Source organism: Stomoxys calcitrans, chromosome 3 (genome assembly GCF_963082655.1).
Source record: "Stomoxys calcitrans chromosome 3, idStoCalc2.1, whole genome shotgun sequence".
NCBI lineage: Eukaryota > Metazoa > Arthropoda > Insecta > Diptera > Muscidae > Stomoxys > Stomoxys calcitrans.
Genome location: NC_081554.1, coordinates 181,289,932 through 181,362,020, shown reverse-complemented (window position 1 = coordinate 181,362,020; position 72,089 = coordinate 181,289,932). Strand labels below are relative to the sequence as shown.

Here is a 72,089-nt window from a genome sequence, read left to right as displayed (position 1 = left end):
CGCATTTAATGTTCGATTTCGCCGAAATTGAGGACAGCGAGTTGTATTAAGCCCCTCGACATACTTCTTCAAGTTGACTCTGATAGGTCCAGATTTGGATATAGCTGCCATATAGATCGATCTCTCAATTTAAGGTTTTGGGGCCGTAAAAGGCACATTTATAATCCGATTTCGCTGAAATTTGGCACAGTGACTTATGTTAGGCATTTCGACATTCGCATCGTACAAGATTCAGATTGGTGTATATTTGTAAATGGCTACCATAAATACCAACATTTTGTTCTACAAAATTAATCAATGACTTGTACTTAGTAGACTTCTCAATATCCGTGTCGAATTTGGTCCAAATCGGACCATATTTCGATAAAGCTGCTATGGGGGCACAAATTATGCATTTTTCACCGGATTATGACGAAAGGTGGTTTACATACATACCCCAGGTGGTGGATATGCAAAGTTCGGCCAGGCCGAACTTAACTTATTTGTAATGTTTTGAAATTTTTTTTTAATTTTGACCGCCTTTTATTGAGAAATAAACACATTTTTGGACTTTATTGCAAAAACGATGGATATGCAATGTTCGGCCAGGCCGAACTTAATGCCTTCTTCCTTGTTTGAAAAGTTTTGAATTTTTTTTTTTGTTAATTTTGTCCGCCCTTTATTGAGAAATAAAAACATTTTTGGACACGTAAAACCTTTTACTTTTATTAAAGTGTAAATATAATGCCTATAAGACTATGAAAAAATATTAAATAGTTTCAAAGAAATATAAATAATTTTTTCCATTTAAAATTTTTCATCACTCTGAGCTGCTATTTTTATACCCTCCACCATAAGATGGGGGGTATACTAATTTCGTCATTCTGTTTGTAACTACTCGAAATATTCGTCTGAGACCCCATAAAGTATATATATTCTTGATCGTCGTGACATTTTATGTCGATCTAGCCATGTCCGTCCGTCTGTCCGTCCGTCCGTCCGTCCGTCCGTCCGTCCGTCCGTCCGTCCGTCCGTCTGTCTGTCGAAAGCACGCTAACTTCCGAAGGAGTAAAGCTAGCCGCTTGAAATTTTGCACAAATACTTCTTATTAGTGTAGGTCGGTTGGTATTGTAAATGGGCCATATCGGTCCATGTTTTGATATAGCTGCCATATAAACCGATCTTGGGTCTTGACTTCTTGAGCCTGTAGAGTGCGCAATTCTTATCCGATTGGAACGAAATTTTGCATGACGTGTTTTGCTATGATATCCAACAACTGTGCCAAGTATGGTTCAAATCGGACCATAACCTGATATAGCTGCCATATAAACCGATCTTGGGTCTTGACTTCTTGAGCCTCTAGCGTGCGCAATTCTTATCCGATCAGAATGAAATTTTGCACAACGTGTTTTGTTATGATATCCAACAACTGTGCCAAGTGTGGTTCAAATCGGTCCATAACCTGATATAGCTGCCATATAAACCGATCTTGGGTCTTGACTTCTTGAGCCTCTAGAGTGCGCAATTCTTATCCGATTGGAATGAAATTTTGCACCACGTGTTTTCTTATTACATCCAACAACAGTGCCAAGTATGGTTCAAATCGGTCCATAACCTGATATAGCTACCATATAAACCGATCTTAGGTCTTGATTTCTTGAGCCTCTAGAGTGCGCAATTCTTATCCGATTGGAATGGAATTTCGCACGACGTGTTTTGTTATGATACCCAACAACTGTGCCAAGTATGGTTCAAATCGGTCCATAACCTGATATAGCTGTCATATAAACCGATCTTGGGTCTTGACTTCTTGACCCCCTAGAGGGCACAATTCTTATCCGATTTGAATGAATTTTTGCACGAAGTATTTCGTTATGATATCCAACAACTGTGCCAAGTATGGTTCAAATCGGTTCATAAACTGATATAGCTGTCATATAAACAGATCTGGGGATTTGATTTCTTGAGCTTCTAGAGGGCGCAATTCCTATCCGATTTGGCTGAAATTTTGCATGACGTATTTTATTTTTACTTTCAACAACTGTGTCAAATAAGGTTCAAATCGGTTCATAACCTGATATAGCTGCCATATAAACCAATCTGGGATCTTGACTTCTTGACCCCTAGAGGTCGCAATTATTATCCGATATGCCTGAAATTTTGTACGATGGATCCTCTCATGACCATCAACAAACGTGTTTATTATGGTCTGAATCGGTCTATAGCCCGATACAGATCCCATATAAATCGTTCTCTCTATTTTACTTCGTGAGCCCCAATGGGCGCAATTCTTAAACGAATTGGCTGAAATTTTACACAGGCCTCCAATAATAATTTAATTGTGGTCCGAACCGGACCATATCTTGATATCGTTTTAATAGCAGAGTAACTCTTTTCTTATATACTTTTTTGCCTAAGAAGAGATGCCGGGAAAAGAACTTGACAAATGCGATCCATGGTGGAGGGTATATAAGATTCGGCCCGGCCGAACTTAGCACGCTTTTACTTGTTTTGACCTCAGCTGTATGTTATTTTTTAACTCATTTCTTCGTTAACAAAAGACGCCACAAAATTTCAACAAAAAATACAACACAACTGACCACCAATCCACTTGATAGCAATATCCAAATCCAAAATAGATCGTCTGCTGTTAATACCGTTGGTCCTTGGGCCATATGGGGGTCACGCAAAGAGATATGTTTCAATTTCAACATATCGATAAAGGTACTTGAAAGCCAGGCCTCATTGAGGCCAAAAGAATGCACTTGATGTATCAGATAGTTCAAGGCTTCAGTGTAGGGCGAATTCAGCTGCAATGGTATGGCCCAGGGTAGATATGGAAATAGGGTTAGGTTCTCGAAGGTGCAGAATACTTTATGGCTATAGAACTGTTGTTGCCGGGTCAGAATTTTCCAATAACCCAATGAAGCAAAATAGCCATAACTGGTGTTAAGATTTTGTCGTAAATCTCTTAGATAAGTGTTATTGCTGGTTATAACAATTGCTTGGACATAGTTAGTGGTGAAGGGACTCATATCTGCTGCTTCGTTTTCTTGAAGTAGGAGTTTTAAAGGTGAGTTCATAATGTCCTGCATGGTTTCCAGATGTCGATGTTGGGGAGGACTGGTAAAGAGAGAGCTGACTTTAACCGAAAACTGTGTATTGAGATAAAAGCCAATAATGAAGAGTAGAATATAGACAAATTGGCGACTGTGACAGTTGGAACAATGGGCCACAAACGACAGACCCAAAACCCCGGGAAATATTCGTTCATTGAATATGAGACGAGTTGGTTGCCACACATCTTCGAAGATATAATCGATCAGAGAATGTAGGAGCGATAGAACGAAGGTGCTCATGAAAATACTTCCCAGGAAACACTTATTCAATAGAATGGTGTACACCTCACCTGTGCTTAGTTCTTGGGCACATGGTACTATGAACATACCTTGATCATAATCATAGACATTGGTAAAGTTCAACCATTTGCTGCCATAAGGACTTGTATCCTCTACCATGGGGATGTCCAATAAATTCCTTCTGACCATATTCTTCAATATGACACTATAGTGTAGGGGATTGTCTAGACTCAAAGGAAATGCCATATGTAGGGTAGCATTAAAACGTTCGGCAAAAAGCAAAATTAAACGCGCCACAAAGCCATTGATTCTCAAATTTCCTTGTTCATCCTTGAAATAGAGAGATCGCGGCTTGGACTGATCCACAAATGTCAGTAGGGAGATATTTTGCATATTCTTCCAATGTTGTTGGTAATACCGTATTTGATGTTGCTTAAGAATCCAATGATATTGGGGATAAGGTTTGAGTGTATAAAGCTGGTCTAATTCCATGTCCTCTTCACTGTTCATAAATTGTAGCACAACATTTGTCATGTTATGATTTTTGCAGTATAACAATAATTGCTGTTTATACAGATCTTTGTCATCGTGAACATCCAATGCTATTGCCAGTATTCTTGTTTGACGCATATAATCCAAAATTAAGGCCAGAGTTTCCATTAAATCCAAATCCAATAGGGAATCTATGACCAATATTGCCAAAATGTTTACATTGAATGTTCCTCTAAAGAAGAATGCTGACTGCGGCTTTGTAATCAGAACTTTTGGTATTTCCAGTTCTTCTATGGCCAGGCTTAAGTCATGTGGAATAGCATGTTTTTTGTACACCACCAGTATGGATTCAAATTTGTATTCTCCATAAATGTCTTGCAACAATTTTGGATACTTAGTCATTTGATGACTATGAGGCAACAATGTGCTACTATGAGATAAATTTGCTTTAATTTGTATAACTAACACTTTGAGAGCTAAGAATTTGAGGATTTTTCTCAGCATGTTGAGTCTTTTTTGAAGCAAAACTCTTATTTTCCAAATTTATACACCTGACCTTCGATATCGCTCGGAGCTTGTCAGCCTACTAATTGTATAACCACATCGCATTAATGTATCGCATAAAAATCAAATGTTGAATATTGAAATCTCTTCATCACTAAACAAATCATTGAACTATAATTACAAGTCATTAGAATATAAACAACAGCCCTTAATGCAATGCTTGTGAACATTTTAATATCAGTGGAAATAATATCAAAATTTCCTACATCAATCTCTAATATGTAATAGAGTGGACAAGTGCTAATTTCGGCCCGATAGAATCTTGGCAACCCACCACCATAGATTCTACTAAGAAATTACACTAAAGGAATTTAGTTACTATACCTCAGAGATGTCCACGCTGCCTGGGAGGGCGCGAAATTCGACCTGGTGAGAAAGATGGATATCCCCCATTTCACAAAGACGACGGTCTTCATCAAGGAACGAGGAAGTAAATTTGCGACGGAATGCATGTTGGGATTATTGGTCAAGCAAAACCAAGGTTTGGTCTCAGAGAAGTGGGGGGTCTTCCTCAGAGAGCAAAAGGAGAAAGGAACTCTCCTTGTGATTGGCATTGATCAAGTCTCCGTGACGAGTTTGGCTTATACTAAAGGCATGGCGCACTATGGGAGCAAAGCTGAATTTTTCAAGATTGGGAAGAATAGGATAGGCAGAAATTCTCAGGCCGTGCAGTGGCAGATGACCAAACACCACCCAACCAACAGGGGGCTTACAACGAGACAATCACGGCCTCCCTCAATATTGGAAAGACTAGGATAAGCAAAGATACTAATACTAAAATATCAGGCAGTGCAGTGGCCTGAGATCCAACACAGCCTAACAAACAGGGACCCGACGACACACCCATCACCGACTTCAAGATTTGAAATACTGGGATAGGTAAAGATCCTTATATGGTAACATTGGGCAGCGCAGCGACAGGAGTCTCATTGCAGCCTAACGAACAGGGTGCCGATGATGGTACCATCACTTACTCCCAATAAGCCCATTTACTTAAAATTTGGAAGACTAAGATAGGCAAAGATCCTACAAATTGAAACATCAGGCAATACAGGGAATGAAAACTCAATACAGCCTAACGAACAGGCACCCGACGATGGAGCCATATTTGAGACTAGAAAGCGAATCTGATATCCCCCAACTCCAAAAAACCCCTCAAATCGGACATATTTAACGCCCATGGCAATATGGATCTTAAAGGATAGGTCTTTGGGAGTATAGCACGAAATTGACTTTCACTTTTGACACCAAGTAGGGAGTACTTTTCTTCAACATAGCATTGTCGGGAGCAGCAGAGCGGGGCTCAGCTATCTATCTATCTATATATATGAAAATGAATTTGTGTTTGTTTGATTGTTTGTATGTTTGTATGTGTGTTTGTTTGTATGTTTGTTTGTTTTGTGGGTTTGTAAATTTGTTTGTTCCGTATAGACTCAAAACCGGCTGTACCGATTTCTTTCACAGATTGTGGGGAGTGGTCTGGAAGGAGCAATTTTTATACCCTCCACCATAAGATGGGGGGTATACTAATTTCGTCATTCTGTTTGTAACTACTCGAAATTTTCGTCTGAGACCCCATAAAGTATATATATATTCGTGATCGTCGTGAAATTTTATGTCGATCTAGCCATGTCCGTCCGTCTGTCCGTCCGTCCGTCCGTCCGTCCGTCTGTCGAAAGCACGCTAACTTCCGAAGGATTAAAGCTAGCCGCTTGAAATTTTGCAAAAATACTTCTTATTAGTGTAGGTCGGTTGGTATTGTAAATGGACCATATCGGTCCATGTTTTGATATAGCTGCCATATAAACCGATCTTGGGTCTTGACTTCTTGAGCCTCTAGAGTGCGCAATTCTTATCCGATTGGGATGAAATTTTGCACGACGTGTTTTGTTATGACATCCAACAACTGTGATAAGTATGGTTCAAATCGGTCCATAACCTGATATAGCTGCCATATAAACCGATCTTGGGTCTTGACTTCTTGAGCCTCTAGAGTGCGCAATTCTTATCCGATTGGAATGAAATTTCGCACGACGTGTTTTGTTATGACATCCAACAACTGTGCCAAATATGGTTCATAACCTGATATAGCTGCCATATAAACCGATCTGGGATCTTGACTTCTTGAGCCTCTAGAGGTCGCAATTATTATCCGATTGGAATGAAATTTTGTACGACGGATTCTCTCATGACCATTAACATACGTGTTTATTATGGTCTGAATCGGTTTATAGCCTGATATAGCTCCCATATAAATCGATCTCTCTATTTAACTTCTTGAGCCCACAAAGGGCGCAATTCTAATTCGAATTGGCTGACATTTTACACAGGTCTCCAACATATAATTTAATTGTGGTCCAAACCGGACCATATCTTGATATCGCTCTAATAGCAGAGCAAATCTTTTCTTATATCCTCTTTTTGCCTAAGAAGAGATGCCGGGAAAAGAACTCGACATATGCGATCCATGGTGGAGGGTATATAAGATTCGGCCCGGCCGAACTTAGCACGCTTTTACTTGTTTTTATATATAACAAGTAAAAGCGTGCTAAGTTCAGCCGGGCCGAATCTTATATACCCTCCACCATGGATCGCATCTGTCGAGTTCTTTTCCCGCCATCTCTTCTTAGGCGAAAAAGGATATAAGAAATGATTTGCTCTGCTATTAAAGCGATATCAAGATATGTTCCGGTTTGGACCACAATTAAATTATCTGTTGGAGACCTGTGTAAAATGTCAGGCAATTCGAATATGAATTGCGCCCTTTAGGGGCTCAAGAAGTAAAATAGAGAGATCAATTTATATGGGAGCTGATTCGGGCTATAGACCGATGTGGACCATAATAAACACCTATGTTGATGTTCATGAGAAAATCCGTCGTGCAAAATTTCAGGCAAATCGGATAATAATTGCGACCTCTAGAGGCTCAAGAAGTCAAGTCCCCAGATCTGTTTATATGACAGCTATATCAGGTTATTAACCGATTTGAACCATATTTGGCACAAATGTTGGGTATCATAACAAAATACTATGTGCAAAAATTCATTCGATTCGGATAAGAATTGCGACCTCTAGAGGCTCAAGAAGTCAAGTCCCCAGATCTGTTTATATGACAGCTATATCAGGTTATTAACCGATTTGAACCATATTTGGCACAAATGTTGGATATCATAACAAAATACTATGTGCAAAAATTCATTCCAATCGAATAAGAATCGCGCCTTCTAGAGGCTCAAGAAGTCAAGACCCAAGATCGGTTTATATGACAGCTATATCAGGTTATGGACCGATTTGAACCATGCTTGGCACAGTTGTTGGATATCATAACAAAACACGCCGTGCAAAATTTCATTCCAATCGGATAAGAATTGCGCACTCTAGAGGCTTAAGAAGTCAAGACCCAAGATCGGTTTATATGGCAGCTATATCAGGTTATTGACCGATTTGAACCATACTTTGCACAATTGTTGGATGTCATAACAAAATACGTCGATCAAAATTTCATTTCAATCGGATACGAATTGCGCACTCTAGAGGCTCATGAAGTCAAGACCCAAGATTGGTTTATATGGCAGCTATATCAAAACATGGACCGATATGGCCCGTTTACAATACCAACCGACCTACACTAATAAGAAGTATTTGTGCAAAATTTCAAGCGGCTAGCTTTACTCCTTCGGAAGTTAGCGTGCTTTCGACAGACAGACGGACATGGCTAGATCGACATAAAATGTCGCGACGATCAAGAATATATATACTTATATATACTCAAGAAACAGAATGACGAAATTAGTATACCCCCCATCCTATGGTGGAGGGTATTCAATTCAATTCAATTTGTGTTTGCTTGTAGGTTTGTTTGTTTGTATGTTTGTGTGATCCTTATAGACTCAGAAACGGCTGAACCGATTTTCTGGAAATTTTCACAGATGGCGCATAATGACCCCGTGGTGAAAATAGGGTACTAAATTTTTTGATATCTGAAGGGGGGACGGACCCTCCCCCTTACCCTAATTTTCAGAAACGCCAGATCTCGGAGATGGGTGGTGCGATTTAAGCGAAATTTTGTGTGTTCCCATATAGTACCCTAAAAATAAAAATTTGGTATCCAAATTTTGGATGAGGTACCTAGGGGTATCCCGGAATCGGAAGACTAGACTAGGCAAATCCAAACCCAGATAAACCTCCACACGCTCTGATAGAGAATGTCAGCAAGGGCAAGATTCATATGGCCTTAATTCAGGAGCCATGGACGACCCGGAACATAGCTTCTGGACTGAACCATATCAACTACCAATTATTCTATGCTAACACTGGTACTCAGCCCACGACCTGCATTATTTGTCATAAAAATTTGAATCATATATTTTCCTCAGAGTTGTCTACATCGGATGCAGGAGTGGTGAGACAGGGAGACGGTGGAGCATACCTGGCATCACTTTATCTGTCTTTCGACTCTCCGACACCGTCACCCACGTCGGAGCCGCAACGGCAAAACAGACAGGAAACGAGGTACTAATAGGGTGCGATGCCAACTCTCACCAAATTTCGTGGGGTAGCACCAACACTAATAAGCGGGGCCAAACCCCGACAGAGTTCTTGAATACTAACGACCTAATAACACTTAGTATTGGTAATACAGCTACCTTTGTTATTAGGATTAGGGAGAAGGTGTTAGATGTGACGATATATTCGGAAAATCTAATCGATGAGGTTCAGGATGGGAGGGTCTGCATGAAACACTCTTTCTCTGACCATCGCTACATTAGGTTTAGAATAACACGGCCAGCGCCGAATCCGATAAGCTTCCGGAATAAATTGAAACCCAACTGGACAAAATTCGGAAGGCTACTCAAAAGAAGACTTGGGCAAGATAATTTAGATTGTCCAAGCATAGAAGACATTGATGAAAATGTCAACAGGATTACGACTCCACTGGTGGGGTCCTTCGAAGATAGCTGTACTCTTCGGGAAAGGAAATCAGTCCAAGAAAACCCCTGGATGATCGGGGAGATTGGCAATATTGGGAAAGAGGTCCGCAGACTTTTTAACAGAGCACGTCGTAAAAAGGCGGAAGTTTATTGGGAAGTGTAATACACATGGCTCAAGGAATACAATAGGATTACCAGAGCGGCAAAACGTGCCTCCTGGATAGCGTTAGTGACGCCGCCAAGATAAAAAAGTTTCTCTCAAAAACCCAAGTCCAAACTGAAACTTTAGTAGACGACATGGAAGTTAGAGCAGAGACAACGGAGGACATGTTGAGGCTTTTGATGAAAACCCATTTTCCACATGATACGACGGGACTCACGGAGACACCGCAATCTTGGAACAATGACGTTGATCGAAGGTTTAATTACGGAATTTATGGTGAAGGAATCCTTGAGGAGCATCAAACCATTTAAGTCACCCGGACCTGATGGAATATTTCCGGAATGACTACGAAAGGAGGCAGACTATCTGGCGCCTCGTCTGGCCAAAATTTTCACAGCGTGCCTAGGACTTACATATACTCCGAAAGCCTGACAGTAGGCAGGGGTGGTGTTTATACCCACGTCCGGCAAGGCAAGTTATGCAACACCAAAGGCCTACAGACCTATAAGCCATCCGTCCTTTCTTGAGGAGCCTCAAACCATTTAAGTCACCCGGACCTGATGGAATATTTCCGGTGTTACTACAGAAAGAGGTAGCCTATCTGGCCCCTCGTCTGGCCAAAATTTTCACAGCGTGCCTAGGACTTACATATACTCCGAAAGCCTGACAGTAGGCTGGGGTGGTGTTTATACCCACGCCCGACAAGGCAAGTTATGCAACACCAAAGGCCAACAAACGTATAAGCCATGCGTACTTTCTACTCAAAACCATGAAACGCATTATGGATACAATAATAATGAGTAGGACATCCAGCGAACTGCTCAAATACAAACAGCAAGCCAATGTCAAGGGAAGGTCGGTGAAGACTGCCCTGAACGAGGTTGTGCATAAAATAGAAGAATCCTTCAATGCCAAGACGTACACATTGGCTGTTTGCATTGACATCGAGGAGGCGTTTAACAAGGTGCAGACGAATACATTGATTTAATCCTTAGACCAGCACCAGGTGGACCGGGTCCTTAGAGACTGGATAAACCATATGCTAAGGAACAGATGGATAAATTGCAAGTCCCATGACATAAATATAAAGGAGAAAGTGACACAGGGCATGCCACAGTAAGCATTTTATCGCCACTCCTTTGGGTGACCACCTACTACGGATGCTGACTGAGGAGGGATTTGAACCCGTCTGCTGTGCAGACGATGTTATACTACTTATTAGGGGTTAGAATCCAAACCAGCTTGCAGAAGGGTCGAAAGGGTCTTGCAAATGGCATAAGACTGGGCTAGACCTCAATGACTGGGCTAGGTCTCAAGGTAACCGATAGAAGAGTGAAATACGCCTGATCACCAGGAAGACGAAGGTGGGCAAATTTGACAAACCACGTTTGCTCAATAAAACGATTTCGATATCTAACAAGGTCAAATACTTAGGAGTGATCTTGGGTAGGAAACTTAATTAATTAAACTAAGTGTCGCATTCAGAAGCGTACTGAGAAGGCTCACAGATGCTGGGCACTATGTAGACGTGCCGAAGGCTCGAAATGTGGGCTGAATCCGGGGATAGTCCACTGGCTCTGCAGGAGGTGATTAGACCATTACTTATTTACGCCTTAGTAGTTTGATGGACTGCTATGGAGAAAAAGTGCAAGATAAGAACCATACAACAGGTTTAGAGAACATGAGAACTTAGGCGGAGCGTTGAGGGTCGGGTCGGATATTTGGAATAGTCTCCAGTGGCCACGCCCATTAGGGCACTGGAGACTATTCCAAATATCCGACCCTTTAACATACAGATTAAGTGTGAGGCAGCCACTGCGGCCATGAGACTTAAGGCGATGGGAGAATATATTGAGGATGGGAGCAGCTCATACCATCGCAATATAATCGAGGCGACGATAGGAAACCTGGAAGGAAGGGAAGAGGTTTCCGATCGGATATCTGAGATGAACCTTGAAGTCGAGTGCGAGGCACTGCTGCCATCGGCACAGTCTTGAATTGACGGAACCCTAGTATTGCCATCTGGAAGATCATGTTACACCGATGGATCAAAGCTAGAGGACAGACCTGGGGGACTACATTGAGAACCCAAGGACTGAGATCTGTTTTAGACTGCCTGACCATAATACGGTCCTGCAGGCGGTGATCCGGGCGATCACGGAATGCATGAAGTGGTGTGGTGCTAACGCGAGGACGTCGGTTGTGAACATCTTTACCGACAGTAAAATTGCCATAAGGACAATAACAACCAGGACGGTAAGGTCACGAACAGTCTTGCAGTGTAAGAAGAAGATTAACGCCTCCTCTGAGGATGGCATCGTTTGGGTGCCGGGCCATAACGGAGTAAGGGGAAATAAAAGGGCAGACGATTTGGCGGTGAAGGCCAGAGGACTGCCGACAATAAACTTGATTAACCCAAAGCCCTTTCGGGTCGACGTCGTGCAAGTTAAGGGAGTGGGCGATGAATGCGCATGCAACATTGTGGAACAGCGAAACGTTCGGTAGGACTGCGAAAATCCATGGGGGGATCCAGATCATGAGAAGACGAGGGTATTACTGAAAGGAAACAAGAAGGTGGACAGTATAGCTATTGATATCATAACGGGACACATAGGACTACGAGCTCACTTATGTAAATATGGTGCGGCAGGTGATTGCATGTGTAGGGCATGCGGGAAAATGAAGAAACGTTGGAGCATTTCCAATGTAATTGCCCGGCTTTCGCGTCCCACAGATACCGGTACTTAGGTGGAGACTCAATATGAGACATGAACCAACTTAGGGGAGTGGTATTGAGAATAATTAAGAATTTTGTAAGTAGCACGAAATTCATAACTTAAATTTTTCTTTTTAGAGGTTACTTTATAGCTTTTAGAGCGCACAACAAGCCGATTACTGGCTTAGATGTATGTCCATCGTGGCATGGGGCGGATTAATAACTGCAACCTCTTTTCAACATAATTTTTCACAGCTTGTGACTCTGTAATTGCATTCTTTCTTCTGTCAGTTATCAGCTGTTACTTTTAGCTTGCTTTAGTAAAAAAGTGTAAAAAAAGTATATTTGATTAAAGTTCATTCTAAGTTTTATTAAAAATGCCTTTACTTTCTTTTAAAAAATCCTCAATTACTTTTTGGGCAACCCAATATATGCACCATACTATCGATTCAAATAAAGATGTCATGCATTTTTCTGAAATTTCTTTTCTTTCCTTTAGCTCTAAAAAATCTCCCTTTAGGTTAACCTTATTGTCTCCTGATTTTTTATTTTATTGCGTGGTGCAGGTTGTTTCTGCACTTTGCGTTACCCATCAGTTCGGCAATTTGGTCTTTCAATGCACTAAAAGTAACACTTTCTTCGTGTGAGGTTGTCTTCCTCTCCGGTGGGAATTGTTGCTGCTTATTTTCCAAACTTGAAGCATTAGCTACTATCCCACCCAAGCCTGAAACCGGGATAACATTGCTGTCATTGGATGACGACGATTGGTAGCCTGCTTGCGCACTACGCTCAGCCACCGATACTGAGGTTATTAGTCCCTGCTTCGTAACTAAATTTTACACTTGAGACTTTTCCATTTTCTTTTTTTTTCAGGATCCTACTCGATGCGTTTTTCGCCAATCCGCTAGGACCTTTGACACAGCCGCTCCTAACCTGGAGACATCGGACGCTGACCAGAAAGCCGCCCAATATGGGTCAGACATTCCTGGATTTTGCTTCCAATGAATGTGGGTGCACCATCCATTCATGTTGCAGGACCCCTTCTAGGGTCCTGGGGTCCTGTAGCTCTTGGCCAGGGGCCACTTATTCTTCGCAGCTAATCTTCATATCTGAAGGCCGTTCAGCCATCCACCACCTGCTGACTCCGGTAGTTACCTGAGCTTAGGCCTTTCCTGTCTATCTGACATATTTTTTAAACGATTTCAGGCTGACATCCTTAAGCCATTACTTTCCCAATTCCTTAAAAAAAACTACAAGTAAGCATCAAATAAGCTTGCACAAATTTATTTCAATTATTTCTTAACATATTTCTGTGTTACCATACAACCCCAAAAATATTTCAACTAAACATGTAATGCTGCTGACCAGCAATCCACTTGATAGCAATATCCAAGTCCAAAATAGATCGTCTGTTGTTAATGCTTTTGGTCCTTGGCCCACATAGGGATCACGCAAAGAGATTTGTTTCAATTTCAACAAATCGGAAAAGGTACTGGAGAGCCAGGCCTCTTTGAAACCCAAAGCCTCCACTTGATGTATCAAATAGTTCAGCGCTTCTGTGTAGGGCGAATTCAGCTGCAATGGTATGGCCCAGGGTAGATATGGAAACAAGGTTAGGTTCTCGAAGGTGCAGAATACTTTATGGCTATAGAACTGTTGTTGCTTGGTCAGCATTTTCCAATAACTCCATGAAGTGTAGTAGCAATAGCTGGTGTTGAAATGTTGTCGTATTTCTCTTAGATAAGTGTTATTGCTGGTTGTTTCAATTGTTTGGGCAAAGTTGGTGGTGGAGGGGCTCATATCTGCTGCTTCGGCCTCATGAAGTAGAATTTTTAGGGGTGAGTTCATAATGTCCTGCATGGTTTCCAACTGTCGATGTTGAGGAGGACTGGTAAGCAGAGTACTGACTTCAACCGAGAACTGAGTATTGAGATAAAGGCCCACAATGAAAAGCAGAATGTAGACAATTTGTAAACTTTTGCTGGTTGAGTAACGGGCAGCAAACGATTGACCCAAAACTCCTGGAAATATTCTATCACTAAACAGTAGACGTAATGGCTGCCACAAATCATCAAACATATAATCGACCAGGGAATGCAGAAGAGATAGAAGTATGGTGCTCACAAAAACACTGCCCAGAAAATACACATTCAACAGAATGGTGTACACCTCACGAGTGCTTAGTTCTCGGGCACACGGTACTATGAATATGCCCTGATCATAATCATAGACATAGGTAAAGTTCAACCAAATGCTGCCAAAAGGACTTGTATCCTGTACCATGGGGATATCCAATAAATTCCTTCTGACCATATTCTTCAAAATGACACTATAGTGTAGGGGACTCTCGAGACTCAGAGGATATGCCATACGCAGTGAAGCATTAAAACGTTCGGCAAATAGCAAAATTAAACGTGCCACATACCCATTAATTCTCCAATTTCCTTGTTCATCCTTGAAATAGAAAGCTCGCGGCATGGCCTTGTCCACAAATGTCAGTAGGGATACATTTTGCATATTCTTCCAATGTTGCTGGTAAAACCCTATTTGATGTTGCTTAAGAATCCAATGATATTTCGGATAAGGTTTGAGCATATAAAGATGATCCAATTCCATGTCCTCTTGGCTGTTCATAAATTTTAACACCACATTAGTCATGTTATGACTTTTGCAGTGTAATAATAATTGCTGTTTCCATTGTTCCTTATCGTCTTCAACATCCATTACTACAGCCAGTATTCTTGTTTGGCGCATATAATCCAAAGTTATGGCCAGAGTTTCCATTAAATCCAAATCCAACAAGGAGTCTATTAACAATATAGCCAAAATGTTGACATTGAATTTTCCTCTAAAGAAATATGCTGCCTTTGTCTCGGTGACCAGGACCTTTGGCACTGGCAGTTTCTCCATGGCCATGATTAAGGCATCGGGGACAGCTTGCTTATGGTACACCAACAAAATGGACTCAAATTTTTGTTCTTCATAAATGTCTTGTAGCAATTTGGAGTACTCAATCATGTGAAGGTTTTGAGCGAACAAACTTCTGCTATCAGTTAAATTTGAAGAGCTAATTTTGTTTTCATTTTCTGTAGGCAATACTTTCAGAGTAAAGAATATGAGCATTATTCCCAGCATGTTGAATGTTATAAATTTACTTAGTTTTCCTTCGATTTTTTGCGAAACTTGTTTTTCAATTAATTGTCTAACAACATTCACCATATCTGTCCTGTTAAACTTAATATTGGACATTAAATGAATTGCCAAGACAAAAATATATTAGTTATGGTTATTACTACTGGACCACCTGACGCCACAGCTTTCTCTCAATAGATAAAAATTGTCTAATTGTAACTCAAAAAAACAAAACTTTACCAAAACTATTGAGCTATGACAATCCCTTTCACCACATGCACATTTAAATTGAAACAAGAGACATGTTAAAGCGTAAGGTTGGGCCGAGCCGAATCTTATATACCCTCTTCCATAGTCTATATGGCAGATATTTAAAATCTGTACCGATCTGGATGAAATTGAAGAAGGTTGTAGAAGGGCCCAGCACAACTGACGGTCCCAAATTTCAGCGAAATCAGACAATATATGTGGCTTTAATGGGCCCAAGACCTTAAATCGAGGGATCGGTCTATATGGCAGCTATATCCAACTCTAGACCGATTTCGGCCAAATTCATGAAGAAGGTCGAGTGATCTAACACAAATCACTGTCCCAAATTTTAGCGAAATCGGACAATAAATGCGCCTTTTATGGGCCGAAGACCTTAAATCGAGAGATCGGTCTATATGACAGCTATATCCAAAACTGGATCAATCTGAGCGAAATTGAAGAGAGACGTCGAAGTGCCTTGCACAACTCACTGTCCCAAATTTCTGCAAAATCTGATAATAAATGTGGCTTTAATGGGCCCAAGACCTTAAATCGAGAGATCGGTCTATATGGCAGCTATATGCAACTCTGGACCGATCTGGGCCAAATTAAAGATGGATGTCGAAAGGCCCAACACAACTCTCTGCCCCAAATTTCCGCGATAATAAATGTGGCTTTTATTGCTCTAAGACCCTAAATCGGCGGATCGGTCTATATGGGGGCTATATCCAAATCTGAACCGATCTAGGCCAAATTGAAAAACGATGTCGAAAGGCATAACATAACTCACTGTCCCAAATATCAACAAAATCCGATAATAAATGTGCCTTTTAAAGGCCTAAGACCCTAAATCGAGAGATCGGTCTATATGACAGCTATATCCAACTCTGGGCCAAATTAAAGAAGGATGTCGAAGGGCCCAACACAACTCACTGTCCCAAATTTCCGCAAAATCGGATAATAAATGTGGCTTTTATTGCTCTAAGACCCTAAATCGGCGGATCGGTCTATATGGGGGCTAAATCCAAATCTAAACCGATCTGGGCCAAATTGACGAAGGATGTCGAAGAGCCTAACACAACGCACTGCCCCAAATTTCAGCGCAATCGGACAATAAATGCGCCTTTTATGGGCCCAAGTACTTAAGAGATCGGTCTATATGGCAGCTATATCAAAATCTGGACCGATCTGGACCAAATTATAAAAATATATCGAAGGGCCTTACACAACTCACCGTCTCAAATTTCAGCCAAATCGGAAAATTAATGCGCCTTTTATGGGCCCAAGACTATAAATCTAGAGATCGGTCTATATGGCAGCTATATCCAACTCTGGACCAATCTGGGCCAAAATAAAGAAGAGTGTCGAAGGGCCTACACAACTCACTGTCTCAAATATCAACAAAATCCGATAATAAATGTGGCTTTTGTGTGCCTAAGACCTTAAATCAACAGATCGGTCCATATGGGCATCAATATATAGTCCGATATAGCCTAAACCCAAAAATAAAATCTGTGCAAAGTTTCAGCTCGATATCTCTATTTTTCAGACATAATTTCAACAGACATACGGACGGACATGGCTAGATCGGCTAGATTTTTTAGACGATCAAAAATATATAAGCTTTTGAAATTTTGATTACATTTTAAAATTTTGATTAAAATTTTAAATTTCGATTAAAATTTAAAATTTTGATAAAAATTTAAAATGTCGATAAAGTTTTAAAAATTCGATAAAGTTGTAAAATTTCGATAAAATTTTAAACTTTTGATAAAATTTTAAAACTTCGATAAAATTTCAAAATTTCGGAAATAGGTTAAAATTTCGATAAAGTTTTAAAATTTCGATAAAGTTTTAAAATATCGATAAAATTTTAATATTTCTAAAAAATTTTGGTAAAATTTTAAAATTTCGATAAAGTTTTAATGTCTAAAAAATTTTAAAATTTCGTTAAGATTTTAAAATATCTATGAGATTTCAAAATTTTTATTTCCGATAAATATAATAAAATGTTGATATATTTTCAAGTATCAATAACATCTATAAACTTTTCAGGTTTCGATAAATTTTTAAATTTCGAACAGTGTTTTAATTTCGACAAAATTTTTAAATTACAATAATAAAAAATGTATTGTAATTTATATTAATTTTTTATGTATTGATAAGTTTTGCAAATTTCGATAATGTTATTAAATTTCAATAAATTTTTAAAATTTCAATAAACTTTTCAAATTTCAATAAATTTTTCAAGTATAAATAATTTTTTCAAGTATCAAAAATTCTTCAAATTTCAGTAAGTTTTTAAAATTTTGATAAATTTTTGAAATTTTATAAATTTTTTAAATTTTATAAATTTTTAAAATCTTATAATTTTTTTTTAAAATTTTGATAAATTTTTAAAATATCGTTAAATTTTTAATATATCGATAAATTTTTAAAATTTCGATAAAATTTTAAAATTTCGATAAATTTTTAAAATTTCGATAAATTTTTAAAATTTCGAAAAAATTTTCAAATTTCGTTAAATTTTTAAAATTTCGAAAATTTTTAAAATTTCGATAAATTTATAAAATTTCATTAGATTTTTAAAATTTCATTAGATTTTTAAAATTTCGATAAATTTTTAAAATTTCGATAAATTTTTTTCTATATTTCTATAAATTTTTAAAAGTTCACTAAATCCTCAAAATTTCAATGTATTTTTAAAATTTCAATAAATTTTAAACACTTCATATCATAATAATTTTTTCAAATTGCAATAATATTTTCAAATTTCAATAAACTTTTCAAATTTCAATAAATTTTTCAAGTATAAATAAATTTTTCAATATTTCGAATTTCGACAAACTCCTAAAATTTTGATAAATTTTTAAAATTTCGATAAATTTTTAAAATTTTGATAAATTTTTAAAATTTTGATAAATTTCTCAAATTTAAGTAAATTTTTACAATTTTCAAATTTCAATAAATTTTAAAAACTTCAAATTTTAATATATTTTTCAAATTTCAATCAATTTTTCAAATATCAAAAAATTTATCAAAGTTCAGTAAGTTTTTAAAATTTTGATAAATTTTTAAAATTTCAATAAATTTATTTTAATATTTCGATAAATTATTAAAATTTCGATGAATTTTTAAAATTTCAATAAATTTTTAAAATTTCTATAAATTTTTTAAATTTCGATAAATTTTTAAAATTTCGGTAAATTTTGGTAAATTTTTCAAATTACGATAAATTTTTCAAATTTCAATAAATTTTTCAAATTTCAAAAAATTTCTCAAATTTCAGTAAATTTTTTAAAATTTCGATACATTTTTAAAATTTTCAAATTTCAATAAATTTATCAAATTTTAGTAAATTGATAAATTTCTCAAATTTCAGTAAATTTAGATAAATTTTAAAAATTTCGATGAATTTTTAAAACTTCGATACATTTTTCAAATTTCAATAAATGTTTAAAAGTTTAAAAAATTTTTCAAATTTCGATAAATTTTTAAAATTTCGACAAATTTTTAAAATTTCGACAAATTTTTAAAATTTCGATATATGTTAAAAATTTCGATAAATTTTTAAAATTTCGATAAATTTGTAAAAGTTCAATAAACCTTCACAATTTCGATGAATTTTTAAAATTTCGATACATTTTTCGAATTTTAAAAATTTTTCAAAATTCAATAATTTTTTCAAATTTCAGTATATTTTCAATTTCGATAAATTTCAATTAATTTTACAAATTTCGGTTAGTTTTTCCCCTCCGATAAATATTTCAAAGTTTGATAAATTTTTAAAATTTCGATAAATTTTTAAAAGTTCAATAAACCTTCACAATTTCGATGAATTTTTAAAATTTCAATACATTATTCAAATTTTAAAAATTTTTCAAAATTCAATAATTTTTTTCAAATTTCAGTAAATTTTTAATTTCGATAAATTTCAATTAATTTTACAAATTTCGGTTAGTTTTTCCCCTCCGATAAATATTTCAAAGTTTGATAAATTTTCAGGTTTCAAATTTCAATAAACTTTCCAACTTTCAAATAATTTTTAAAATTTCGGTACATTATTTTTTAGTTTTTAAAAATTCAATAAGTTTTACTAATTTCGAAAAATATTTCTATATTATTTATCAATTTTTTTTCTGTAAATTATTCATACTTTGAATATTTTTCAAATTTTGATAAATTTTTCAAATTGCGATAAATATGTCAAATCTCGATAAAATTTCGATAAATCTTTTTAACTTCGATAGATTGTTCAACAGTTGATTAATTGTTTCAATGTTAATACAATTTTCAGATGTCGATAATATATCAGAAATACGATAAATTTAAGAAAATTCGATTAGCTTTTGGAAAATGGATAAATTTTCAACTTTGATAAAATTTTTTAAATTTCGATAAAATTTTCTATCATCGATACACTATTCGAATTTTTATAAAGTTTTTATATTTCGATAAAATTTCTCTAAACTTTTCAGGTTCCGTTGAAATTTTCGAATTCTTGCAAATTGGACCGAACAGACCGCAGCTATATCGGACGATATATCAGCCGATCAAATTCTTGCAAAATTGGGCCGTATAGACCGCAGCTACATCGGACGATATATCTGCCATAAAAACCGATCTGCCGTTTTAGGATCTTAAGCGCATAAAAGCCGCATTTATTACCCAATTTCGCTGAAAGTTGGATCAGCGAATTGCACGAATCCACCCGATAGCTGAACTGATATGGCCGCATTTATTACCTGATTTCGCTGAAATTTGGAACAAAAAACCGCCACCCGATATCCGAACCGTATACAGTCCGTATCGCCCCATATTTACATATTAGGATCTAAGGCCCTTAAAAGACGCATTTATTACCCATGAATATGAATGTATATCGACCCATATATATATATTAGGATCCTAGGCCACTAAAAGCCGCTTTAATTACCCGATTTCGTTGAAATTTGGAACAGTGAATTGCACTAGGCCACCCGATATCCGAACCATGTATGGTCCATACTGGTCCATATTTACATATTAAGATCATAGGGCCTTAAATGACGCATTTATTACCCGTTTTTGCTGCAAGTTACAACAACGAGTTGCACTGGGCCTCCCTTTGTTCGAACCGAATGCAGTCCAGAGCGGACAATATTTGGATACAGCTGTCAATAGAAAGATCTGTCAATAAATGTCTCATCCTACTGGGTTGCCCAAAAAGTAATTGCGGATTTTTTAAAAGAAAATAAAACTTAGAATGAACTTTAATCAAATATACTTTTTTTACACTTTTTTTCTAAAGCAAGCTAAAAGTAACAGCTGAAAACTGACAGAAGAAAGAATGCAATTACAGAGTCACAAGCTGTGAAAAAATTTGTCAACGCCGACTATATGAAAAATCCGCAATTACTTTTTGGGCAACCCAATATATACTCAATTTCGCTGAAATTTTGCGATTAACCAATTTGGCGATTTTGAACACTCCATATCTGAACCGATTATGGTCCACATCAAACCATTTTTGTATATAGCTGCCAATAGAACGCTCTGCCGTCTTATGGTCTTAAGCCCATAAAAACCTCATTTATTAACTGCTACCAGAACCAAATATTATCCCGGTCGGCACATATTTGGATATTGCTAATGCCCATGTTGGATAATGCCTTGAACATTTCATTAAGGAACATGGACAAACTTCTCACATATCAATGAGTGCTGTCCGATTCAAGTTTAAGCTCAATGATAAGAGGCCTCCAATCGGCGTGCTGCAGTGCGACGCCTCTTTGTGTAGAAGTTTTGATGTGCCATAGTACCTCACAGACGTCGCGAGGGGTAACTCCGGCTGAAAATTTTTTTCTGTTGTTCTCGCCAGGATGCGCACTCATGCGTTCAACGTCATAGGCGGACATGCTAACTTTTGCCCTACGGATATTCATATCGATAAAGTAGAGTTGTAATAAAAAACGATAATAAATCAATGGTAGTGGGTAAACACAATTCGTCATGGCCGAATGTCTATTACTTGTTGATATATTGTCATAACTGGCTAAGTGGCTAATAAATAATATCTAATTGAATTACTCTTTCCAAATTGGATTTCATTGTATAGATTAAAATGTTAACTGTCAATGTCAATGGCACGTATCAAATGAATAAAATAAAATTGAAATATTTTTATACCATCCACCATAGGATGGGGGTAGACTAATTTTCGTCATTCCTTTAAAAGCTTAATTTTTAAGGCTAGCCGCTTGAAATTTTGCACAAATTCTTTCTATTAGTGTAGGCCGATTGGGATTGTAAATGGACTATATCGGTCCATGTTTTTGGTTAAGTTCGGTAGAAAAGAGGGTGCAGATATTAATACGACCCATGCCACTATGGACATACACCCAAGCCAGTAATCGTCTTGTTGTGCGCTCTAAATATTAACAAAGTAACCTCAAAATAGAAAATCTAATTTAGGAATTCGGTGCTACTGATTGGTTCATGTCTTGTATTGTTTCCCCACCTAAGTGCTGGTAAGTGTTAGCCGCGAAAGCCGGGCAATGTCAAAGGAAATGCTCCAACGTCTCATCATTTTCCCCACATACCCTACACATGCTGTCACTTGTCGCAGCTATTTTGCCTAATGAGCTCGTATTATTAGGTGTCCCGTTTTATGATACCGAAAGCTATACTGACCTCTTTCTTACATTCTTTCAGTAATAGCCTCGTCTTCTCGCGATCTAGATCTCCCCATAGGATATTCGCCACCCTACCGACCGATTTGCTGTTCAGGTAACATGCACATTCGTCGCCCACGCCCTTTACTCCGGAGACCCGAAGATGGGTTATATCGGGCTACATCTTAATATAGTCCCCATACAGACGGATCCCCCGATTTCAAGTCTTAGGCTCATAAAAGCCACATTTATTTAACGACTTTGCTATATTTTGGGACAGTGAGTTGTGATTATTGACGGCAATTCTCTGGCCTTCACTGCCGTCTGCTTTCTTATTGCCAGTTACTCCGCTATGGCCCGGCACCCAACCGATGCGGATCTTCTGATCCTCAGCGAAGGCGTTAATTTCCTTCTAATTCCTACATTCCAAGACTGTTCGTTATCTTACCGTCCTGGTTATTATTGCCCTTATGGAATGTTTACTGTCCGTAAGGAAGTTCATACTCGACGTCCTCGCGATAACATCACACCACCTCACGCATTCCGTGATCGTCGGGATCTCCGCCTGCAAGACCGCCTGTGTACTGTCCCTAAGGATGTTCATACCCGACGTCCTCGTGATAACACCACATCACCTCACGCATTCCGTGATCGCCCGGATCTCCGCCTGCAGGACCGTATTATGATCAGGCAGTCTAAAACAGATCTCAGTCCCTGGGTTCCCAATGGTCCATGTTTTGATATAGCTGCCATATATACTAATCTTGGGTCTTGACTTCTTGAGTGGTCTTTTGCTATGACTCTTAACAATTGTGTCAAGTATGGACTAAAGCAGTCCATTACCTGATATAGCCGCCATATAAACCAATCTCCCGATATGAATCGTTGAGCTTCTAGAGGGCGCACTTCTTATCCGATTTGGCTGAAATTTTGTTCGAGATGTTTTGGTATGACTTTTAACAATTGTGTCAAGTATGGTTGAAATCGATTCATAAACTGATATAGCTGCAATTTTAACCCGACCTTGGGTCTTGATTTATTGATCTCCTAGGGGCGCACTTCTATCAGAATTGGCTGAAATTTTGTGGTGGTGTTTTGGTGTGACTTTAAATAATTGTGCCAAGTATGGTTGAAATCGATTAATACCCTGATATAGTTGCCACTTAAACCGAACTCCCGGTTAGACTTCTTCAGCCTCTAGAGGGCGCAATTCTTATCCAATTTGGTTGAAATATTGCACATGTTTTGGTATGACTTCCAACAACTGTACTAGGTATGGTTTAAATCAGTCCATAACCTGATATAGCTGCCACATAAACCAAACTTCCGATTACACTTATTCAGCCTCTAGAGGGCGCAATTCTTGTCCGATTAGGTTTTCCACATATTCTTTGACTTCCAACAACTGTGCCAAGTACAGTTGAAATGAGTCCATAACCTGATATATCTTCCATATAAACCGAAATCCCGATTAAACTTCTTGAGCCTCTAGAGGGCGCAATTCTTATCCGATTTGGCTAAAGTTTTGCACGTGGTCTTTTTGTATGACTTCCAACAACTGTACAAAATATGGTCTAAATCAGTTCATAACCTGATATGGCAGCCATATTAACTGATCTTGGGTATTGAATTCTTGAGCCACTAGAGGGCGCACCTCTTATCCAATCCTGATATAGCTGCCACATAAACTGAACTACCGATTAGCCTTCTTGAGCCTCTAGAGGGCGCACATCTTATCCAATTTGAATATAGTTTTGCTCGTGGTGTTTTGTATTACTTTCAAAAATTGTGCGAAGTATGGTTGAAATCAGTCCATAACCTGATATAGCCGCCATATAAACCGATCTTGGGTCTTGACTTTTTGATCATCTAGAGGGCACAAAATTTTGGTTGAAATTTGGCACATGTGGTGTGGTGTGGTATGACTTCCAACAACTGTGTCAACTATAATCGAAATCGGTTCAAAAACTCATATCAGCCGCCATATCAACCGATCTTCCAATTTCTGAACCTCTGGAGGGCGCAAGCCTCTGAGCCTCTGGAGAGCGCAATTTTTCTTCCATTTGCCTGAAATTTTGGAGATTGTATTTTTCTATAACTTCCAACAGCCATGGCAAGTACGGCCCATATCGATTAATATACAAAAGGGTTTGTGTAGGATGGTCTGGAAGGAAACATAGGCAAGATTGTGTAGGATGGTCTGGACGAAACCATAGGATATATAACTTTTTGATAACGGTAAGGGGGCGGACCCTCCCCCTTACTCCAAAAGAACCACCCAAAAATAGAAGTGGACCAATCGGTGCCATATGGAACTCAAATGAAAAGTATTCAGGAGTAGAGAACGAATTTCATATTGAAAATTGGATCCAAGGAACTGGGGGCCGCCCCAACCCCAAAACAACCTAAAATAGTGTTTTTTTCGACCATCATGACAATATGGGACTCAAATGAAAGATATTGGGGAGTAGATTGCGAATTTGGTCGGGAAGTAGAAATAGACTTCATAGATTGTTGATTTCGGAAGGGAGCGGACCCTCCCCCTTACCTCAACAACGCCATCCAAAACCAAAAGTGGACCGATAGGCACAATATGGGTATCAAATGAAAGGTATTGGAGACTAGAAAGCGATTATGGTATTAAAATTTGGGTCCAAGTACCCAGCGGGCCTCCCCAATCCAAAAACTCCTTCATGTCAATATGGGCCTCAAATGAAAAGTATTCGACAGTAGATTACATATATGGCATAAAAAATTAGGTACAAGTAATGGAAGGTCGTTCCACCCCCAAGTACCCCCAAAAGGGCATATTAGCCGACCATGTCTATATGGAACTCAAATGAAAGGTATTTGGGAGTAGATTACGAATATGACATTAAAAATTGTGTTCCAAACTAGGTGGCGCTTTTCTTTCCAAAAAAAAAGTCAAATAGGTTTATTGACCCACTATGACAATATGGGACTCAAATGGAAGGTGTTTGAGATAAAAAAAACGAATTTGATATTCAATTGAAGAGCCATGTGTTTGGGGAACTGCTCCACCCGAAAACACCTCCCTATTATATGGAAGCTATTCGATGTTTAAATAGATTGATTTGCAGGAAGTTCGGGATACTCATTTTCGGGAAAAAGTCCTTGGGGTCCATCCCAACCTCAAACAGAATTTTTTTACCGATCATGCCATTTTAGGGCTCATATAAAATGTATTTGAAAGTAGAGCATGAAGCGTATTTTTACATTAAGGACCAAGGGTCCCTCAAAACCGGAAATATTTACTTAAGCGATAATATAGGACCCAAAGGAAAGGTATTTGGGAGTGGAGTAAAAATTTACCCAGGAACCGAGGAAGGGGCACACTTCTCACACATCAATGAAAGCTTTTCGATTCAAGTTTAGACTCAATGATAAGGGATTTTCATACCCTCCACCATAGGATGGGGGTATACTAATTTCGTAATTCTGTTTCCGTCCGTCTGTCTTTCGAAAGCACGCTAACTTTCGAGGGGTAATGCTAGCCGCTTGAAATTTTGCACAAATTCTTCTCATTAGTGTAGGTCGGTTGGGATTGTAAATGGGCCATATCGGTCCATGTTTTGGTATAGCTGCCATATAAACCGATCTTGGGTCTTGACTTCTTGAGCCTTTAGAGGGCGCAATTCTCGTCCGATTTTATTGAAATTTTTAACGACGTGTTTTGTTATGATATCCATTAACTGTGCCTAGTATGGTTCAAATCGGTCCATAACCTGATATAGCCGCCATATGAACCGATCTTGGGTCTTGACTTCTTGAGCCTCTAGAGTGCGCAATTCTTATCCGATCGGAATGAAATTTTGCACGACGTGTTCTGTTATGATATCCAATAACTGTGCACAGTATGGTTCAAATCGGTCCATAACCTGATATAGCTGCCATATAAACCGATTTTGGATCTTGACTTCTGGAGTCTCTAGAGGGCGCAAATTTTTTCCCGTTTCCCCAACATATAATTAAATTGTGGTCCGATCCGGACCATATCTTGATATCGCTCGAATAGCAGAGCAAATCTTTTCTTATATCCTTTTTTGCCTAAGAAGAGATGCCGGGAAAAGAACTCGACCAATGCGATCCATGTTGGAGGGTATATAAGATTCGGCCCGGTCGAACTAAGCACGCTTTTACTTGTTTTTTACAGCCGAGTCCTAATGCGTTGCCGCAGTGCGACATCTCTTTTGGGGAGAATTTTTTACATGACCATGCATGGCAAATGTCGCTAGCATTGAGAGGGGATCACCACCGCTTTAAATTTTGTCCCATGTTATCGTCAGGATTTGAAAGCAGGCGTTCAGCCTTATAGGCGGACATAGGCTACAGTGGCACGAATTCGATATACACATTCAGAGTGAAGTCTCCCAACCCTAAGTGATATTAGAGAGTTAAGGAAGGCGCAGCGGAGCGGGCCCTGATCGGCTAGTGGAGAATATAGGCAACGTATGAACCACGAGCTGTATGAGCTGTAGGACGACGATGGCATAGGTACACGCATCAAAATACAATGGCTGCGTTGGCTAAGTCATGTTGTCAGAATAGATGAAGAAGCTCCAGCAAAGAAGTCTTTTGAAGGCAAACACGATGGTACAAGCAGACCGGGAAGACCAAAAGCCCGATGGAAAGATCAAGTGGTGGTGTCGATCGAGGCGCTTGGAACGCTATTCTACGTTCGGCTAGTGGAACAAATGTTCTGTCATAGCCAATTAAAGTAAGGAAAGTAAGTAAGTATCGCAGTTAATGTCTTCATCACATTGCGAGTTATTCAATCACTTTTCAGAGCCCGATTATCGCCTGCGTAGCCCTTTCGTTACAAGAGCCATTGAAGGGTACTGGTCCTTTGCATTTCATTCGCCTGCTTCTTTAAGTCTGACGGCCACATTGCTATTTCGTGAAGTCTCTGAATCCGCAGAAGTCTGCATTTTCCCGTTGTCACTTAGCTAGGGAGCCACTGAACTAGTGCCCGCACACACTAGTTACCCAACTCGGTCACTTGGTGCCTACATCACAATGCGAAGCAACCAAATATGTTTCCAAGCTGGCAGTGCCCAGAGTTTCCCTTTGATGTCCCTTCGACAAAGGAACCACTACTTTTGCGGGAAGCCACAAAATACACACTCAAAGTCATGACGCTTCATATTATCTTGTATTGACATAACTAAATCATGCAATTCAGTATTTAGCTTAAGTAAATCATCACCATTAATTAATCTTTTTTCTTAAGGATGTAAAGAATAAGCCAACGACTGACTGCATACTTAGTATTAATCAATAGATAAAGTTTCAATATTGAATAACATTCAGTCACAATGCAGTACTTATTGGGAATTATTGTAAATTGGTCTATAGTAGCGATAACTTCTTACGACCTCAGCTTTGTGAGTGTTACTAAAAATAATCCTCAAAAATATTGCAAAACACTTACTGAGGATATATATGCCGAACGTGCCTTTGATGCCATGCTAATAATTCTCAATGCTAATACAAAATCAACGAAGGACTTAATGCTTGAGGGCCTGTATCAACAGGAGAACATTCCCAAGGTGATTATGACTAATAGAGCAGAAAGCTTCCTATACAAACAACGATTTAATGAAGATATTCTCTTAATAATTTTCCTAAATGAAGACAAGGAGTTGGATTTAATAGACTTGGCAGCTTATACCACGAATTATATGAGACAAACCCGAATCCTTATAATTGCAGAATATGTAAGAGATAAGGAAAAGTTACTGAAATTATGCCAACATTACAAAATGACCAATGTTTTAATGTTGTTATACTCAACTGCTGCTGAAGGCTTATTACAGTTGCAACCCTATCCGGATTATCATTGGCAAAAGTTTCACTTCAACTCCTCATCACAACTCCTTTATTATCCTCAACATTGGCGCAATATGAAAAATCGAACTCTATTGACGTTTACCGATCAAACTCTTCCAAGGGCCTTAGTCTTTCCAGATCCCAAGAGCGGGCAACTAAAACTAAATGGCTATCTACCTCGCATGGTTATGTTATTTGCCGAACTTTATAATGCCTCTCTAAAAATGTCCCATCCCTTGGTAATGGGTAAAAAAACTCACTTTTCAATTATCAATCAAATGGTGGATCAAAATCTAATGGATATTCCCATGGTTACAGATAGTTCTGTCAATGGTCATTGGTTGAATATGAGTGATACATTTGAAATTGATCAGGGATTTCTTATGATACCATGTGCCCATCCTCGTTCCATTAGAGAGGTATACATGGTCTTGCTTAGTGGCACCTTTATATGCTTCGTTATCATTTGCATCTCATCGCTGTCATTTGTGCACACACTCTGCGAATATGTGAATAAGCATCGTTGGAATTACATCAACTTCATAATCAATGATCGCATAATTCCCGGCTTCTTGGGTCTATCATTTTCAACTCGCAGCATTTCTTTGCTTAGCTTAAAATTAGTCTACCTCCTGTTGTTTTTTGGAGGTCTCTATACCAGTACCCAGTTCTCGGCAAACATTGGCAGCCTCTTTACCATTCCCAGCTATCATCGTAAAGTGGAAACTATAGATGAACTTAAACAATCATCTCTAAAAATTCTTATGTTCGACAAGGAAGCCGAAAGTATCATCAGCAGAAGAGAGCATCTAAGGGAATCCATAATTTCTAGCAAAAATATGTCTTATGTTCAGGAGGCTCGTCTAAATTTCAACAATTCCTTTGGCTACTATACCTCGGCGACCACGTGGCGCATATTTAGACGCAAGCAACAATATTTTACATACAAAGAATTTTGTGTTCCAGATGGATTAACTGTTTTCCGATTCATACCTTGGAACATTCCTTTACAACACAACTCTCCCTATAAAGAGCCTTTGAATTATCTCATTCATCGTGTTCATGATTTGGGTCTAATGGATGCTTGGCATTCAATGTTGTTTTCGGATATGCTGAAGTTGGATCTAATCTCCCTACGCGATCCTTATCCTAAGCGAGCATTCAAACAAATGACTGTAAATGATTTATTTTGGATTTGGCTAATTGTTGTAATTGGTTTGGCATTGAGTCTTTTGGTATTTTTCATAGAGTTGATGTTGTATAATTTTTGTTATAGAAAAATGAAATGATAAATTTTCGATAAATAAAAACAATACAAATTTATTTTTAATAATTTTTTTTAGATTCTTTCGGCCAAGAAGAAAAGGATTTTTGGTTTTGGATATGAATTCGCAATGAAGAAGCAGTTAGCTTCATCAAAAATGATTTTTATCTATTTGTGATGAGTATCATTTTGAAAAGTAGATAAAACGTATATCGGACTTGACATAGTTCTGTATCATAGTTTAAGGATAGGTCAACAAACAATAACAAGTAATAGCGTGCTAAGTTCGGCCGGGCCGAATCTTATATACCCTCCATCATGGATCGCATTTGTCGAGTTCTATGCTCGGTATCTCTTTTTAGGCAAACAAAGAATATTGAATAAGAACTGTTATGCTATTGGAGCTATATCAAGTTATAGTCCGATTCGGATCATAAATGAATGCAGAACATTGTAGAAGTCATTGTGTAATATTTCAGTTCATTCGGATAAGAATTGCGCATTGTAGAGGCTCAAGTAGCAAAATCGGGAGATAGGTTTATATGGGAGCTGTATCAAGCTATTGATCGATTCAGACCATATTGGACACGTATAATGAAGATCATAAAAGAAGCCGTTGTACAAAATTTCTTCCAAATTGGAAGAGAATTGCGCCCTCTAGAGGCTCAAGAAGTCAAGATCCCAGATCGGTTTATATGGCAGCTATATCAGTTATTGGAAGTCATAACAAAATACCTCATGCAAAATTTCAGCCAAATCGGATGAGAATTGCGCCCTCCAGAGGCTCAAGAAGTCAAGATCCCAGATTGGTTTATATGGCAGCTACATCAGGTTATTGACCGATTTGCGCCATACCTAGCACATTTATTGGAAGTTATAACAAAACACTTCGTGCAAAATTTCAGTTAAATCAGACAAGAATTGCGCCCTCTAGAGGCTCAAGAAGTCAAGACACAAGATCGGTTTATATGGCAGCTATATCAAAACATGGAGATATTAAAACCATACTTAGCGTAGTTGTTGGAAGTGCTACCAAAAAACTACGTGCAAAATTTCAGTTAAATCGGACGAGAATTGCGCCCTCTAGAGGCTCAAGAAGTCAAGATCCAAGATCGGTTTATATGGCAGCTATATCTAAATATAGACCGATTAAAACCATACTTAGCGCAGTTATTGGAAGTGATACCAAAACACCATGTGCAAAATTTCAGTTAAATCGGACGAGAATTGCGCCCTCTAGAGTCTCAAGAAGTCAAGACCCAAGATCGGTTTATATGGCAGCTTTATCAAAACATAGGCCAATTTGAATCATCCATAGCACAGTTTTTGGAAGTGATATCAAAACACTACGTGCATAATTTCAGTCAAACTGAACGAGAATTGCGCCCTCTAGAGGCTCAAGAAGTCAAGGCCCAAGATCGGTTTATATGGCAGCTTTAATTAAACATGGTCCGATTTGGCCCATTTACAATCCCAAACGACCTACACTAACAAAAAGTATTTGAGCAAAATTTCAAGCGGCTAGCTTTACTCCTTCAAAAGTTTGCGTGCTATCGACAGACAGACGGACATGGCTAGATCGACTTAAAATGACATGACGATCAAGAATACTTTATACTTTATGGGGTCTTAGACGCATATTTCGAGGTGTTACAAACAGAATGACGAAATTCCATCCTATGGTGGAGGGTATAAAAAAACGTATATCAGACTTGACATAGTTCTGCATCATAGTTTAAGGATAGTGTAGACATATACACTAAAAATTTTAAATATACAGGGTGGCTGATGAAAGCCGCTACCAAAAAAAAATGTAATAACTTTTTTTCTATTTAATAATAATAATTTAATAATTAATTTAATTAATTAATTAATTAATTTAATTAATAATAATTTAATAATTAATTTAATAATTTAATTTAACATGAATAAAAGAAAAATGTATTCCATACACCGAAAAAAAAATGTAGCAATATTCATCATTGTAGCAATATTCATCAGCCACCCTGTAGTAATGCGTACAAAAGATATAAGGGATCAGATCGTAAAATAAATATATGTATTAGGGTGGGGCGACAAGTGTGGAAGGAAAAAAATCTTAATGGCCATTTCACGTTTCTGATCCTTTGGATTGTACTGAGCAGAAAAGTCCACTAGAAACAGATTTCGAATTTCAGTTTTTTCTCAGACTTTTGTCCCGTTATTTTAGATATAACCGATATGGACCATTTGCAATCCCCAATGAACTGCATCAATATTAAGTATCTGTGCAAAATTTCAAGCGCTCTAAAAACTTAAAAGTAACCTCGAAGAAGAAAATTTTAATTTTTAGGAAATGTCATATTCATCTTCCCCACATGCCCTACACATGTTATGACTTGCCGCACCGATTTTGCATAAGTGAGCTCGTAGTTTTATGTGTCCCGTTATGACACCAAAATCTATACTGACCTCCTTCTTACTTCCTTTCAGTAATAGCCTCGTCCTCTCACCATCCGGATCGCCCCCTGAAATTTTCGCCGTCCTACTGTTTCGCTGTTCCACAGTGTTACAGGCGTTTGTCGTCCACGCGCTTGAATCGGACTGTGTTAACTCGAAGGCTCCGGGTTAACCAAGTTTATCGACAGCAGCCCTCTGGCCTTCACTGCCAAATTGGTTGTCCTTTCATTCCCCCTTACTCCGTTATGGGCCGACACTCAAACGATGCGGATTGTGTCATCCCCAAAGAGGGCTATAATCTCCTTCTTACACTTATTGGTGACCATAAGAATGCCAAAAAACTTTTGAACGAATCGCATCATAAATCTCCGAAATCTGGTGTTTTTAGAAATTAGGGTAACGAGAAGTGCTTTTAAGGGGAGCGAAATATGAATATCAAATTCGTGCAACACTCCCAAATCTCTTTAATTTGAGCCCCATATTACCATAGTCGGTAAATATGAATCGTTTGCAAGGTGTTTTGGGGCTGGGGCGGCCACCGGTACTTTGCCCTGAAAGTAGATATCTTTACCCCCAAATACCGTTGATTTGAGCTCCAATTTGTCATAGTCGGATATGAATTTCAGTTTAGGGGGTGACGCCCTAAAGCACCACCAAAACTGAACTTCATATCCCCCGAAACACTTGGCTCCAAAATTTAATATCAAATTCGCTTTCTACTCTCAAATACCTTCCATTTGAGTTCCATATTGTCGTAATGGGTCAATTAACCTATTTGACGTATTTTAGGAGGAAAGCGCCACCTGGACTTGAACGCAAATACCTTTCATTTGAGTCTCATGGTCGGCTAATATGCGCATTTGGGGGTGGGGCGACCTCGCATTACTTGGACCTAATTTTTTAATGCCATATTTGTGATTTAATGCCGAATACTTTTCATTTGAGTCCCATATTGATAGGAACACCGAATATAACTGTTTAGAGGATTTTTGGGGTTGGGACGTCCCGGATATCCGTTTTCTAGTCTCCAATATCTTTCATTTGATACCCATATTATGCCCATCGGTCCACTTTTAGTTTTGGGTGGCGTTTTTGGGGTAAGGGGGAGAAACCGCCCCCATCAGATATCAAAAAAATATATAGCCTATGTTTCCTTCCAAACAAACTTACACAATCTATGACAATTTTAAGAAAATTAGTTCAGCCGTGTTTGATTCTACGCTACAAACAAACAAACCGAGTCCCATATAGTCCTGATGGATTATATGCCCATTTCAGGCGTTTTTGGGGGGTAGGGTGACCCCCTATACTTCGATCTGATTTTGTATGCCAGATTCTTAATCTTCTCCCGAATACCTTTCATTTGAGACCCATATTGACATGAACGTCCAATATGTCTGTTTGGGGGAATTTCGGGGTTGGGGCGGCCCAATGGGTACTTAGACCCAAAACCATAAAACCATATTCGTATTCTATTTTCCAATACCTTTCATTGATTTTGGGTTGTGTTTTTGGCATAAGGGGGAGGGTCCGTCCCCCTTCCGAAATCAACAAATTATAAAGCCTATTTCTCCTTCCTGTCCATATCCGCAATTTAGTCCCGAGTACCTTTCATTTGAGTTCCATATTGTCATGATCATCCAAAAAACCTATTTAAGAGGATTTTGGGGTTGGAGTGGCCCCCCAGATACTTGGTTGTGTTTTTGGCATGAGGGGGAGGGTCCGTCCCCCTTCCGAAATCAACAAATTATAAAGCCTATTTCTCCTTCCTGTCCATATCCGCAATTTAGTCCAGAGTACCTTTCATTTGAGTTCCATATTGTCATGATCGTCCAAAAAATCTATTTTAGAGGGTTTTGGGGTTACTTAGACCCAATTTTTAATATGAAATTCGTACTCTACTCTTAAATACCTTTCATTTGAGTTTCATATTGTCCACTTTTATTTCTTGGATAGTACTTTCGGGGTTAGGGGGAGGGTCCGCCCCCCCTTCCAATATCAGAAAATTACATATCCTATGTTTCCTTCCAGACCAACCTACACAATTTGTGAAAATTTCAAGGTAATTGGTTCAGCCGTTTTTGAGTCTATACGGAACAAACAAACAAACACAAATTCAATTCCTAGGTCACTATTTCGAGGTGTTACAAACGGAATGACTAGATTAGTACACCCCCATCCTATGGAGGTGGGTAAACAAATTTAAAAATTGGCTAAGAAAAGCCTTTACCAACAAGAAATTAAAAGACTAGACTCTGCGAAAAGTTTAAAAGAAAATCAAATTTTCTTTGTCGAATTTCTTGAACACTATAAGAGATATGCCGCATATTTTGTGTAGGGTTTTTGAGTACTTTCCAGCAAATACTCCAACCATAAATGCGCTCTTGGGAGCTCGTACAATAATTTTCTAATGCGAAGGTGATCAACTTTGAAGGCCCATCAATGGCTCTCCGGGCTCTCTAGGGCTACGAAATATTGCACATAGTCTGCATAACACCTCAGCTATAACCATGTACCGATATCTTTATTCGTTTACAAATGGCAGACTTATTTCCACTAATTTTTTTCTCATCCCACTGTGAGTTTGTGCTGCATAATTCATTGCTGGTCGACCAAGCGCTTCATAGGCGGTTAATAATGTCTCTTTGTCCACACCTCAAAGATTTGAGGATTGGGTTTCCGTTTCTTACCCTATCGCAGACTGTTGTACCATGCGTTGAATACGAGAAGGGGCTGTCGATACTCATGCAATTCTTTGTTCATCGACATAGCAAAGATACGGGAGCCATTGAGCCAATGCCCAAGCTTATCTTCCTAAAGGGGTCACTTAACGCCTCCATCGCATGGCTGTCGATACTCCGGCAATTCTTTGTTCATCGACATAGCATAGACACAGGAGCCATTGAACCAATGCCCGAGCTTGTCTGCCAAAAGTGGTCACTTCACGCCTCAATCGCATCGCAAGTGAAACAATAATGTGACCAAACCCACTGTCGCCGTCGTTTTACCTGGTATATCTTCGACACAGAAGCCACTGAGCCAGTACTCAAGCATCGTTTGGCTTCTTTACCCCTGATGGTCACATAGTTCTTTCATCAAGTCTCCAAATCCGTCGTAGCCATCCTTTTGTCCGCTGAAGGAACCAATGAACTAGTGCCCCTCCCCTTATCTACCCCTCACCTTCACGTAATGCTTTCATCACATCGAAAATTAACCCATCATGTTTCCTAGTCCGCAGTCACCAAAGTTTTGTGCGATGTTTCTTCGGCACAGGAGCCACTGATTTTTGCGGCGCACAGTGGGCCAAATGGCAAAAAAATTGGAAATAAGTCTACAACTTTTTATCTGTTGATTTTAGCCATACAAAATGTTCTAGACATTTGTAGAGGAGGACATAGGCTTTCAGAAAAGTGCTGTTGTTGGTCCATATCTTTAATACAGGGTGAGCTACAGGGTGTCAAAGTTGACCACTTTTGACTTCTCCAAGCTTCTGGGGGCCATAACTTTTGATCTACTCAACCGATTTACATGATTTAGGACTCTAGAGAAAGAGCTTGACAAGATCTAAAAAACTTATGCATAAAGTACCATGCCATCGTGTACTGTTAAGGAGTTATGAATTGTTTAATTTTAAAATATGAAAATTTGGCCTTGGTTTTTTTCAGTGTTTTTTAAATAACTCCGTCAATTTTAAAGCTATAAACTTCATACTTCACACAAATTATGCCAGCATATGTGTGCATAAAATACAAAAGGAATCACGTGAATATCTTTGGCGGTTTAAAAATGGCATCGTTTTCAATATGAAAAATATTTTTTTTGTCAAAAAATTGCAAAATTTTTCAAAAAAGATACTCCCATTTCCTTTAAGTTTTCGCAAACTTTGGCCATCAAAGCATTATCATTTCTTTCCATTTTCACAAAGTCGAGGTATTAAGAAAAGTTTTAAGTGCTAATTTGGCTAATTTCGATATCAAACAACACCGTTATCTTAAGACCAAAATGGCCAATTTTTTTACTAAACTTCAAAAGTTTCTCACTGGAAAAAAAGTTCCACGGGGATTTTTTCGCTTTTTTTGAACTTAAATGAAAGCTTAAAATGTTCCCAACATTTTAAGGTATGTCTCGCCATATCCTAGCCATAAATGAGATCGTAGCTATCAAAATACTGAAAAAAGTCAATTTTCAAGTAGTGCTATATTCATTGCTAAAAAACAAGTATTACGTCACATTTTATTGCAAAGATGTTAAATAAACTTTTATTTGGTAACACTTCTTCTACAAAACACAAAAAGAATCATGGAAATATCTCTATTCTATTCCATTTTATGGAACCGGCAATAAAAAAGTCAATTTTTCAAAAAAGTCGAATTTCCCAAATTTTGTTTTTGTTGTCCTAATTGCACATGACACACTATAGCCATATTTACGCAACATACCTTATCGTAAAGGAAATTTTCATACCTTTCCAACGATGTATAAAACATTTCTCAACTCGGATTCTATCTACTCTAAAATTCATTTACACTTCATTAAACTCTATATAAAAATGTCTATTTGTGAAATGGAACCTTATATGGGGCCTACACTAAAACATTGATAGATTTGCCCAGGGTTTACAATACAAATGTGTTAGAATAAAAAAAGGTCTCCTGCCAAAGTTTAAAAAAATTGGAATAAAAATATGTGTTTTAGAGCGAAAACACTTCGCATCGGCGTGCGTTTGTATAGTACCTACATCTATTTTTAATGTAAGCTGATGATTTTTGAATAAAAAGTAACCTAGAAATATACCTGCATATATATATATATTTGTGTTAAGATTTGATGCAGACAAATGTTACCTGTTTCGCTATGTCGAATTCCCAGGAAATCCACCGTATCAATGAATGTGAAAAAACCTACCCATAAAAAATTCATTGTCATTTTTTTTAACCAAATTCGAGTCCAGGTAAATAATTATAGAAGAGTAAGTAAAAAGAGGCACTTTGGACCCCTTTTTACGATTGCGTCTGATACCTGAAATGGGTCATTAATTGTGAATATATTGCATAAATATTTGAACAAAATCCAAATTTTCTTCATTATATTTTGTAGAGGCGTAAAGGACATTTATAAGTTATGGAAGTCATACTGAAGTATTCCACTCTTTCGAAAATTGTATGGGACATCAAAAATGATTCCAAATCATACACGGAGTCATTTAAGGAACTTGTTTACACTTTGGACCACATATATGGAATAAGGCTAAATAAAGACGCTTTAGACAAACTTGAAAAATTCTACAAATCATTTGAGAGAAGGTTGCCAGAATGTTCATTCGCAAAAATCAAGTTTTTCAAAATGTATGAGAAGTGGCTGAAATCGGATCTACTTATTGAAATTAAACCGCTGATTCCCGGCCGGCCTAGCAAAGCATACGACGAAGTTACGGAGAAAACCAAAAAGAAAAAACAAGAGGAACTATTGGCGGCACATCCGCCAAATTTAATAAAAGATACGTTCAAAACAGCATTGTTAAAAACACAACCAAAAAATGTTGGACGAATTGTCGATGTTTTACCATTAGCATCTCCGAAAAGGGTAAAGAGAATGGTAGAAAGTATTCCAACTCCAAAATCGACTACAGAATTCACGGAGGAAGATGCACTGGCCCTGATTTTGAACCTAGGCCTCTCAAGAAACAAATACTCAACAATGAGGAAGGCTCTTCGTGAAAAAGGATGGGGTTGTTTACCCTCAAAACATAAATTGTACAACACCAGGACGAAAATGGTGCCATCAAATATATACGTGGACGAATTAAAAGCAAGAGTGAAACTTGCTGATCTTGTTGAAAATACAGCTGTTAGAATTATTTCTAATTTTACTGAAGAACAGTTGAACACATGTAATAATTCCGAAGTGGTTTTGATCAGCAAATGGGGTTGTGATGGATCATCTGGATTTTCCGAATATAAGCAACAAACAGAAATAGATACCAACTTCGCATCAATTTTCATGGCATCATTAGTACCATTGAGAATGAGATTGTACAAGGACCAATCTTCATCATCGAAAGAAAATGCATTTCAAGATATATGGATAAATAGAACACCTGGGTCAAAATATTTATGTCGCCCAATTCGGTTTGAGTATACAAAGGAAGACCGGAACACAACACGATCTTTGGTGAACGAAATAAAGGAAGAAATTGCTGCATTACCCATGATTGTTATAAACCAATTGGGAAGAAATATAAAAGTTTCGTTTCAACTACAACTCACTATGATCGATGGAAAGGTGGCAAACGCATTAACTGGCGTTATGTCCAATTGGAGATGCAATATTTGTGGCAAGAAGAATGGGCAATTCGAGGACAAGTCTGATGAAAATTTAGTAAACGAAAATGCGCTCAATTTCGGTATTTCGCCCCTGCACTGTAGAATTCGATTCATGGAGTATTGTTTGCATTTATCGTATGACCTTAAATATCGGACTAGCCCTGGAAACCGCGATGTCTCTGCTAGAAACAACCAAGATCTTCACAAAATGAGGCAGGAAGAGAAGAATCGAATCCAGTTGGAGTTTAAACAAAAGGGACTTATAATAGATAAACCTCTTTACGGATACGGAAGCACAAATGATGGCAACTCGGCAAGGCGGTTTTTTGAGGACCCCGTATCGACATCTAAAATAACCGGTCTTGATGAACACTTGCTAAGACGATTCAAAGTGATTTTGGCTGTAATCAATAGCAAAAAGATGATAAATTCAACCAAATTTGAAGCTTATAGTAATGACACAAAAAACATTTTATCTGATTTATATTCGTGGAAAGCTTTAACACCGACAGTACATAAAGTCTTACATCATGGCAAGGAAATTGTGGAATACAACATACTTCCGTTAGGAGAACTTACAGAAGAAGCTCAGGAATCCCGTAATAGAGATGTTAAACAGTTCCGGCTTTTCAATACCCGAAAGAGCACCAAATTTAACCAAAATTATGATTTACTTCAATATTTATTGTTATCGTCTGATCCGGTACTATACAGCATCAGAACTAAATGGCTACCAAAAATATGTGACGATATAGATAAGGACGATCCCGATGCCATTCAAATTAAAGAGCTTTTAAATTTTGATACCTTAGATTATTTGGTAGAGAATAAAATCAAATAATACAAAACTAAAATGCTTTTTTATTTTGGGAGTAGCTAATATACATATAAACGCACGCCGATGCGAAGTGTTTTCGCTCTAAAACACATATTTTTATTCCAATTTTTTTAAACTTTGGCAGGAGACCTTTTTTTATTCTAACACATTTGTATTGTAAACCCTGGGCAAATCTATCAATGTTTTAGTGTAGGCCCCATATAAGGTTCCATTTCACAAATAGACATTTTTATATAGAGTTTAATGAAGTGTAAATGAATTTTAGAGTAGATAGAATCCGAGTTGAGAAATGTTTTATACATCGTTGGAAAGGTATGAAAATTTCCTTTACGATAAGGTATGTTGCGTAAATATGGCTATAGTGTGTCATGTGCAATTAGGACAACAAAAACAAAATTTGGGAAATTCGACTTTTTTGAAAAATTGACTTTTTTATTGCCGGTTCCATAAAATGGAATAGAATAGAGATATTTCCATGATTCTTTTTGTGTTTTGTAGAAGAAGTGTTACCAAATAAAAGTTTATTTAACATCTTTGCAATAAAATGTGACGTAATACTTGTTTTTTAGCAATGAATATAGCACTACTTGAAAATTGACTTTTTTCAGTATTTTGATAGCTACGATCTCATTTATGGCTAGGATATGGCGAGACATACCTTAAAATGTTGGGAACATTTTAAGCTTTCATTTAAGTTCAAAAAAAGCGAAAAAATCCCCGTGGAACTTTTTTTCCAGTGAGAAACTTTTGAAGTTTAGTAAAAAAATTGGCCATTTTGGTCTTAAGATAACGGTGTTGTTTGATATCGAAATTAGCCAAATTAGCACTTAAAACTTTTCTTAATACCTCGACTTTGTGAAAATGGAAAGAAATGATAATGCTTTGATGGCCAAAGTTTGCGAAAACTTAAAGGAAATGGGAGTATCTTTTTTGAAAAATTTTGCAATTTTTTGACAAAAAAAATATTTTTCATATTGAAAACGATGCCATTTTTAAACCGCCAAAGATATTCACGTGATTCCTTTTGTATTTTATGCACACATATGCTGGCATAATTTGTGTGAAGTATGAAGTTTATAGCTTTAAAATTGACGGAGTTATTTAAAAAACACTGAAAAAAACCAAGGCCAAATTTTCATATTTTAAAATTAAACAATTCATAACTCCTTAACAGTACACGATGGCATGGTACTTTATGCATAAGTTTTTTAGATCTTGTCAAGCTCTTTCTCTAGAGTCCTAAATCATGTAAATCGGTTGAGTAGATCAAAAGTTATGGCCCCCAGAAGCTTGGAGAAGTCAAAAGTGGTCAACTTTGACACCCTGTAGCTCACCCTGTATTAAAGATATGGACCAACAACAGCACTTTTCTGAAAGCCTATGTCCTCCTCTACAAATGTCTAGAACATTTTGTATGGCTAAAATCAACAGATAAAAAGTTGTAGACTTATTTCCAATTTTTTTGCCATTTGGCCCACTGTGCGGCGTCACTAATGGCATCAGGAGGCATTCAACGTCATGACATTATGACCAATCACAATATTTCCTTTTTGATAAAGCCTAATCATGCTATTCAGTACTTAGCTTAAGTAAATCATCACCATTAATTAATCTTTTTTCTTGTGGACATCAATCAATAGATAAAGTCCCAACATTAAAAGCCATTCAGTCACAATGCAGTATTTATTGGGAATTATCGTAAATTGGTCTATAGTAGCGACAACTTCTTACGACCTCAGCTTTGTGAGTGATACTGAGAATGGTTTTCAAGATTATTGCAATACACTTATTGAGGACATATATGCAGAACGTGCCTTTGATGCCATGCTAATAATTCTCAATGCTAGTACAAAATCAACGAAGAACTTAATGACTGGAGGCCTGTATCAGCAGGAGAACATTCCCAAGGTGATTATGACTAATAGAGCAGAAAGCTTGCGATATAAACAACGATTTAATGAAGATATTCTTTTAATAATATTCTTAAATGAAGACAAGGAGTTGAATTTAATAGACTTGGCAGCTTATACCACGGATTATATGAGACAAACCCGAATCCTTATAATTGCTGCATATGGAAAAGGGAAGGAAAGATTACTAACATTATGTCAACATTACAAAATGACCAATGTTTTAATGTTGTTATACTCAACTGCTGCTGAAGGCTTATTACAGTTGCAACCCTATCCGGATTATCATTGGCAAAAGTTTCACTTCAACTCCTCATCACAACTCCTTTATTATCCTCCACATTGGCGCAATCTCAAAAATCGAACTCTGTTAACTTTTACCGATCAAACTCTTCCCAGGGCCTTAGTCTTTGCAGATCCCACAACAGGGCAACTAAAACTAAATGGCTTTCTACCTCGCATGGTCATGCTATTTGCCGAACTTTATAATGCCTCTCTAAAAATGTCCCATCCATTGGTGTTGGGTCACAAAACTCACTTTTCAATTATCAATCAAATGGTGGATCAAAACTTAATTGATATTCCCATGGTTATGGATTCTGTAGCCAATGGTCATTGCCTGAATTTGAGCGACACCTTTGCAATTGATCAGGGATTTCTTATGATACCATGTGCCCAACCTCGTTCCATTAGAGAGGTATACATAATCTTGCTTAGTGGCACCTTTATATGCTTCGTCATAATTTGCATCTCATCACTGTCATTTGTGCACACACTCTGCGAATATGTGAATGGGCAACGTTGGAATTTCATCAACTTCATAATCAATGATTGCATAGTTCCTGGCTTCTTAGGTCTATCATTTTCAACTCGCAGCATTTCTTTGTTTAGCTTAAAATTAGTTTACTTCCTGTTGTTTTTTGGAGGTCTCTATACCAGCACCCAGTTCTCGGCAAACATAGGCAGTCTCTTTACCATTCCCAGCTATCATCGTAAAGTGGAAACTGTGGATGAACTTAGACAATCACCTCTAAGAATTCTTATGTTCGACAAGGAAGCCGAAGGTGTCATCAGCAGAAGAGAAAATCTACGAGACTCCATAATTGCCAGTCCCAATTTGTCTTATGTTCAGGAGACTTGTCTAAATTTCAACAATTCCTTTGGCTACTATACCTTGGGGACCGCGTGGCGTATATTTAGTCGCGAGCAACAATACTATACCCACAAAGTATTTTGTACCCCGAATGGTTTAATTGTATTCCGATTCATACCTTGCAACATACGTTTACAACACAACTCTCCGTATAAGGAGCCTTTGAATTATCTCATTCATCGTGTTCATGAATTGGGCTTAATAGATGCTTGGCATTCAAGTTTGTTTTCGGATATGCTGAAATTGGATCTAATCTCCCTACGTGATCCTCATCCTAAGCGAAAATTCCAACAGATGACTGTAAATGATTTATTTTGGATTTGGCTAATTGTTGTAATTGGTTTGGCATTAAGTCTTGTGGTATTTTTCATAGAGTTGATGTTGTATAATTTCCCTAATAGAAAAACGAAATGATGCATTTTTTTTAAATAAAAAACAAGAAAGTAAATAGTTTATTTTTAACGAATTTTATACGGATCGAACTTAAGGTGCCCATCAACTCGAGCATCTATATATACAGGCTTGCTCCGGTTTTCGAAAACGAAAAACGTTGTTGTACCTAAATTTGCTAAGTTTTTACAAAATATGATGTGTTCTGAACCAAACTCGCCAGTGGACAGTGAATTTCCCATATTCCAGTGAAATCGTGTAATAGATCTTACATAGGCCCAAGACCTCAAATCGAGAGTTCGATATATATGGCAGCTACATCCATATATGAGCATATCTGAGCGATATTCGGGGAGAATATTTAGGCCCAACAAAAAGTTATATTACCGGGTACTTCAGTGATTAACCCGAAACAAGATTCTATAACCACTTACTAGTAGATATATCCGCAATAATACTTTAACATGGGCATGACCGAAGGGGGGGGCGGACCCTCCCCCATACCACAATTTTCAAAACCGCCAGATCTTGGAGATGTGTGCAGCGATTTAAGCGAAAGTTTGTATGCCACCTTATGGTACCCTAAAAATGCGAAATTGGTACAAAATTTTGGGGTCAAAAAACCTTGGGGGGACGCCCCATCCCAAAACCCACCCGGATGGACATGTTTACCGTTTGGGACAATATGGGTATCAAATGAAAGGTATTTAGGAGTAGAGTACGAACTTGGAATAGAAATTTGGACCAAAGTGTTCGGGGTGGTGCCCCACCCCCAAAAAACCCCCCAACAAGACTCTTTCAACGCTTTAGGCAATATGGGTATCAAATGAAAGGTATTTAAAAGTAGAGTAGAAATCTGCCGTAAAAATTTATTCCTAGGTTTCGGAGGGCCCTCCCAAAATCGCCCGCAGGACATATTTACCAATTAGGACAATATGCATGTCAAATGAAAGGCGTTTGAAAGTTGAGTACACATCTGTTATAAAAATTGGGTCCAAGGTGTCTACGGGGCTTCCCAAACCCCAAAACCCCTTAAACGGGCATGAAAGTCTAACGTCAGAAATGGGTATCAAATGAAAAGTCTTTGGGAGTTAACTACGATTCTGGTATACATATTTGGGATTGAGTCTAGGACCGGCCCACCCACTATATACCCTTCAACTGGACATGTAGTTCGAGCGGGATGATATGTGAATTAAAGGTCTATGTCAGTAAAGTTCTAATCGAATGTTTATACAAGGATTCAAGATTAAAAGGATTGGTCACGCCCTTCCATTTAGCAGGACATGTAAATCGCGACAAAAAAGGACTGAAATAAATTATCTTTTGGGTCCTGGCGTCGAGGGGAGCGACCCTCTCCTCCCATTAAAAACCACACCAAACTACCATGTAGGAAAACCGAGAAAATATTTTTCTCAAATGAAAGGATATGTCAAAGTGCAATCCCACTCCCCCTATCCCACCGAAAAAAGGAATTAAAAATTATATATGAAAGCCCATCAGGATAGAATAGGACAGCAATAAAAGGTCTTTAGTAGAAGAGAACACTTTTTACCCCCAAATTGGGATAGACACAGAAGGATAGAAGAAGGACCTATGGATCTTTAAAAATGTGATATCCCAAGTAGATAACCAAAACAAAACAAAAATTAGTACGGATCTGAACAAGACCCATTGCCCTGATAATTTTGATAGACACCTTCGAAATGCTTGACATTACAGGACCAAACAAAATAGTGCTCTATGATATTATTTTTCAAACTCTCACCCTTCAAACTTTCTGTAGAAAAATTTGTCTGAGACACATTTTTCTATAGAAAAATTTGTCTGAGACACATTTTTCTATAGAAAAATTTGTCTGAGACACATTTTTCTATAGAAAAATTTGTGTGAGACACATTTTTCTATAGAAAAATTTGTGTGAGACACATTTTTCTATAGAAAAAATTGTCTGAGACACATTTTTCTATAGAAAAATTTGTCTGAGACACATTTTTCTATAGAAAAATTTGTCTGAGACACATTTTTCTATAGAAAAAATTGTCTGAGACACATTTTTCTATAGAAAAATTTGTCTGAGACACATTTTTCTATAGAAAAATTTGTCTGAGACACATTTTTCTATAGAAAAATTTGTCTGAGACACATTTTTCTATAGAAAAATTTGTCTGAGACACATTTTTCTATAGAAAAATTTGTCTGAGACACATTTTTCTATAGAAAAATGTGTCTCAGACAAATTTTTCTATAGAAAAATGTGTCTCAGACAAATTTTTCTATAGAAAAATGTGTCTCAGACAAATTTTTCTATAGAAAAATGTGTTTCAGACAAATTTTTCTATAGAAAAATGTGTCTCAGACAAATTTTTCTATAGAAAAATGTGTCTCAGACAAATTTTTCTATAGAAAAATTTGTCTGAGACACATTTTTCTATAGAAAAATTTGTCTGAGACACATTTTTCTATAGAAAAATTTGTCTGAAACACATTTTTCTATAGAAAAATTTGTCTGAGACACATTTTTCTATAGAAAAATTTGTCTGAGACACATTTTTCTATAGAAAAATTTGTCTGAGACACATTTTTCTATAGAAAAATTTGTCTGAGACACATTTTTCTATAGAAAAATTTGTCTGAGACACATTTTTCTATAGAAAAATTTGTCTGAGACACATTTTTCTATAGAAAAATTTGTCTGAGACGCATTTTTCTATAGAAAAATTTGTCTGAGACACATTTTTCTTTAGAAAGATTTGTCTGAGACACATTTTTCTATAGAAAAATTGGTCTGAGACACATTTTTCTTTAGAAAAATTTGTCTGAGACACATTTTTCTTTAGAAAAATCAGACAATTTTTTTTTTTATACAAAATATTTTTCTTTTTTTTACAAGTTTAACTGTTATTTTTTTTTTTAAGAAAGCTTTTGTTTTATTTATTGCTTCAATATTTCTCTCTTATCTCTATGGAGACAGGTTAGGTACAATAACGACCCATTAAAATCTCACCAAAAAATACCACAGTGCTAATCGTAAGACCCAAGACCCATAAAATCCACAGCCAACTTAAATCACCTAAATTAAGGACAGATGCCTCTGCGTTATCATTTCCATGATGCAGATGAACTTCATCCATTTTCAACAAATCGGTAAAAGTCTGCGAATGCCAGGCTTGCATCAGACCCAATTCATGCACACGATGTATGAGCTCATTCAAGGGTTCTTTAAATTCCGAATTTCTTTGCAGACGGAGGGCAAATGGCAGCGGCGATATTATTGTCAGATTATTGTAGATGCATAAAATCTTATGTGATAGGCCTTGCTGCTGCTGTTTTAACAACTGCCAAGTAGTTGTAGTGGTGAAGTATCCAAAAGAGGTATTGAAACTTTGGCGCATTTTCTGATAGAAAGCATTGTCCTTTGTTATGATAAGCTTTTCAACGGCATATGGGGGTTCCCGATATATATTTTGCGGAACCAAAATTGTCACCGGTGATCTGTTCAACTCATCAAAGTCTTCTATGTGTCGGTGGTAGGGAGGTGCGGTGAGCAAAGTTCTCAATCTGGCCCCAAAATGCAAACTGATATTTAGACCTGTAAAGAACATTAGAAGGTATAGCCACTTGAGAGACACTAGCGGTGATAGCCTGGCTGTGAAAGATTGACCCAATACGCTAGGCAGGGCTTTGTCATCCAGAAAAAAACTCCAGTATTGAACAACTTTCCCAAAAATACAATCAATCAGTGTATGTATAAAGGAAAACAGAATTGTACAAAAAATGAGGACACCAATGAATTCAAAATTCAACAACAAATGGAAAACCTCACGTATGGTGAGAGTTGTGGGACAAGGTACCATCAGTTTGACCTGTGTCACTTCCAAGCTATCGGAGTTTAGATGCCATTTTCCATCTTCCCCATTATCAGTGGTCATGGGAATTTCGACCAGATCTTGTTCCAGCAATTCTCGAATGTCTGTATAGAAGGTGGACTTGTCGGTCCTTGGAGTTTGATACGGCTGCATAGTAGCATTGTAATGTTTCATAAACATTTGAATTAGTTTGCCCAAATGGCCACTGTACTGTATATTGCCTTTGGTATCTTTGAAAAGAAAAACTCCTGGAATAGATTGTTCAGCATAGACAATAACAGATTTTTTATGCATATTACGCCAATATTCTGGATAGAAGTAACCATTCTCTGCAGGGCATGACCAATGATAGTTTGGATAGGGTTGCAATTTCACATAGGAAGACAGTAGTCCACCATTGTCCTTTAAGTAAGCCAGTACAACCCTTGTCATTTTATAACTCTGGAACGTGTCTAATAGCTGCTTCTCAAATGGAATCGAAGAAGCGTTTGTAGCCACTAGAATTCTGGTTTGTCGAGTGTTGTTTAAAAACTGAGCACATGCATCCAATAAAACTGCATCCACATTTTCCGACATCAAGATAACAGCAATGATATTCTTGTTAAATAGTTTTCCCAATTCAAATTCTTGGCCCCTTGTCATAATGATTTTAGGAACTTGCCATTCATAGATGGCCTTTGTATTCCAATTTTCCCTTTCTGAAGAAATCGATTTTAACAGCAAAATAGATTCGAAGCTTCTTTCTTTGTAAATGTTTTTTAATAATTCGATTAATTTTTGAGGATTTGTCCATTTTTTGTTTCCACACAGATCGATGTGTATGCCAAGTACGGAGGTAATTGTGGTCGTGATGATTAGAAACACAACCAATTTATGCAAATCCTTCATGACAACTAAATTCCAAGTAAGGAAATTAAAATCATTTATTGTGCCTTCATGTAAGTGATTTATAATTCCGGTGTATTTGAAATTTGATAATTGCCCATTTGAAGGACATTTATCAAATGTCCTTGTCAATGAAATATAAATCACTTGTAGCCAAGTCATTCATTGGGCTAAGGGCAGAGTCTAATCTAGGTGAGGTTTAAATGAATGATAATTGGATGAAAAACGCCTTTTGCCTCATAAATACGTTAACCGTATTACGTAGGTCTATAACATGTTCGGCATAGGTATCAGAAAGGCTAATAAAAATCTTCATGGCAAATTATATAAAAATCAGGATTGTGCTTGGATTGCACTCCCACCAAAAGCCTTATTAATTTTTATGGGCCTAGCTGTCCGGTAGAATTTTTTTTGGTTGAGCGGCCTTCATGCATTTTTCCCAAACCTGGATATCAGTTTCGTACTTTACTGTCTCGATCGGCCTATATGTCCGTTTGGATTTTTTTCGGCTTAGGGTGTCACTAACATATTCCTATTCTGCTTCCAAAAACATTTCATTTGAGTATTAAACAGTCCCTCTCCCTCCACATGTCCACTTAGGAGAATTTTGTGGGTGGATCGTCCCCCACAATCTTTGAGCTCCATATTTTCTCGATCAGCCTTTATTTCCCTTTGGCACGGTGCAACTGAACCAACTTTAAATAGCCAAGTAAAAATGCCCTAAGTTCAGCCGGGCCGAATCTTGACAACCCACCACCTTGGGTTCTGCTAAAAATTTATACAAAATAAATTTAGTTGAGGGGCACTATTTTATTCTACAATAGGCGAACCGGACCCTCTCCGCTGCGTTTTCTTTAACTCTTTATTATCTTGTTAGAGTGGGAATACTTCACCCTGAATGCGGATATCGAATTCGTGCCATTGTAGCCCATGACGCTGAACGCATTCGAATCCTGCCGAGAACATCGGACAAAGCGATGGTTGGCGACATTTGCGAGGTACAATGCCATGTATGGTCATTTAAAACATTTTCCCCAAAGAGGGAAAATAGGTATCAAAATCGTTATTTATTCCCAACGGAAATAAAGTTCAGTTTAGGGGTTGCTTTAAGGCGTACCCAAAACACTTGGCTCCAAAATTGGATATCAAATTCGTTTTCTACTCTCAAATACCTTTTATTTGAGTCCCATATTGACATGAACTTTGAATATATCTGTTTCGAGGAGTTTGGGGGTTGGGAGGCCCGCTAAGTACCTCGACCCAAATTTTAATACGATATTCGTTTTCTGGTCTCCAATACCTTTCATTTGAAGCCCTTATTGTGCCCATCGGACCACTTTCGGATATGGGTGGCGTTTATGAGGTAAGGGGGAGGGTCCGCCAGCACCCGATATCCTTCCAGGCAAACGAACACAATCTATGAAAATTTTAAGAAAATCTGTTCAGCAAAGTATAATATAGTCATGATGGGTCTAATGGCGTTTTTGAGGGGTGGCGTGACCCCCTATACTTCGATCTGATTTTGTATGCCAGATTCGAAATCTACTCCCCAATAATTTTCATTTGAGCCCCACATTAAACTAACATCCAATATGTCTGTTTGGGGGAGTTTTGGGGTAGGGACGGCCCGATGGGTACTTAGACTCAAATTCTAATATTCGTATTCTATTCTCTAATACCTTTCATTTGATACCTATATTGTCCTGATTGGTCCACTTTTGATTTTGGGTTGTGTTTCTGGCATAAGGGGGAGGGTCCGTCCCCCTTCCCCCTTGGACCCAACTTTTATTATGAAATTCGTATTCTAATCTCGAATACCTTTGATTTGAATCCCATATTGTGCCAATCGGTCCACTTTTATTTTTGGGTAGTATTTTTGGGGTAAGGGGAAGGGTCCGCCCCCTCCCGATATCAAAAAATTATATCGCCTATGTTTCCTTCCAGACCAACCTACATAATCTGTGAAAAGTTCAAGGACATAAGTTCAGCCGTTTTTGAGTTTATACGGAACAAACAAACAAACCGACAACCAAACAAACAAACCCAAATTGAATTTTATATATAAGAAGACTAGCTGAACAGGGCCCGCTCCGCTGCTTACTTTATCTGAGCCCCATACTGGCACGATCAAGAAAAATTCCTCTTTGGGGGTGTTGATATGACTTTTCAGATATTTTGCCCCAATGTGGATATCTTTTGGTGCTCTACTCCCAAATTGCTTTCATTTTAGTCTTATACTGGTATGGTCGGTGAATATGTCCCGTATGGGGGTATTTTTGTACCCTGGGGGTGTTTTGGTACCCCATGTATCAGATTCGTGCTCTAGTCTCAAATACCTTTCATTTGAGCCCAATATTGTCATTATTGGTTAAAATTTCCATTTGGCGGGCTTTGGAGGTGGGGCGGCCCCCCTAGATATCCCACCTCAAATAAGTATACCAAATTTCGGTTTTTGAGTTATTATAAACGTACTAAGTTTCGCGTAAATCGCTCCATCAATCTCCTAGATTTGACGCTTTTGAAAATAAAGCTAGGGGAGGGTCCGCCCATTAAAGTTTGGATGTTAGATCTACTTCATTCTTTTGGTTCTGGTGGTGTATTGGAGTAGCCAAACCCTTTGCCCGAAAGTGGATATCATATTCATACTCCGCATCCAAAAACCACATTTCAGCAACATATTGCTATAGTCGGTATATATGTGTGGTTCAGGGGGAGTTTATGAAATGGGTCGTCCATGAAACACTTGGCCATAAAACGGATATCAGATTTGAGCCTCTTTTTTTGCTATAATCCACAACTATGTCCAGTTTGAGGGTAAGTAGGGAGGGGCAGTCACCCACGCACTTAGAACTGCAAAAATATCAGCTCTTCTGTTAAATTCTTATTATTCGAGCCCCAATTGCAATTGGTTTATGGGTAGTTTATGGAGTGAAACACTTGACCTCTAAATTGGATATCAAATTCCCCCGAACACTTTGGGCGAAATTTGTATACTAAGTTTCTATACATTTCGTTCTTAGATACCTTTCGTTTGATACCCATATTGTCCCAATCGGTAAACATGTCCTTGCGGGGTGTTTTGGAGGGTGGGGAGACCCCTCAGACAACAAGGAATACATTTTCATTTCAGATTTTTACTCTATTTTTAAATACCTTTCATTTGATACCCATATTGCCCAAAGCGGTGAAAGAGTCCTATTGGGGGGTTTTTGGGGGTGGATGATCCCCACCCCGAACACTTTGAGCGAAATTTGTATACTGAGTTCGTACTCTACTATTAAATACCTTTCATTTGATACCCATATTGTCCCAATAGGTAAACATGTCCGTCCGGTTGGGTTTTGGGATGGGGCGTCCCCCCAAGATATTTGAACCAAAAATTTTATACCAATTTCGTGTTTTTGAGGTATTACAAGGTGGCACACAAAATTTCACTCAAATCGATCGTTCGATCGATAAATCGTGGAAGTCATAACGGAACGCCACATGCAAAATTGCAGCCAAATCGGGCAAAAATTTAGGCTTCCAGGGGCTCAAGAAGTCAAATCTTGAGATCGGTTTATATGGGAGCTATAAGAGGATCTTGACCAATTTGAACCGTACTTGGCACATTTGTTGGAAGTTATAACAGAACTCTATGTGCTCTATTTCAGCCAAATCGGGCAAAAATTGTGGTTTCCAGGGGCTCAAGAAGTCAAATCCGAAGATCGGTTTATCTGGAAGCTATATCAGGTTATAGACAGATTCGGACCGTACATTTGTTGGAAGTTATAACAGAACTCTATGTGCATAATTTCAGCCAAATCGGATGAAAATTTTTCTTTCCAGTGGCTCAAGAAATCAAATCAGGAGATCGGTTTATATGGGAGCTACATCAGCCTATAGACCGATTCCGACCGTACTAGATACAGTTGTTGGAAGACCGTACTAGACACTGTTGTTGAAAGACAGTACTAGACACAGTTGTTGGAATTCATAACAGTACACCACATGCAAAATTTCAGCCAAATCGGATGAAAATTATGGCATCCAGGGGCTCAAGAAATCAAATCGGGAAATCGGTTTATATGGGAGCTATATCAGGTTCTTGACGCATTTGGACTGTACTTGGCACAGTTGTTGGAAGTCATAACAGAGCAATATATGCAAAATTTCAGCCACATCGGGCAAAAATTGCGGCTTCAAGGGGGCTCAAGAAATCAAATCGGGAGATCGGTTTATATAGGAGCTATATATAATCTGAACCGATATGGACCATTTGCAATCCCCATCAATATTAAGTGCCTGTGCAAAATTTCAAGGGGCTAGCCTTACTCGTTCGAAAGGAAAAATAACAAGTGAGTTATATACCCTCCACCATGGATCGCATCTGTCGAGTTCTTTGCACAGTATCTCTTTTAAGGCAAACAAAGAATAATGAATATGGACGGAGGAGGAGGAGGAGCTATATGTAGTTATTGTCCGATTCGGGGCTCAAGAAGCATCGGGAAAATCGGGAGATCGGTTTATATGGGAGCTGTGTCAAGCTATAGATCGATTCAGACCATATTGCACACGTTGAAGGCCATGGGAGAAGCCTTTGTACAAAATCTGTGCCAAATCGGATGAGAATTGCGCTCCCTAGAGGCTCAGGAAGTCAAGATCGCAAATCGATTTATATGGCAGCTATATCAGGGTGTGAATCGATTTGGACCATGCTTCGCATAAATGTTGGAAGTGATACCAAAACACTACGTGCAAAATTACAGCCAAATCGAATAGGAATTGCGCCTTCTAAAAACTCAAGAAATCAAGACCCAAGATTGGTTTATACAGCGGCTATATCAGGCTAGTTCGACTTAAAATGTCGACGATCAAGAATATATATACTTTATGGGGTCTTAGACGCATTTCGAGGTGTTACAAACAGAATGACGAAATTAGTATACCCCATCCTATGGTGGAGGGTATAAAAATCGATATTCAGACAAAAAAAATTGATAGTATCGATAATGTCATCGTTATTTTGCCATCGTTATACCAGCCAGTGGTATACTTCCCAATTTCTCGGCGCAGGCAGTGGGACTCGCAGACGAGCGTTATGGGATTCATTGCGCGAACCCTACTAACCCCGAAAACAACAAGCTGAATCTGAGATGAACAATGTATTCAACTAAAATAAGCGGAATTTATGGCTGGAACACTTGATGTAACTTAGGCAAGCTGTGGTCTACTGTTAAGTCATTCTTGATCCTCGGTGGAAGGAATAACGGGACCTCAATCACTTTTGGCGACGTAAATGTGACTGTGACTGTATCCGGAGATGCGCCAAGTTGCTCAATTTATTGTGTATCCCTAGAATGACAGAGCTAGAACCAGGAGAACCATTAGTCCTATGGTCTGCGAGTTTATGGAGTGCCATAACAATTTACAGTGGACGAAGTTACGAGTGTCATCCATGGGCCCCGACGGAACCTCAACATTGATGCCGAAGAATCTGGATTTACCTGGAATTGAGTACCTTACAGCTGTCCTCAACCTATCCTTGAACACTCATATAGTATCCGATGTGCGGAAGATGGGCAGAGTGATCCCGCTACTGAAGCCTGGAAAGAATCCGAGTGAGGGGGAGTCGTACAGACCGATCTCTCTTCTTTCACCAGTAGCCAAGACGCTTGAGGCACTACTCCGAGCCTCTTTGGAGAATTTCTATTCACCTAGCATCAGCATGGATTTCGAAGACTGCACACAACTGTTTTTCATGCCATCGCCATGTATTCCATCAGACTAGGCCAGACCAGATATCTGCAACCAATTCTTCAGCCACATTGTTCTCTACATACACGCATGAGGTGTGGAGGAAGCTGAAAGTTATGGTCGATGGTGCAATGATTCAGACCATCAAGTGTCCCAAAATACTTGGTGTCATATTTGACAGCTCTTATAAATTCCCCCCACATGGTTAATGTGTCATAAAGTCAAAATTAGAAACAAGGGCCTCAAGTAGAGCGGGCAAAATATAGATGACACTATCGATAATTTATTTTTTGTCTGAATATCGATTGATGTATTTCCTATCGGTACTATCGCCAAAGTTCAAATTTTTGTAAAAATGAACAAAAATAAGCAATGCAACATTGAATGTATCCTATGAGATACATTTCATCCGCTTGGGCTAGAAATTTTGTACAACTCACCTCTTCTAACTGATATTGCTGCCATATAAATCGATATTCTGTTTTCTATACCTACCACTATAGAATGGGGGTATACTAATCTAGTCATTCCGTTTGTAACAATTCGAAATATTGAACTAAGTCCCCCCATAACGTCTCGACATTCTGAGTCGACTTAGCCATGTCCTTCCGTCAGTCGAAATCACGATAGCGACCGAACGCGTAAAGCTAGTCGATTGAAATTTTGTATAGATACTAACTATTATTGTAGGTCATTGGGGGTTGCAAATGGGGCATATCGGTTCAAATTTGGATATGGCTCCCATATAAACCGATCTCCTGATTTGACTTCTTGAGCCCCTGGAAGACGCAATTTTTGTCCTATTTAGCTACAATTTAGCACATAGTGTTCTGTTTTGACTTCCCACAAATGTTCAAAGTACAACTCAAATCGGTCTATAACCTAATATAGCTCACATATAAACAAATCTCCCGATTTGACTTCTTGTGTCGTTACAAGTTCCGATTTGGCCGAAATTTTGCATGCGTTGTTCTGTTATGACTTCCAACAACTGTGCCAATTACGGTCAAAATCAGTTTATAACCTGAAATAGCACCAATGTATACCGGGTTCGGTTCCTAGAAAGTTTGCTCAAAATCGGTTCAGATTTAGATATAGCTTCCATATATATTTATCGCCTGATTTCCATCTCTAGAGCCACAGCAAGCGCATTTAATGACCAATCTTCCAAAAATTTTGTTCCACGCTTTCCTCGACGACTTCCACAATATCTAGGAAGTTTGGTCGAAATCGGTTCAGATTTAGATATATCTTCCAATTATATATTTGTCTGATTTTGAGAAATATTTCAATAAAGTGCTCATTTGTTAGCCGATTGCTGGTGAATTTCATAGAAATCGGTCCAGATTAAGATACAGCTGCCATTTATGTATATCGCCCGATTTTCACTTCTAAAGCCACTGCAAGCGCATTTTGTGACCAGTCTTGCCAAAATTGTGCAAAACACTTTCCTCGATGCCTACCACAATATTTAAGAAGTTTGTTCAAAACCGATTCAGTTTCAGCTCCCACATAGATGTTGGTCAGATTTTGGGTAATTTGCAATAATGTTGTCATTTGTCAACCGCATCTGAAAACAGCCGCCGAGGTCCACCAATTAGTTTAGATAAGATATAGCTCCCATTTTGTACTTATAGTGAATGTGTAGGGTATTATAAAGTCGACTTTAGCCTTTCCTTAATGCTTTTAAATAAAAACTCATCAAAATATTATACAGGGATTTGAGATCACCCTATTCCGCATATGCTTTGTCTACTTTTTTTTATTTACAACATTTTTTGTCAACACAAAGTTCTTTTAAAAACACTGCAGAGGCAATGCTCATACCAATTCCCCAGATTAACCACAACCAGAATAAATCATCTACCAACAAAACTTTGGGCCACTCCCCATCATTTGAACGAAACAATGAGATTTCTTTCATTTTCAACATATCCCAGAATGTACTAAAATACCAGGCCTCAAAGAAACCCAAATCATGTGCCCGATGTATAAGATAATCCAGAGGCTCCTTAAACTCCGAATTCTCAGGCAAACGAATGGCAAGGGGCAGGGTTTGATCTATGGTGAGGTTATCGTAGACACACATGATTTTATGAGCCACCGCCAGCTGTTGACGTTTATAAGTCTCCCAGGTACCCGAAGATATGTAATAGCCATATGAGGTATTAAAACTTTGACGCATTTCTTGAAAGAAGCTGTTATTCTTGGTCACCAACAAATTTTCTATGGGTTGAGGAGGCTCAGCGAAAATATTCTGGGCTACCAAAATTTCCAAAGGCCTACGGTTAAGTTCATCGAATGAGTCAATGGCTTGGTGAAGGGGTGCTGTGGTAAGGAGGGTATTCAATCTGGCCACAAAGTGGGTGCTTATATTAAGACCAGTAAAGAATATCAGAAGGTATATGATTTTAAGGCTCCAGCTAGGGGATATTCGGCTTGGGAAAGGTTGCCCCAGAACTCCTGGAAAAGCTTTGTAGTTGATCAAAAAAGCGGACCACCGCCAAATTCCTTTCAAAATCCAATTGATAAGGCCAATCACGATGGCAAACATCAGCGAAGAGAGTAAAATGCTAACAAAAAACTCCCAATTCAAAAGTTTACCATACAGCTCATGTGTGCTTAGAGGACCCGGACAGGGAACCATTAGTATGACTTGTGATAATTCCAGGGGTGCTGTATTAAGTAGCCATTTGCCATCCTGCCATTTACCATCTATTCCTGTGTCTATGCTCATCGGAATATCGCAGAGATTTTTTTCCAACAACTCTTTTATGTTGCTGTAGAACGAAGACTTATCCAACACCGGTGACTGATACATTTGCAAAGTGGCATTGAACAATTCCGCAAATAGTAGAATCAATCTGGCTACATAGCCATTGAAATGAACTGTACCTTGTGCATCTCTAAAAAGATAGACTCGGGGCATAGACTGCTCGGCATAGGTTATAATGGTTCTGTTCTTCATATTCTTCCAATGTATGGGGAAATAAAAATTACTTTGATTTCTCTTCAATTCCCAATGATATCAGGGATAGGGATTTAGCTGATGAAAAGTCAGAACATTTTCCAACGCCTTGTTTTCTGGTGATGTATAAGAGATAAGCAAAACTCGTGTCATTTTATATGACTGGCATGCACTCAGAAGTGCTTCCTTTAAATGTTTTTGTTCTACAATCCTAATTTCAGCATATATCAAGATTCTGGTCTGACGCATATAATCCAATGTTTGAGCAGCTACATCCAACAATTCTGTTTCCCATTTCTCCGGCATTAGAACAATTGTAATCTCTTCAGAATTGTACTTTTGCCTGAAAACGAAACTTTGCCTAGAATAAACCACAACTATTGGCACTTGCAGTTTGTATAGAGTCTCCAAAGGAAAATTTGACTCAAAACTAGTGTTAGAGGCCACCAGAATTATAGTGTGAAATGCTTGCTCCCTATACCATTTGACCAGTAACATGGGCAAGTTTCCAAGAGTTGTTGAATGATAACTTTTTCCTTCTAGAGATTGTCCAAAAACTTCTATTTTCAAGATTGTTATAGCCAATACCAATATATGCCACTGTTGCATTGTAACTGAATTAACTGAAATTAATGGCAACGAATATTGGTGGACAATTAGGATTAGTGTTTCCATATGTCTCATTAAATGTCCTCAATGCAATAATGCTACAGTCATTAATCAAAGATTTTAGTAATAAATTAAAGAAAATAATAATAAAAAAAGAAAAATCCGGCAGATGCTAATTTTCCCATGAACATTTCATTAAGGAACAGTGAGACACCTTTCTCATAGCACTATCCTTCCCTAAGAACCTAAACTTACAGTAATGATTGATTTAGACCGATAAACGTTTTATTTGGGCAATTTACTTGCCACAAAGTTATTTTGTTTGCAACACACAAAAATATGCATTTCCTACTCTATAAAGTATATAAAAAATAAATTTAAAAAAAAACTGCGTAATGTAGCCCATCTCTCTGTTTTAATACATTAATGAACAATTGTTATACTTCTCTCATATCAAAGAGTGCAGCCGATTCAAGTAAAAGGTCAATAATGAAATACATCGTTGTTGTCCTAGAACCTCTTGGTGAACGAAGTACTATTGTATTTTCACAATTATGGCACCAGCTTCAAAACATATGCAAACGATGTAATGGTACTGATCCGAGGTAAGGTTCTTTCGAATATCTCTAAAGTCGTAGAAAAAAACTTAGAAGATATTCGAGAACGATTTCGATATCCACATTGACACATAGATATCAATATCCATATTGTTATTCATATTCCATATAGAAATCCATATCAATACCCAAATCCATACCCACATTGATGTCCATATAGATTTTCTTGTCGACAACCATTCCGATATAAATCTGGATATCCATATTTATTGTACATAGATATCCCAATAAATATTCATATCGATATCCGACTCTATACCCACATCGATCTCCATATATATATCGCTATCCCTATAAATATTTTTATCGATATCCATGTCGATTTAAATATCGATATCCATATAAATGTCTATATCGATATGCATGTCAATTTATCCAAACCGAAATCCATATTGACATCCAAATTGATATTCACATCGAAAACCTTATCGGTATCGTTATATTCATATTAACATTCATATAGCTATCCATATCAATATTCATATCAATTCGAACATTCGTTTCCATATTAATATTCATACCGATTCCATATCGTTTTCCATATTGATAACCATATCAACATCCGTATCAATATACATTTCTATTTTTATATCGATATCCATAACGTTATCAATATCGATATCCTTATCGTTATCAATACCGATATCTACATCGATATGGATATCGATATCCATATTGACATCAGCATACATATCCATATACCAACATCGATACATCGAAATTGAGGTCGATGTCCATATTTACATCCATATCCACATATATCGATATTCATTTTCAAATGGATATCCATATTCAACGGATATCCATAATCATATCGATACCCATATCGATATCCATATCGATAATCATGTCGATATTCATACCGATATACATATCGATAACCTTGTCCATATAGACATCCATATCGACATCCAATTCGACATCCATATCAATATCCATATCGACATTCATATCGGTAAACATGTCGATATAAATACCAATATACACATTGATATTGGCATCGATATCTATATCCATGCGCGATGTCTATAATCATATCTATATCGGTATTCATGTCAATACCCACATCGATATATATATATATCGATTTTCTTATCGATATCCATTTGAGTTAAAATATCAATACACATATCGATATCCATATAAACATTCACACCGTTTTCCATATTGATATACACATGGATATGGATATCAATATCCATATCGATGTCCATTACCATATCCATATCGAAATCCATATCAATACCCACATCCATTTTCCATATCAATGTTCAAGCCGATATACTTATAAATATACATATCTATATACATGTTAATATCCGTATTATTATCACATTCACATCGATGAAGACATCGATATTGATATGGATTTAAATATTTATATCAATTTCGATAACCAAATTGATTTCAATGCCCATGAATATATTGATATCGATATAAATATTGGTATCGAATTCGATAAACAAATTGATTTCAACTTTATTTATTTATTTTATTTACTCTGTATTCTGACAGGCAAACAACCATATCTATATTGATATCGATATAAAATGGATGTCCATTTCGTTAACCAACTTGATGCATTATCGATATCCATAAAGATATCCATATCGATATCGGTATCAATATCCATAGGCATATCAACATAGATAACCATACCGATACCCATATGATCCCATCCACATATATCAATTTCGATATCCATGTCGCTATCCATACCGATATGGATATCCATATTGATACCCATATTGCTATCCTATTGATATCAATATTCAAATCGATATCCATATCATATTCCATATCCACATTAATGTCATTATCGATATCAAAATCAATATCCTATTGACCTCCATATAAATTCCTATATCGCTATTCCAATTTCATACCAATATCCACATTAATACCCATATCATGTCAATATCCAATTTGATATCCATAATAATGTTCATATCTATATCCATGCTGATATCCATATTCATATCGATATCCAAGTCCCCGTTGATGTCCATATTGAAATCGATATTCCCATCGCTATCCATACCGATATCCATATCGCTATCCATACCGATATCCATATCGCTATCATAAGAAAAATCCGACAGATGCTAATTTTCCCATGAACATTTCATTGAAGAACAGTGGGACACTTTTCTCATAGCACTATCCTTCCCTAAGAACCTAAACTTACAGTAATGATTGATTTAGACCGATAAACGTGTCATTAATGCAATTTATTTGCCACAAAGTAATTTTGTTTGCAACACACAAAAATATACATTTCCTACTCTATAAAGTAAATAAAAAATGAATTTGGAAAATAAACTGTGTAATGCAGCCCATCTCTCTGTTTTAATACATTAATGAACAATTGTGATACTTCTCTCATATCAAAGAGTGCAGCCGATTCAAGTGTAAGCTCAATAACAAAATACCTAGTCGTTGTCCTAGAACCTCTTTGTGAACGAAGTACTATTGTATTTTCACAATTATGGCACCAGCTTCAAAACATATGCAAACGATGTTATGGTACTGATCCGAGGTAAGGTTCATTCGAATATCTCTAAAGTCGTAGAAAAAAACTTAGAAGATATTCGAGAACGATTTCGATATCCACATTGACACATAGATATCAATATCCATATTGTTATTCATATTCCATATAGAAATCCATATCAATACCCAAATCCATACCCACATTGATGTCCATATAGATTTTCTTGTCGACAACCATTCCGATATAAATCTGGATATCCATATTTATTGTACATAGATATCCCAATAAATATTCATATCGATATCCGACTCTATACCCACATCGATCTCCATATATATATCGCTATCCCTATAAATATTTTTATCGATATCCATGTCGATTTAAATATCGATATCCATATAAATGTCTATATCGATATGCATGTCAATTTATCCAAACCGAAATCCATATTGACATCCAAATTGATATTCACATCGAAAACCTTATCGGTATCGTTATATTCATATTAACATTCATATAGCTATCCATATCAATATTCATATCAATTCGAACATTCGTTTCCATATTAATATTCATACCGATTCCATATCGTTTTCCATATTGATAACCATATCAACATCCGTATCAATATACATTTCTATTTTTATATCGATATCCATAACGTTATCAATATCGATATCCTTATCGTTATCAATACCGATATCTACATCGATATGGATATCGATATCCATATTGACATCAGCATACATATCCATATACCAACATCGATACATCGAAATTGAGGTCGATGTCCATATTTACATCCATATCCACATATATCGATATTCATTTTCAAATGGATATCCATATTCAACGGATATCCATAATCATATCGATACCCATATCGATATCCATATCGATAATCATGTCGATATTCATACCGATATACATATCGATAACCTTGTCCATATAGACATCCATATCGACATCCAATTCGACATCCATATCAATATCCATATCGACATTCATATCGGTAAACATGTCGATATAAATACCAATATACACATTGATATTGGCATCGATATCTATATCCATGCGCGATGTCTATAATCATATCTATATCGGTATTCATGTCAATACCCACATCGATATATATATATATCGATTTTCTTATCGATATCCATTTGAGTTAAAATATCAATACACATATCGATATCCATATAAACATTCACACCGTTTTCCATATTGATATACACATGGATATGGATATCAATATCCATATCGATGTCCATTACCATATCCATATCGAAATCCATATCAATACCCACATCCATTTTCCATATCAATGTTCAAGCCGATATACTTATAAATATACATATCTATATACATGTTAATATCCGTATTATTATCACATTCACATCGATGAAGACATCGATATTGATATGGATTTAAATATTTATATCAATTTCGATAACCAAATTGATTTCAATGCCCATGAATATATTGATATCGATATAAATATTGGTATCGAATTCGATAAACAAATTGATTTCAACTTTATTTATTTATTTTATTTACTCTGTATTCTGACAGGCAAACAACCATATCTATATTGATATCGATATAAAATGGATGTCCATTTCGTTAACCAACTTGATGCATTATCGATATCCATAACGATATCCATATCGATATCGGTATCAATATCCATAGGCATATCAACATAGATAACCATACCGATACCCATATGATCCCATCCACATATATCAATTTCGATATCCATGTCGCTATCCATACCGATATGGATATCCATATTGATACCCATATTGCTATCCTATTGATATCAATATTCAAATCGATATCCATATCATATTCCATATCCACATTAATGTCATTATCGATATCAAAATCAATATCCTATTGACCTCCATATAAATTCCTATATCGCTATTCCAATTTCATACCAATATCCACATTAATACCCATATCATGTCAATATCCAATTTGATATCCATAATAATGTTCATATCTATATCCATGCTGATATCCATATTCATATCGATATCCAAGTCCCCGTTGATGTCCATATTGAAATCGATATTCCCATCGCTATCCATACCGATATCCATATCGCTATCCATACCGATATCCATATCGCTATCCATACCGATATCCATCTTCATATCGACATCCAAATCAATATCCATATCGATATTCATTCATATCGCTATCCATAATGATATTCATATTGATATCCTATTCATGTCGATATCCAAATCCACATTGATGTCCATATCGAACTCTATATCCACATTGATCTCAAAATAAATGCTCATACCGCTATTCATACCGATATCTATATCAATATCCATATCGATATCCATATTGATATCTATATTCATATATATATAAATATTCATAACGTTATATGTATACATATATATATTAACATGAATATCGATTTCCATATTGATACTTATATCGATATTCATCCATATTGATACACATATTCACATTGATATCCAAATCCACATTGATCTCTATATCGAAATCGATATCCATATCGATTTGCTTATTGACCTCCATATAAATTCTCCGATATCCATATCAATATATACATCGATATCCATTTTTATATCCATATTCATACCAATACCAATATTCATTACGTTAAAAATATCGTTATCAATACCGGTATATATGCATATATTAATATGAATAGCGATTTCCAAATCCATTTCAATACCATACCAGTGGTATCCAAATCGATGTTTATATCAATTTGAATATTGAAATCAATGCCGCTATCTACATTGATATTGAAATCGATATTCATATCGCTACCCATATCGACATTCCTATCGATATCCATATCAGTACCCATATAAGTATCTACAGCGAACTTCATATCGATCGATGTGCACATCGATATACATATCGATCGATGTCCATGCCGATATCCATAGCGATGTCCATATTGATATTCATATCGATGGATGTCCATATCCATATTCATATCGATCGATGTCTATTAGAGCTGGCAAAATATTGATGGCACTATCAATATTTTATTTCTTGGCTGAATATCGATTGATATTTTTCCGATGGGTACTATCGCAAAAGTTAAATTTTTTGTAAAACTAATCAAAATTAAACAATCCGACATTGAATGTATCCCTTAAGATACATTGCGCCTATAGAGGGGGCAATTTTCATCCGATTAGGCTTACATATTGTACAATGATTTCTCTTATGACTTTCAACTGATTTGATCAACCTCAGTTTTATTTGGTCTGTGTATTGATATTGCTTCTATATAAATAGATCTCCTGATTTTTACTTCTCATTTTCGTTTGAAATATAGGCGATGGGAAATTAACGAAAGTATCGATATTGAATGTTACGATTATCGATAGTTTGCCAGCTCTAATGTTCATATCGATCGAGATCCATATTGTTTTCAACTCAGAGTTTGACTAGATTTTATACATGAGAACATTGATCACTGGTTTAAAGATACAATATTTAATTTTTCAAATTAGAATTTATCTCATACCATGTCCTGTGATTAACATAGTTCATCATTATATATGTATATCTATCAAATCGTGGATAGTTAATAGTCATTTTTATTAAGCATTAATAACCTTTTCGCATCATTAATTATGAGCTGATTCTCAAGTTCGTTGTTCATTTCTACCGCCTAATTAAGTACGTTTTTATGTCTTAGTTGCAATGCAACATTTGCAAAGACTTGTATTAATATATCTTATAGCCGCAGTGCCAGTATCAAAACAGTCACTGGAACACAATTTTCTTACAAATGACTTCGATTCAAGCAATGGCTGTATATCAACACTGCTGGCCGAGATCTACCAGCAAAGTCCATATAATACCATAGTGTTAATGATATCAAGACTAGAGGAGGAATTTAGACTGCACACAATACAAACAAATTTGCCTAAAATAATAATTACGAAAAGTCACACATGGAACCTAAAGCAAAGATTCAATTCGGAAATCATTTCGGTTATTGTTATGCGAAAAAGATGGGATCACAAATTGTTTAAGTCACTAGTACAAACCTTGGATTTTATGCGCCAGACGAAAATTCTTATAATTGCTCAATGGAATGAAACATCCCTTGGAAGTTATTTCAAGGAGAACGTTTTAAGCATTAGCCAACAATTTAGAATGACAAAAATTTTTTTGGCATTTATACCAAGAAAAGAAGGAAAAATCAAATATCTGTACAACCTCAACCCTTATCCCAGATACCATTGGGTCTTGAGAACCCATTTTCTAGAACCCTTTTATCCCCAGCACTGGCGTAATATGCATCGGAAATCCATTATTATCTTTGTTGAACAAACTATGCCTCGTGTTTTTCTCTTTTTGGATGGACAGGGTAAACTGCAAATGAATGGACCTTGGGCCAGGCTGATACTATTGTTTGCCGAACGTTTCAATGCCTCATTGCATATGTATAAAAGCCCCGTATTGGATAAATCAACATTTTACACCCGAATCGCTGAATTGATGGAGCAAAATCTCATCGATATTCCCATAACCACCGATGATGGCCACGATGGCAAATTTCATTTGAACTCAGCTCCAATTGAAGTAACGCAAATCAAACTTATGGTACCATGTCCAGTACCTATCAACACGGGAAAGCTGTACGCAATGGTTTTGAATTTTGAGTTTCTTTGTATTATTTTCATATCTTCTTTGGTGTTTTCCATTATGCATTCCCTCATCGATTGTCTATTTGCAAGATCATTAGATTTTTGGAGTTTTGTTTTGAATGACAAAGCCTTACCCAGTGTCTTGGGACAATCGTTCATTGCCAGCAAGTCGCCAAATCTAAGCTTGAAGCTGTTATATCTTCTCATGTTTCTTAATGGCCTGGGTATAAGTATTCAATTTGCCGTAAGAATAAGGATGCTCTTCACCACCCCTCCATACCACAAACCCGTAGATAATTACGATGAACTCAATCTATCGCCTGTGCAAATTTTAGCCACAAACGCCATCTACTCGGAGCCTCCTTACCCGCTTAAAAATGTGATGTTAACTAACAATAATAGCTTCTTTCAAGAGGTACGTCGAAATTTCAATACCTCCTATGGCTATTACACGACCTCTAGTGTATGGCCGATGTTCAAGCGACAGCAGCAGGGTCTGACCGACAAGATATTTTGCCTCTATGACAACTTGACCATTAGATCCACTTATTCTTTTGCTATACGCTTACAAAAGGATTCGGAATACAAGGAGCCTTTGGATTACCTTATACATCGGGTACACGATTTGGGTTTAATGGATGCCTGGCGTATGACTACGTTTTCGGATATGCTAAGGACGAAGGACATCTCATTGTTAAGACCAAAAGCGGTTAATAATGGGCCAACTACATTGCTGGTAGGAGATTTGTATTCGCTTTGGACAATAGCAGCCACAGGCTGGGCAATAAGTGGAGTGGTGTTTCTTATAGAGCTAGCATTAGGACATAGAAGAAAAAATCTGAAGAAATTATTAAATAATTTAAAAGAATATACATTTTCTTGAAAATAAACACTTTTTTTGTTCCATAGATATGTAATTATTGAAATTTTAAAAATCTCCTACATTGGGATAATAAACAGGTAAAAAGGGGTTAAGTTCGGCCGGGCCGAACTTTGGATACCCACCACCTCGGATATACATGTAAACCACCTTTCATCAAAATCCGGTGAAAAATGCATACCTTATGCCCCACAGCAGGTACATTGAAATATGTTCCGATTAGGGCCAAATACTAATAAGTATTGTATAAGTCACTGTTCAATTGTGCATAGCAAAATATTGGTCTTTTTAATAGCCATATCTAAAAATAAACCAATCTGAACCATATACGACACGAATGTCGATAACCCTTACATAAGTCACTATGTCAAATTTCAGTAAAATCGGATTATAAATGCGCCTTTTGTGGGGCCATGACTTTAAATCGAGATATCGGTCATATGGCAGCTATATTCAAATCTGGACCGATTTAGGCCATATTGCAGAAAGATGTCGAAGGTCCTAACACAGCTCACTGTCCCAAATTTCGGTGACGTCGGACAATAAATGCGTCATTTATGGGCCCAAGACCCTAAATCGGCGGATCGGTCTATATGGCAGCTATATCGAAATCTGAAGCAATCTGAGCCAAACTAACGAAGGATGTCGAAAGGCCCAACACAACTCACTGTCCCAAATTTTGGCAAAATCGGATAATAAATGCGCCTTTTATAGGCCCAAAGCCTTAAGTCGAGATATCGGTCTATAAGGCAGCTATATCCAAATCTGGACCGATCCAGGCCAAATTGAAGAAAGATGTCGAAGGGCCGAACGCAACTCACTATCCCGAATTTCAGAAAAATCGGATAATAAATGTGACTTTTATGGGCCTAAGAGCCTAAATCGGCGGATCGGTCTATATGGCAGCTATATTCAAATCTTTGCCGATCTAAGCCAAATTAAAGAAGGATGTCGACGGGTCTAACACAACTCACTGTTCCAAATTTCAGCAAAATCGGATAAAAAATGTGACTTTTATGGGCCTAAGACCCTAAATCGGTGGATCGGTCTATATGGCAGCTAAATCCAAATCTGGACCGATCCAGGCCAAATTAAAGAAAGATCTGGAAGGGCTTAACACAACTCACTGTCCCAAATTTCAGCAAAATCAGATAATAAATGCGGCTTTTTTGGGCGTAAGACCCTACATCGCAAATCGGTCTATATGGGGGCTATATGAAGATATAGTCCGATATAGCCCATCTTCGAACTTAAGCTTCTTATGAACACCAAAAGAATTTGTGCCAAGTTTCAGCTCAATATCTCTATTTTTAAAGACTGTAGCGTGATTTCAACAGACAGACGAACAGGCGGGTTTTTTTCGCTGATCAAGAATAGGGGCTTTTATGGGCTTCAGACACTTTATCGGCACATCGCTCTATATGGCAACTATATCTAAAATAGTCCGATTTGAACCATATTTAAGTCAGATGTGGAACCCACTGTTTCGAATTTCAGCGAAGTCGGGTAATAAATAAAGCTTTTATGGCCTTCAGACCCCTTATCGGCAGATCGGTCTATATGGCAGCTATATTTAAATATAGTCCGATCTGAACCATATTTGAGTCCTATGTTGGGAGGCGTAAAACTATTCACTGTTTCAAATTTCTGTGAAATCGATTAAAAAAAGCTTTTATGGGCTTCAGACCCTTAATCGAGAGATCGGTCTATATGGCAGCTATATCTAAATATAGTCCAGTCTGAACCATATTTGGGTCAGATCTCACAAATAAATGGTATTTAGGATTAGGTGGCACTTTCCTTCCGAAAATAAGTCATATAAGCTGATTGGCCCATTATGACAATATGGGACTTAAACGAAAAGTATTTTAGAGTACAAAACGAATTTGATATCTAATTTTGGAGCCAAGAGTTTGGTAGTACACCCTAAAACACCCCCTGAACCGAACTTCATTTCCTATTATGGCAATATGAAGCTCAAATCAACGGTATTTGGGAGTAAGGAACAAATTTGATATCTATTTTCAGGGTAAAGTGCCGGTGGCCACCCCAGCCCCAAAACACTCTCCAAACATTTCATATTTAGCGACCTCGGCAATATGGGGCTCAAATTAAAGGGATCTGGGAGTGGAGTACTAATTTGATATCCATATTTGATTCGAAATGTCTGAGATACCATCGTTCTCCTAAAAAGCACTTCTCATTACCCTAAATTTCAAAAACACCAGATCCCGGAGATTGGTAATGCAAATGGTTAGAATTTTTTTTTTCGCACTCTCACAGTCAAAACAAAACATGGTTTCTATTGTTGGTGTCGGATGCCTCGGGGGCCGTCCAAAACCCTCCAAATGGGTACATAGACCAATCACGACAAATTTAGAGCTCAAACGAAGGATGCTTTAGAGAAGACAAGTTGTAGCCAAATCGGAAAAATTGTGGCTTGCAGGAGGAGATCGGTTTATATGGGAGCTATATCGGGTTAAAGACCGACTGAAGCCGTACTTGGCGCAGTTGTTGGAAGTTATAACAGAATACCATGTGAAAATTTTAGGCCAAATCGGATGAAAATTGTGGCTTCCAGGAGCTCAAGAAGTCAAATCGGGAGATCGATTTATATAGGAGCTATATCAGATTACAGACCGGTATGGACCGTTAGGTCAAGTTAGGTTTAAGTGGCAGTCTGCTATCAGACTCGCTTAGACGTTTTCGTTCATAGTGATACCACAGGAACAGAAGAAGGAAGATGCCTTCTAGTTCCTACCGTTGAACCATCCACATCGCTTTAAAAAGCCCAATAACTTGCGAATGTTCACATCCGCTAAATCAGACAGGTTCTCAAAGAAATGAGTACCTAAAGTGGAACTCCTTCTAACTGCTAGTGCGGGACACACACACAGAAAGTGTTCTATAGTCTCTTCTTCTTCAATGTCCTCACAGCTTCTGAAAAAATCGTCCTGACAGATACAATGACAACAAAGCAGTAGACCTCTTCAAGTCTAGATTAGGCCACATGGTTTTGGAATGCTCACAGCCCCTTCGTTGTGACCATCTATCATTCGTTGTCCTTCGTGCCTGGTCCTGAAAACATACATGTCGCTAGAGGCATACCCACAGATTCCAGTATCTCGGAATGTGTAGGGTAGTTCCTAGTGTCGCAAGCTCGTCGGCCTCACAATTCGCTGGGATATCTCAGTGGCCCGGCATCCAGAACAGGTGAAAATTTTGAACTGTTCAGCCATCTCGTTGAGAGATCTGCGACAGTCGCGGGCGGTTTTTGTGTTCGGAAACACTCTCTCTAGGGAGTTAATGACTGTCTGGCTGTCGGAGAAGATATTTATGCCAATCGTCGTAATGACATTATATCTTAGCCATTCCACCACTTCCTTAATTGCAAGGATCTCCGCTTGATACACACTGCAGTGGTTGGGTAACCTTTTCGATATGACCAGTTCGAGATCTTCAGAGTACATCCCAAAGCCCACCTTGTCGTTTAGTTTGGAACCATCCGTATAGAAGTCTATGTAACTTCTGTTACCAGGGATATCGTAGTTCCAAACAGTTCTTTCAGAAATAGTGGACCGGACGTTTTTTAAAAAAGTGGCTCAGGTAGGGTGAAATCTACACTGCCTGAAACAACGGATATTGTATCAAGGATAACACAGTGTCCGTAACCGTCACATGACTAATGAAAAAGTTCCCTTAACCTCAGGGCAATGGTCGCTGCAATTTGGGTAGCCACAATGTCCAGAGGAATAAGATGTAGCATTAAATTCAGTGCAGGCCATCCTTTGCATCCGATTAAGTATTGAGCAGTAGGTGGACTTTTGAAGCGCCGTCCACCAGACCACAACACCTTTTAGCATTATAGGTCTGACAACTGTGTACATTCCCAATGCATGACACGCGGTCTAAACCACCCCCCCAACTTTTGCCAATAGCTTTCTTGCCCTTTCCAAAATGTTGAATTTGAAGTTCAATTTCCTGTCCAGCAAAACACCCAGATATTTTACGCTTTCTCTAAATAGAACATTCTCTCCTCCCAAGGAGACAGGTTCCACTGTAGGCAACTTGTATCTCCTGCTGAAAAGAACTACTTCTGTCTTGCACAGATTTATACCTAGACCACTTTCGATAGCCTACTTTGCTGTTGCACCAGAGCTTCCTGAGTGCTGGGAAACTTTCCCCTGAACGCATTTGCCACGTCATCAGCATACGCAACCACTTTTATCCCTTTTCTTCCAGAGACAATAACATATTTGTTAATGGCTATATTCCAAAGTAGAGAGTACTGTCTTCTCTACTTTGGAATATAGCCATTAACCTACTTGAGGTGTTCCTCTGCTGACTCATCTCTTAAGATCCACAGATCCCAGGTCTCCATCAGCCTGGTCCAATCTACCAATCTTTCAGTCGGTGGTTGAAAGATTGGGATTACATTCCCTTAGTCTTCCAAGTATCGATTCAACATCTGAGGCTAGCCTTGGTATCCAACCAAGCACCATTGGTTGAGAAGGAATATCTTCCACCTTGCCTAAATCTAATGTTGCACCCGGCCAGATTTCTCCAATCCTTTTTAGCGCACAGCAATACATTTCAATTAAGAGCTGATCCCCGAATTGGTCTGTAACGGCCCCGATACCAGCCTGCATCGTCATAAACTGGAGGAGACCCAAGAAATTCTGCAAGGACGTCGGAGTATACTGATGACAGTCCATTGACTATTCCACTCCAATTATTCCTAGGTATGCAGCCCTGTTCTTCTCCCTTATCGACAACTGCCATCACCAAACTGTGCCTAGCGACATAAGCAACGGTTCTTGGACCCATCTTACTGTTGTTCGCCCTAGTTCTTTAGGACCGTACTTAGCATAGTTGTTGGAAGTCACAACAAAACACTTTTTGCAATATTTCAGGGGATCTAAATCTGAACCAATATGGTTCATCCCGACCTACATCAATATTAAGTATATGTGCAAAATTTCAAGCTATCGTGATTTCGACAGACGGACGGACGGACGGACATGGCTAGATCGACTCAGAACGTCGAGACGATCAAGAATATACATACATGGGGTCCTAAACGAATATTTCAAGGTGTTACAAACGGATTGACTAGATTAGTGTACATATCCCCATCCTATGGTGGGGGTTATAAAAAGAAGACAGCGGACAGAAAGGATATATGGACAGACGGACATTGCTAAGCCAAATCAACAGGAATTTCTGAGTCTTACTAAACATTTTATCACAGCCAAAGTAGTGATGTAGGGTACAGTTTGTGATTTTGTAATAAATTTCATTAAAATATTACTTAGTTTACCAATTTCATGTTAAAAGCTAAAATGCTCAACTGGATTCCTTAGAAAGCACTACAATCAACTTTGGAGGTCGTGGTGGCAAGGGTTATCCTTAACCGATCGCCATAATATTTCAAAGTTTGCTTATTTGAATCAAAAGGAAACGAGTAAAAGCGCTCAAAGTTCGGCCAAGACTCAAGATCGGATTATATGGCAGCTATACCAAAACATGGACCGATTTAAACCACACTTAGCACAGTTTTTGGAAGTCATAACGAAACACGTCATTCAAAACTTCAGCCATATTGGATAGGAATTGCGGAGTCTAGAGGCTTAAGAAACCAACATCCCAGATCGGATTATATGACAGCTATATCAGGTTATGGTCCGATTTGGACCGTACCTAGCACAGTTGTTGGAAGCCATAACAGAAAAGAAATTTTAACCAAATCAGACTAACTCGGAAATTGCGGCTTCCAGGGGCTTGAGAATTCAAATTGGGAGATCGGTTTAATGGGAGCTATAAAAGATTATAGGCCGATTTAGACTGTACTTGACACAGTTGTTGAAAGTCATGACAGAACCCTACCTGCAAAATTTCAGCCAAATCGGACAAAAATTGCAACTTTCAGGGGCTCAAGAAGTTAAATCGGGAGATCGGTTTATATGGGATATACATCAAAATCTGAACCGATATGGGCCATTTGCAATCCCTTATGACCTACATAAATAGTAAGTATCTATACAAAATTTCATGCGGCTAGCTTTACGCGTTCGACCGCTATCGTGATTTCGACAGACGGACGGACGGACATGGCTAGATCGACCCAGAATCCATCGAGATGATGTCTAGATAAGTATACCCCCATCCTATGGTGGTGGGTATAAAAAAATGGAAATATGAGTTTCTCTATTTGCAAAAAATGTTTCACCCTTATACGATGGGACGGTCTAATGTATACACCCCATCCAATGGTGGAGAATATATAAAAATTTAAGTAGTAGTAGGCAACGAGGAAGTATTTAACATTTATCAATATTATTGATTACTTGTTAAAATCATTAATTATATACCCCTGCTCAAATTTGTTGCTTTTCACTGCTTAATTGAGTTTAATTCAAAATTTAGTTGCAATGCAACATTTACAGAGATTACTGTTACTGCTGCTTATAGGCGGTGTACATCACTCAAAACAAGGCTCCAAAACCGATTTTCCTTCAAATGACTACCATACCACCAATGGCTTTATATCAACATTATTGGCGGATATCTATAGGGAAAGTCCCTACAACACCATAGTGTTGTTTATATCACATCCAGAAGAGGTTTTCACACAGGACATAACAAAGATACATTTCCCTAAAATGATTATGGGAAAAGGCCACACAGGGAACCTAAAACAAAGTTTCAATTCAGAAATTATTTCCGTAATTGTAATGCCAAGAAGCTGGGAGCCAGAATTGTTTAAATCACTTGAGGACAGCTTGAATTTTATGTGGCAGACAAAAATTCTTATCATTACTGAATGGAATGAAACACCACTTGGAAATCTATTCAAGAAGAATATTTTAAGAGCAAGCCAAAAATTAAGAATGACCAAAATACTTTTGGCTTTTGTAGCAACAAAAGAAGGAAAAATCAATTCTCTATACCATCTCAAC

At 37.7% G+C, this 72,089-nt stretch overlaps 4 protein-coding genes across 4 annotated transcripts in view; all 4 read left to right on the top strand.

The window, feature by feature from the left end:
• Positions 1-27,574: 27,574 nt before the first annotated feature.
• On the top strand, positions 27,575-29,530 carry LOC106087532 (uncharacterized). The gene is made up of 2 exons (XM_059365717.1): positions 27,575-29,323; positions 29,432-29,530. The coding sequence occupies exons 1-2, from the start codon at positions 27,575-27,577 to the stop codon at positions 29,528-29,530; spliced, it is 1,848 nt and encodes a 615-aa protein (XP_059221700.1).
• An 11,096-nt stretch (positions 29,531-40,626) lies between these two features.
• LOC106087533 (uncharacterized) lies at positions 40,627-42,429 on the top strand. The gene has a single exon (XM_013252591.2). The coding sequence runs from the start codon at positions 40,627-40,629 to the stop codon at positions 42,427-42,429; it is 1,803 nt and encodes a 600-aa protein (XP_013108045.2).
• A 20,868-nt stretch (positions 42,430-63,297) lies between these two features.
• Positions 63,298-65,133, top strand: LOC131996230 (uncharacterized). The gene has a single exon (XM_059365716.1). It carries the CDS (start codon positions 63,298-63,300, stop codon positions 65,131-65,133), a length of 1,836 nt encoding a protein of 611 aa, XP_059221699.1.
• A 6,428-nt stretch (positions 65,134-71,561) lies between these two features.
• LOC131996229 (uncharacterized) overlaps positions 71,562-72,089 on the top strand; it is a 1,806-nt gene continuing 1,278 nt past the window's right edge. The window contains exon 1 of the mRNA XM_059365715.1: positions 71,562-72,089. This exon is cut by the window's right edge and continues 1,278 nt beyond it. Within this exon, the coding sequence (XP_059221698.1) occupies positions 71,562-72,089 (528 nt within the window).

Excerpts from the sequence above, each read along its gene's own strand:
- LOC106087532 (XM_059365717.1), top strand. The coding sequence starts at position 27,575 with ATGCAGTACTTATTGGGAATTATTGTAAATTGGTCTATAGTAGCGATA. Across the intron at positions 29,324-29,431 it reads GTTTGGCATTGAGTCTTTTG|ATTCTTTCGGCCAAGAAGAA; the intron begins GTATTTTTCATA and ends AATTTTTTTTAG.
- LOC106087533 (XM_013252591.2), top strand. The coding sequence starts at position 40,627 with ATGCAGTATTTATTGGGAATTATCGTAAATTGGTCTATAGTAGCGACA.
- LOC131996230 (XM_059365716.1), top strand. The coding sequence starts at position 63,298 with ATGCAACATTTGCAAAGACTTGTATTAATATATCTTATAGCCGCAGTG.